The sequence below is a fragment of the Brassica napus genome, unplaced genomic scaffold, assembly GCF_020379485.1.
Source record: "Brassica napus cultivar Da-Ae unplaced genomic scaffold, Da-Ae ScsIHWf_1281;HRSCAF=1830, whole genome shotgun sequence".
In the NCBI taxonomy this organism is placed as follows: Eukaryota; Viridiplantae; Streptophyta; class Magnoliopsida; order Brassicales; family Brassicaceae; genus Brassica; species Brassica napus.
Window position 1 is genome coordinate 309,491 of NW_026014699.1, and position 72,089 is coordinate 381,579.

The window sequence follows — 72,089 nt, forward strand, 5'->3', positions numbered from 1 at the left end:
TCATGCTGACCTGAATCCTCTTGGTTATGCTCCTGCTCCCCTGATTCAGATCCATTCCCCCTCTCATGATCAAGAGGAGTTGTTCCTCCAGCTTCTCCAGCTTGATTAGAAGGTCCTGTTCTTCCTGGTTCCTGATCTTGGGATAATCCTATCCCTAGCCTCTCCAACAACACCCTCAATGTTGTTGCCTTCTCTGATGGAGCTCGGGACAGATCCTCTAGGTCTTCCCATTTCTTCTCCTCATAATACCCTTTAGACTCAACAAACTTCACTTCCCTAGATACCATAACTCTCCTAGTTATTGGATCATAACATTTGTAGCCTTTCTGAGTGATTGAGTACCCAATGAACATAGCTTTAGTACTCTTTGCCTCTAGCTTGTTCCTTCTTTCTCCGGGAATCATCACATAACATAAGCACCCAAAGACTCTCAAATGATCAATGTGTGGCTTGGCCTTGTTTAATACTTCAAAGGGAGACAGTTTCTTCAATACACGGGTTGGCACTCTATTGATGAGATAGCAAGCAGTCTGAACAGCATCACTCCAAAACCTCTTAGGGACATTCATGTGGAACATGATTGATCTCGCAACCTCCATCAAATGTCTGTTCTTCCTCTCAGCCACCCCATTTTGTTGTGGTGTGTAAGGACAGCTAGTTTGTTGCACAATCCCATGCTTTGCAAGATGACTCTTGAAAGCATTGCTAGTGTATTCTCCTCCATTATCAGACCTCAGAATCTTCACAGTGGCATTGTACTGGTTAGTAACATATGCTTGGAAGTTCATGAAGGCTTCCAGGACTCTGTCTTTGGAGGGAATCATGGTGATCCATGTGTACTTGGACTTCTCATCAATGAAAGTCACAAAGTACTTATGGCTGTCTCTAGACATACAGGGAGCTGTCCACACGTCTGAATGCACCAGATCAAAGCAATTCTCATATATGGTTTCTGATGTTGGGAAGACAGTTCTACAGTGCTTTCCAAGTATACAAGCTTCACACTCCAAGTGATTGAACGCCATACTTGGTAGAATCAGTTCAATTGCCTTGGCATGAGGATGTCCCAGCCTTGCATGCCATGTGAGATTATCACACCTATCCGTTGTGCTGCTTAAACACACAGACTCCACAGGACTAGGCGCCTCAGTTGTTTGGAGATGATAGAGCTGATGCTTGCTGTCTCCTCTGCCAATAACTCTTCCAGTCTTCAAATCCTGGAACTCAACTTCATTTGGTCTGAAAACCACTTGACAATCCAGATCAACTGTAGCCTTCTTAACTGAGATTAGATTGGATGTAAACTGAGGTAGGTAGAAGGCAGTGGAGTTCTTCTCAAACAGCTTGAGGTTTCCCACTCCTTCTATTGGGATCCTGGTACCATTGGCTATCATGACACTCCCTGTTGCTGCTTTAACCTCACTGATTAGTCTCTTGTCACTGATCATGTGGTGTGTTGCTCCAGAGTCAATGATGATGGGTTTAGATGTGGATGCTTTGGCAGGAGCACCCAGACTCCGGGTCGTAGCCAAAGCATACACATGCTTAACCAACTCATCCCATTCCTTCTTTGTCACACACTCATCTGCCCTCTTGGTATCCATTCCTCTCATATCCGCACTGTCTCCTACTGTTTCTCCCATGTAAGCTGAGTATGAACACTCTCCTATAACCATCTGCTGAAGTACATCCTTGATTCTCTTCAAGATCACACTCATCCTGTCACTCAAGTGCTCAGACTCGCTATCCTTTCTCCATGCCCTTCTCTTCATTAACCACTCCTTAGAAAGTTTTCTCAACCTTCCCCTCTTACAGCTTGTACCTCCCTTCCATCTTTCTGGCTTCCTGTTCATTTCCCACACATCACAAGTATATTTAACAAGCTCACATACCTCTTCCATAAGGAAGCTGAAGATCACATCTTGCTTCCTCCTTTCTTGACACCATCTCGGATTTGATGTGTGTCTTCACCACATCTAGCTCTGACCATACTTCTCTCAGCCTTCCCACAAGCTGATAACACTCATCCTTTCCTTGTCTCAAGCCGCGGATCACCCCTCTGTCCTCAATGACTCTCACAAGCTTGGACTTGCCTAAAGTTGCTTCAATCTCACTCTTTGTAGTGTTTCCTTGAACAACTTCATTTCCCAGCTTCAGACCTCTTGTCTGACCTTCTTCAGTAGCCATTTCCATGAAAGGTTTCCCCTTTCCATGACTACTCCATAACCCACAGCTTTCCAAAGCTCTTTTAGCCCACCTTGACCACTCGCCATGCCTCTCCTCTTCAGTCTTCACAGTTGACTCAGGTCTGTGCTCCATTTCCATGTTGAGATGATTTGGATTCACCAGAACCTCTCACGCCACCAAGATAATGAAACCCAGAAGTTAAGAACACCAAGAACACTCAAGAACACTCAAGAACACTCAAGATTTTTAAGAAAAAGGAATCACACTCTCCCACTTTGCGCAACCTGGCTCTGATACCATATACACTTTTGTGTATTAGAGCATGATTCAACTAATCAGGGATAATCAGATGAGAAGATTGTTGAGTTGAGTTGATTATATTGGTATGGAGAGAAGAGGAGTTGAAGAGGAGAAGAGATGGAGAAGCTTAGGGGGTTTGGGTGTGAATGGTACGGACGTCCGTACAAGGCCGTACATGGCCGTACCGTCCGTACCAAAGGCCTCGACCAAAACTTACCCAACTCGACCAAGTGAAACGGTAACAAGGGAGTGTTACCTTGGGGACTTAAGGAGAAGGGATTAGACCGTTGAGTGGATAAGGGAAGAGCGTGCCAGGCTGGAACAGGCTGTAAAGAGGCAAAGCGTGTGAGCCTTACCATCCAATCATCCGGAAAGCAACCTTGACTCTACATGCTTCAATAGTGCCCATTTCGCCTCTTGTAAACCCTAATGTCTTCTATATAAATATGTAACCTCACTCATTAATAAGATCAGCCAGTTCGAGTCTCTCTAATCTCTTAGACTATGGTTTTCTCTTAGACACTAAACGGCTCTTCCTAGTCTCTTAATCTTTCACAAACTTCTCTTAATCACTTCCTAAACACTCTCTTTACTCTAATCACTCTAAAGATCTCTTAATCTCATATGGTATCAGAGCCAGGTTCATTTGAATCTGGGGTTTGATCTTTAGAGAGTTACAAGCTGAACGTCTTTGAAGCTACACGCGAGTAGTCTTGAAGGTGTTGAAGCTGTGGTTCGTTCTAGTTGAAGCTGTGCTACGTTCTGTGGGTTTGCGTGATTCTAGACTCAAGGTTGGTGTGTACAAGATCCAAGATACAAGTTTTCAAGTCAAGCAAAGATGGAACAGGGGATGAACATGAGGATGAAGGTAGCGGTTACTTTCAAAGGTAGCAACTACCTTGTGTGGTCTCGGATGGTGAAGACTGCGGTGGGAAGTAAGGGTTTGTGGGGGCACATCACAACAGGGGAGGCTCCGAAACTCATTACTCAGGGAGGAGATCAAGAAGAGGTCTCCAATGAAGCGGCTGTGGAGAAATGGCAACAAGAAGACATGCTGGTGATGACGGTTCTACACGCATCCTTGGACCCAGCTATCTTGGATGCCTACAGCTACTGTGAATCAGCCAAGGAGCTGTGGGACACGCTGAAGAAGGTGTATGGGAACATTTCCAACCTCAGCCGTGTGTTTGAAGTGAAGCTAGCGATCAACCGTCTGGCACAAGAGGACATGGAGTTCACTAAGCACTTGGGGAGGTTCAGGTCCTTATGGTCAGAGCTGGAGATGCTGAGGCCGAGCACAACTGATCCAGATCAGTTGAATGAGAGGCGCGAGCAAGACAAGGTATTTGGTCTGCTTCTCACACTGAACCCGGCCTACACCCAGCTCATCCAGCACATGTTAAGGTCAGACAAGCTTCTGGACCTTGAGGAGGTGTGTGCACAAATCCAAAGGGAGCAGGGATCTATGGGTTTGTTTGGAGGAAAGGGGGAGCTCTCTCTTGCCAATCAAGCAGCTCATGAGGATTCAACCGAGGCTCCACAAGCAAACAAGGCGGCTCACGGGAAGTACGAGGACAGGAAGTTCAATGGCAACTGTGATCATTGCAAGAAGCATGGTCATAAGAAGAGCCAATGCTGGATACTGCACCCACACCTCAAGCCGGCCAAGTTCATGAAGGAGCGTGAGGGAAGGGCAAATGTGACTGAAGGTTCAAGTGGAGCTGGCACCAGCAAGATCAGTGAAGTGGATGGGCTTGGAGGCAATGATGGGAATGGGAAGTCTCTGGTGGCTTACACAGGCGCTTCAAGCTCCCGCAGCAATGATGACTACATCAAGAGATCAGACCTTGATGCCCTCTTCAAAATGCTAAAGGAAAACGGTAACACTTACGGTTATTCCTTTGGAGCTTCTATGATTGCATATAAGGATGATCACTTGATTAGAGAACTAGTAGAACGGTTAGAAGCTAGGAATGGGTATAGACATGCTTACATTGCTAGAACTGATAAGATGCATCCATCACTTAGTAATCTATGCCATAATGCTAAACGAGTAAGTAAACCATTGATTGTTGATTCTGGTGCATCACATCATATGATAAGTGATGAAAACTTGATTAAGGATATAGAACCTACACATGGTCATGTGATGATAGCAAATGGGGATAAGATACCCATTAGAGGAATAGGAAAGCTTAAGCTGTTTAACAAAGAATCTAGAGCTTTTTACATGCCTGAATTCACATCAAACCTATTATCAGTGAAGAAATGTACTAATGATTTACAATGCAATGTTATCTTTAGTCCTAATGATGTGAAGTTTCAGGATATTGAGAGCAGCAGATTGATTGGGAAAGGGGTGACTAAGGGAGATCTCTATATGCTTGAAGAACTCACTTCTGTTCCTGATTATAGTTGCTCGTTTACTTCTGCTTCTTTGTTGAATAAAAATGCATTGTGGCATGCTAGAGTAGGACACCCTCATGTTAAAGCTTTGAACTTAATGGTACCAGGTGTTGTGTTTGAGAACAAGGATTGTGAAGCTTGTATTTTAGGCAAGCATTGTAGAACTGTGTTTCAAAAGTCTACTACCGTTTATGATAATTGCTTTGATCTAATTCACTCTGATGTGTGGACTGCCCCTTGCCTATCTAGAGATAGTTATAAGTACTTTGTCACATTCATTGATGAAAAATCCAAATACACCTGGTTAACCTTAATTCAGACCAAAGATAGGGTACTTGATGCATTTAGGAACTTTCAAACTTATGTAACTAACCATTATCATGCTAAGATTAAAATTTTGAGATCAGATAATGGAGGGGAGTACACGAGTCATGCATTCAAGCAACACCTATCACAACATGGGATCCTACATCAAACAAGCTGTCCTTATACTCCACAGCAAAATGGAGTAGCTGAGAGGAAGAATAGGCATCTCATGGAAGTGGCAAGGTCACTTATGTTTCAGAGTAATGTTCCAAAGAGATTTTGGAGTGATGCGGTTGCCACTGCTTGTTACCTAATAAACAGAACCCCAACCAAAGTTCTGAATGAGAAGGCTCCATTTGAAGTTCTGAACAGGTACAAGCCAGCTCTTGATTATTTGCGAGTCTTTGGGTGCCTATGCTTTGTACTCAAACCAGGAGAGATGATCAACAAGCTAGAAGCAAGGAGTACTAAGGCTGTGTTCATAGGATACTCAACTACACAGAAAGGATACAAATGCTATGATCCTATAGCAAGGAGAGTTCTTGTATCTAGAGATGTGAAGTTCTTGGAAGATAGAGGATACTATGAAGAAAAGAATCAAGAAGACCTGAAGGATTTAACATCAGACAAGGCCACCACCTTGCGGATCATTCTTGAAGGTCTTGGAATCAGTACATCCCAGGATCCAAGGAATCACGCAACTACACCTCCTGAAGTTGGTTCACCATCCCACCTTGATCATGAGGGAGGAGAGGAGCATGAGGAGCCTATGCAAGAGGCCAACCAAGATGAAGGAGGAGTAGAGAATGAAGGAGAAGAGAGCATAGGCTCGGATGGTCATGGACATGATCATGGTGTGACACAAACACCTTCTCAAAATGAAGTGGTAGAAGAACAACAGGAAGAAGAACCGGTTGTGCAGCCACTGAGAAGGAGTACAAGGATAAGGAAGGATCCTTCCAGTTGGGTAAACACAAGAGTGTACTACAATGCCCAAGCTGTGGAGCATCCTTCTCAAGCCGTGTGCTCCTTTACTCAATATCCAGAAGCACATTGCGCTTTCATGGTAAACTTGGATGAGAATCACATCCCAAGAAGCTATGAAGAAGCAATGAAAGATAAAGAATGGAAGGAATCAGTTGGAGATGAGGCAGGAGCAATGATCAAGAATGATACATGGTATGAAAGTGAGTTACCAAAAGGGAAGAAGGCTGTGACTAGTAGATGGATATTCACAATCAAGTACAAAGCGGATGGAAAGATTGAGAGGAAGAAGTCAAGGCTAGTTGCAAGAGGTTTCACTCAAACTTATGGAGAAGACTACATAGAAACCTTTGCACCAGTAGCTAAACTCCACACAATCCGGATTGTACTGAGCTTAGCTGTGAATCTTGGATGGGGGTTATGGCAAATGGATGTGAAGAATGCGTTTCTACAAGGTGAACTTGAGGATGAAGTGTATATGCATCCACCTCCAGGCCTTGAACACTTAGTGAAGAGTGGAAATGTGTTGAGGCTGAAGAAAGCCATCTATGGGCTGAAGCAATCACCAAGAGCTTGGTACAACAAGTTGAGTACTACTCTGAATGGCCGAGGCTTCAAGAAGTCTGAACTAGATCACACCCTCTTCACACTCACGACTCCCTCAGGTATGATTGCACTTCTTGTGTATGTTGATGATATCATTATCACAGGGAGTGATAATAATGAGATCCTAGGACCCTTCTCTGGATGGTTTGGATAGATCCTTGCATAAACGAATCAAAGACTCAAGTTTATCAAGGCTGTGGATCGAATGGTGACACAAGAGGCTGCGGAAAGGCTCCTTGATACTCCTAGACTTAGATCGGATATGACACACCTTTCTAAAGCCCTTGGGCGTTGGATATTACACACCAACAGACTGGATACTACACACCAGACACTCTCTTAACTCGTGAAAGCAAGGGAGAAGAAAACACAAAGGTTTAAATGAAAGAAAACTTGATAGATACTAGGGTTGCCGAGTTACACATATATATAGTGAAAGGCTTGGAACAGGCTCCAAGCATTTCGAAATTAAAGGAACAGGCTCCTCCAATTAATGTAGAAGTAAAGACACAACTTAGATAGAGTTTTCGAAAATGAAAGACATAAATACTTAGAAATAAAGATAGCATAAGGTTCTTCATGTGGTTTGGTCCGAGAGTATCAACTAGGTGATAAGATAGCAAGACTATGGCCTCGTTAAAAACCTATCATTGCAAAACCCAATGGGACAAAAACAATGATAGGAAAAGAGCACACATAGCTTGCTAGCCTAGATGATACTCAACTTGATGGTAAGATGGCTTGAATGGTGATAAGCGTATCTTGAAGTATCAAGCTTCCTCCAAGACATTCTTCTTGCTCCAAGGACTTCCTGATTAGTCCTCCAATAGCTTCTTTGAGTTTCCTAGCTCTGGCTCGAGTCATGGGACCTTTAGGAATGGTTAAGACCTCATCTTCTTCAGCTGGTTCATCTCTAAACTCGCCATCTCTATCTCCATCAGCTGGCTGGTCCATGATCATATCATCCCCTCCCTCTTGAAAAGGATTTGACCTCAAATCAGGTTCATCTGCAATAAAAGGGATCAAGTCAGTAACATTGAAGCTATTACTCACATCATACTTATCTTGGAGATCAATCTTGTAGGCATTGTTGCTGATCTTCCTTGTGATCTCAAAAGGTCCATCAATTCTTGGCATAAGCTTTGACTTCCTCTCATTAGGAAACCTCTCTTTTCTCAAATGAACCCAAACTTTATCACCCTCCTTAAAGACCATCTCACGCCTTCCTTTGTTGGCATGCTTGACATACTGCTTAGTTTTCTCTTCAATGTTGAGCCTAGCTTGCTCGTGAAGTTGTTTCACCATCTCTGCCTTCTTTTTGCCATCCAAACTGACCCTTTCACACTCAGGTAAAGGGATTAAATCCAAAGGAGAGGTGGGATTGAACCCATAAACAATTTCAAAGGGTGAAAACTTAGAAGCAGAATGCACAGCATGATTATATGCAAATTCACAATGTGGCAGATAATCTTCCCAAGATTTCAGATTCTTTTTAATGAATGCACGCAAGAGTGTTCCTAGAGTTCTATTAACTACTTCAGTCTGTCCATCAGTTTGCGGATGACAAGTAGTGGAGAACAACAACTTAGTGCCTAGCTTAGACCAAAGAGTTTTCCAAAAATAACTAAGAAACTTAGTATCCCTATCAGAAACTATGGTCCTAGGCATACCATGTAAACGCACAATCTCCTTAAAGAACAGGTTAGCTACATGCAATGCATCATCAGTTTTATGACATGCTATGAAATGTGCCATTTTTGAGAACCTGTCAACAACAACAAAGATAGAATCCTTCCCAGTCCTAGTTCTAGGCAATCCAACAATGAAATCCATAGATATGTCATTCCAAGGATGATAAGGAATAGGGAGAGGAGTATACAAACCGTGAGACTGAACCTTAGACTTAGCTTGCTTGCAAGTTGCACATCTCTCACATAGTTTCTCCACATCACTTTTCATCCGAGGCCAAAAGAAATGATCCTGCAAGGTTTTAAGAGTCTTTGCAATACCAAAGTGACCCATGAGACTTCCTCCATGTGATTCCCTAACAAACAAATCTCTCAAAGAGCAATTAGGCACACACAGTCTATTATCATAAAAGAGGAATCCATCATGTCTAAAATAATGTCCAGCAGCAAATTTCTCACAAGAGTTATAAGCTTCTTTAAAATCTGGATCAGATTCATACATCTCTTTAATCTGCTCAAAACCTAACAACTTAGCATCAAGAGTGTTTAAGAGAACATACCTTCGAGATAGTGCATCAGCAACTATGTTTTCTTTACCTTGTTTGTACTTGATGACATAAGGAAATGTCTCAATGAACTCAACCCACCTTGCGTGTCTTTTGCTGAGCTTGTTCTGTCCTTTCAAGTACTTGAGAGACTCATGATCCGTGTGTATCACAAACTCCTTGGGCCACAAGTAATGCTGCCAAGTCTGCAAAGCTCTCACCAAGGCATACAATTCCTTATCATAAGTTGCATAGTTGAGAGTGGCGCCTCCAAGCTTCTCACTGAAATAAGCTATGGGTCTCTTCTCCTGCATAAGAACAGCACCAATTCCAATTCCTGAGGCATCACATTCAATTTCAAAAGTTTTATTGAAATCAGGAAGTATAAGAAGAGGGGCATTAGTAAGCTTCTCTTTTAGGCATTGAAAGGCAAGTTCTTGTGCTTCTCCCCATTTGAATCCAACTTCTTTCTTGATCACCTCAGTCAATGGGGCTGCTATGGTGCTAAAGTCTTTCACAAACCGTCGGTAGAAGCCAGCAAGGCCGTGAAAGCTCCTTACTTCACTTATAGTCTTTGGAATTGGCCATTCTTGAATTGCTCTCACCTTCTCCTGATCCACCTTTACTCCATCTGCACTCACAACAAAGCCTAGGAAGACCAAGTTATCCGTACAAAAAGTGCATTTCTTAAGGTTAGCAAACAGTTTTTCTTTTCTCAACACATCAAGAACAGACTTAAGATGATCTATATGCTCTCCTAGGTTCTTACTGTAAACAAGGATATCATCAAAGTATACTACCACAAACAAACCTATGAAAGATCTAAGCACATGATTCATCAATCTCATAAAAGTGCTAGGAGCATTGGTTAATCCAAAAGGCATGACTAACCACTCATACAACCCATGCTTAGTCTTAAAGGCTGTTTTCCACTCATCTCCCTCTTTCATTCTTATTTGATGATATCCACTCTTCAAATCTATCTTAGAAAAGACACTAGAACCATGCAACTCATCAAGCATATCATCTAATCTAGGAATAGGGTGGCGATACTTCACTGTTATGTTGTTGATTGCTCTACAATCAACACACATACGCCAGCTCCCATCTTTCTTTGGAACAAGGAGCACAGGCACAGCACATGGGCTCATACTTTCACGGATATGGCCTTTCTCCATCAGTTCCTCAACCTGCCTTTGTAGCTCCTTGGTTTCCACAGGATTAGTTCTGTATGCTGGTCTGTTGGGAAGAGTAGCTCCTGGTACAAAATCAATCTGATGCTCAATCCCTCGAATAGGTGGCAATCCTATGGGATTATCTTCTGGAAATACATCCTGGTATTCCTGTAAAAGAGCTGACATCTCACTCGGATACACCGGTGTACAATCAGTTAGAGACAAAAGAGATTCTTTAAAGATAAATAAGAGAACCGATTGATGAGAATAAAGAGATCTTTTGATTTCACTAGCTTTAGCATAGAAGTTGTGTTGCTTATCTGGTTTGAGATCAACCTCTTTCTTTTTCTGAAGCTGAAGCTGATCTTCATGCACTTCTTTAGGAGTTAGAGGTACCAAGACAGTTCGCTTGCCGTTGAACTCAAAAGAATGTTTGTTGGTGAAGCCATCATGGATGACACGCCTATCAAATTGCCAAGGCCTTCCCAGTAGTATGTGGCTGGCTTCCATGGGTATCACATCACAGAGAATGTCATCTTCATACCTCCCAATGGTCAAGGGTATAGAGACCTGAGTAGATACCCTCATCTCGCCCTCTTCATTAAGCCATTGCAGCCGGTAAGGTTTAGGATGCTTTTGAGCTTTCAAACCAAGCTTCTTCACCATTGTCTCGCTAGCAACATTAACACAGCTTCCACCGTCGATGATCAGGCTGCAGACCTTTCCTTGCACCAGACAACGTGTGTAGAACAAGTTCTCTCTTTGTTCTTGCTCCTCTGTTTTGTTTTGCAAACTGAGAGTTCTTCTTGCAACCAAAAGTCTACCTTGAACTGGTTCCTCCTCATGCTCAACTTCTGATAGTTCTTGATCAGTCCTTAGTTTCTCATCTTCAGATTCAAACTCTCCATTCTCCAGAAGAATCATAACTCTCTTGTTAGTACACTCATTAGCATAGTGCCCACGCCCTTGGCACTTAAAGCACTTCACATCTCTTGCACGCGAGCTTGTAGCTTCCATTTTACCCTTATCTTTGTTGTAGATGCTACTAGACTTGGATTCTTCTTTTGGCTGTGGCTTGCTCTCCTTTTGATAGCTCGGTTTATCTTCCTTAGAGGTCTGGTATCTATTGGAACCATAGCTGCCACGCGCATAACTTCTTCTCTTAACTTGCTGTTCCACCAAGATAGCTTTGTGTAGCATCTCCTCTATCTCCAAGTAGTGTTGCATCTCCACTCTATCTTGTATCTCACGGTTGAGTCCACCAAGAAATCGTGCCATGGTAGCTTCACTGTCCTCAGATACACAAGCTCTTAGCATAAGCAACTCCATCTCTTGAAAGTATTCCTCTACAGACTTTGATCCTTGTGTGAGCAGTCTCAGCTTTTGATGAAGATCACGGTGATAATGACTTGGTACAAACCTCTTGCGCATCACAGCTTTCATCTCTGCCCATGTTTCAATGGGGAATTCACCATTGCGCCTCTTGTTTGTGACCAACTGATCCCACCAGCTCAATGCATAATCATTGAACTCGGTAGCAGCTACTTGAATCTTCTTAGTCTCTGAGTAATGCTGACAGTTGAAAACGAGTTCGATCTTCTTCTCCCACTCAAGATAGGCATCTGGATCAGCTTTACCATGGAAAGGAGGGATCTTAAGCTTTAATCCTGATAGCTCATTGCGTCTATGCCTCCGGCCCTCATGATCACGTCGAGATCTTCTACTGCTACGTCTTGAACCGGAGCTATGGCTACTTCTCTCATAGAAGTTATCAGTCTCTTCTGATCCAGCATGCTCACGCTGACCTTGTCTGTTTCTTCTTTGCTCATGTCTTGAACCAGATGCTTGTCCTTGCCCATCATGCGGTCTCTGATCATACTTCTCTTCCAGTAACTTCACCATCGCTTCCATCACTTGTTTGGTGATTGCTTCTTGCAGCAATCTATTCCTTCGTACAAAGGTTTCATCATCCTCCTCAGACCCCATTGCTTCCTGATATACGAAAAACTTGAACCAGTAAGTAGTTCAAAAGAATTCAGAACTCAAGATTCAAATAAGGAAACAAAGTATTCAAACAAAGCGGCAAATGAAGATACTTGATCAACACGCGACGATTTGAATTCTATCTTTTCGAAATTGAAACAATAACAGATCAGATTCAACAGATGATGAAATGAGGTAATCAAATCCTGATCTATGATTCTAACAACAGATCGAGTCACACAATCACAAGAAACTTTCGGATCAAGCAAAACGATAACGTAATCGACAAGAATGTGAAAAGGTTTTGTTCAAAACTTGATCGAAATTCTTAGATCTATCAGTATGAGACACGAAACAATCAGATCTAGCAATCCTGATAATGAAACAAGCAGATCAAGTGAGAATAAACACACAAGAACCGATTGATCAAAAATATGAATCGACAAAGAGTAGATCTTAAGAAATCGCAAAAGAGAAATCGAAACTCCCCTTCCAGAGTGCTCTGATACCACTTAATGAGATCCTAGGACCCTTCTCTGGATGGTTTGGATAGATCCTTGCATAAACGAATCAAAGACTCAAGTTTATCAAGGCTGTGGATCGAATGGTGACACAAGAGGCTGCGGAAAGGCTCCTTGATACTCCTAGACTTAGATCGGATATGACACACCTTTCTAAAGCCCTTGGGCGTTGGATATTACACACCAACAGACTGGATACTACACACCAGACACTCTCTTAACTCGTGAAAGCAAGGGAGAAGAAAACACAAAGGTTTAAATGAAAGAAAACTTGATAGATGCTAGGGTTGCCGAGTTACACATATATATAGTGAAAGGCTTGGAACAGGCTCCAAGCATTTCGAAATTAAAGGAACAGGCTCCTCCAATTAATGTAGAAGTAAAGACACAACTTAGATAGAGTTTTCGAAAATGAAAGACATAAATACTTAGAAATAAAGATAGCATAAGGTTCTTCATGTGGTTTGGTCCGAGAGTATCAACTAGGTGATAAGATAGCAAGACTATGGCCTCGTTAAAAACCTATCATTGCAAAACCCAATGGGACAAAAACAATGATAGGAAAAGAGCACACATAGCTTGCTAGCCTAGATGATACTCAACTTGATGGTAAGATGGCTTGAATGGTGATAAGCGTATCTTGAAGTATCAAGCTTCCTCCAAGACATTCTTCTTGCTCCAAGGACTTCCTGATTAGTCCTCCAATAGCTTCTTTGAGTTTCCTAGCTCTGGCTCGAGTCATGGGACCTTTAGGAATGGTTAAGACCTCATCTTCTTCAGCTGGTTCATCTCTAAACTCGCCATCTCTATCTCCATCAGCTGGCTGGTCCATGATCATATCAGATAAGGAAGGTATCATAGCAACCAAGGAGTTTCTTAAATCCATGTTTGAGATTAAAGACTTGGGAGAAATGAAATACTTTCTTGGAATTGAGATATGTAGATCCAAGGAAGGTTTGTTCATGTCCCAAAGGAAGTATACACTTGATCTTTTGAAAGGTGCAGGTGCTTATGGAGGCAAGACAGCAAGGATGCCTATGGAGGATGGCTACAAAGTCCCACGAGAGGGGGAGATTGAAGACAGCAAACCTTATCAGGATCCTAAACTCTATAGAAAACTAGTTGGCAAATTGATTTATCTCACTATAACTAGACCTGACATTTGTTTTGCTGTGAATCAGGTGAGTCAACACATGCAAGTACCTAAGGAACATCATTGGCGCATGGTGGAAAGGATCTTGATGTATCTCAACGGCTCACCTGATCAAGGAGTATGGATGGGCTGCAATGGAAGCACTGAAGTGGTGGGATACTGTGATGCGGATTGGGCTGGTGATAGAGCAGACAGGAGATCAACCACAGGCTATTGCACATTCATTGGAGGCAACTTGGTGACTTGGAAGAGTAAGAAGCAGAAGGTGGTGTCTTGCTCAAGTGCAGAAGCTGAGTATAGAGCTATGCTGAAGCTCACCAACGAGTTAGTATGGATCAAAGGCATCTTGAAGCATTTGGAGATTGATCAAGCCACGCCAATGACCATGCATTGTGACAACCAAGCAGCTATCCACATAGCCTCCAACTCGGTGTTCCATGAGAGAACCAAGCACATTGAAGTTGATTGCCACAAGGTGAGGCAGATGATCATCTTAGGAGTCATCTTGCCATGCTACACAAGAAGTGAAGATCAGTTAGCGGATGTGTTCACCAAGGCTGCAAGGCAGAAGACAATGGAGTCCATTCACATACGGTTGGGCCTCATTGATCTTGGGAAGAGAAGGAGCTGATCCCCTTGGCTGTGAGGTCTTTACTCTTTTTCCCTTATCAAGGTTTTATCCCAATGGGTTTTCCTTGGTAAGGTTTTTAATGAGGAAGATCTCATAGCTATCCAAGCTTAGGCTTTCACAAAGCTAAGCTTGAGGGGGAGTGTTGAGTTGAGTTGATTATATTGGTATGGAGAGAAGAGGAGTTGAAGAGGAGAAGAGATGGAGAAGCTTAGGGGGTTTGGGTGTGAATGGTACGGACGTCCGTACAAGGCCGTACATGGCCGTACCGTCCGTACCAAAGGCCTCGACCAAAACTTACCCAACTCGACCAAGTGAAACGGTAACAAGGGAGTGTTACCTTGGGGACTTAAGGAGAAGGGATTAGACCGTTGAGTGGATAAGGGAAGAGCGTGCCAGGCTGGAACAGGCTGTAAAGAGGCAAAGCGTGTGAGCCTTACCATCCAATCATCCGGAAAGCAACCTTGACTCTACATGCTTCAATAGTGCCCATTTCGCCTCTTGTAAACCCTAATGTCTTCTATATAAATATGTAACCTCACTCATTAATAAGATCAGCCAGTTCGAGTCTCTCTAATCTCTTAGACTATGGTTTTCTCTTAGACACTAAACGGCTCTTCCTAGTCTCTTAATCTTTCACAAACTTCTCTTAATCACTTCCTAAACACTCTCTTTACTCTAATCACTCTAAAGATCTCTTAATCTCATAAAGATTAAAGAGATTAAGAGATTTTAGTGAGAGAATAGAGAGAGAGGCTCAAAACTCCATTAGATTGATTAATGAGAGAGTTTACAACACATATAGATTAGGGATACATAATTTCGTCCAGGTTCAGTCTAGCTAGGATAAGAGGCATGTGTAGTCAAAGATGCTTGATTCAAACTAGCCAATAAGGTTCCTCACATGCTTGGGAATCTTGCTTTAGCTTTCAAGCTGGTGCCAGCCTGTCTAAAGCTCTCTAGCCTTGACCAGACCTTATCCAAACTCCTCCTTGCTTATCCAGACTCCTCCTGGCGTGTTTCACTCTCCAAATGGATGCAAGGTAACTTCCCAAGTCTTTTACCTCAGTTACCACAGTAACAATAAAGTTACTGTGGTAAATCTCCAAAGTTACTGCCTGCTCCAAATCCCTTCCTCTATCCATGTATCAACTCTTCATCTCCTCATCTTAACAGTTTGTGACCAACTGATCCCACCAGCTCAATGCATAATCATTGAACTCGGTAGCAGCTACTTGAATCTTCTTAGTCTCTGAGTAATGCTGACAGTTGAAAACGAGTTCGATCTTCTTCTCCCACTCAAGATAGGCATCTGGATCAGCTTTACCATGGAAAGGAGGGATCTTAAGCTTTAATCCTGATAGCTCATTGCGTCTATGCCTCCGGCCCTCATGATCACGTCGAGATCTTCTACTGCTACGTCTTGAACCGGAGCTATGGCTACTTCTCTCATAGAAGTTATCAGTCTCTTCTGATCCAGCATGCTCACGCTGACCTTGTCTGTTTCTTCTTTGCTCATGTCTTGAACCAGATGCTTGTCCTTGCCCATCATGCGGTCTCTGATCATACTTCTCTTCCAGTAACTTCACCATCGCTTCCATCACTTGTTTGGTGATTGCTTCTTGCAGCAATCTATTCCTTCGCACAAAGGTTTCATCATCCTCCTCAGACCCCATTGCTTCCTGATACACGAAAAACTTGAACCAGTAAGTAGTTCAAAAGAATTCAGAACTCAAGATTCAAATAAGGAAACAAAGTATTCAAACAAAGCGGCAAATGAAGATACTTGATCAACACGCGACGATTTGAATTCTATCTTTTCGAAATTGAAACAATAACAGATCAGATTCAACAGATGATGAAATGAGGCAATCAAATCCTGATCTATGATTCTAACAACAGATCGAGTCACACAATCACAAGAAACTTTCGGATCAAGCAAAACGATAACGTAATCGACAAGAATGTGAAAAGGTTTTGTTCAAAACTTGATCGAAAATCTTAGATCTATCAGTATGAGACACGAAACAATCAGATCTAGCAATCCTGATAATGAAACAAGCAGATCAAGTGAGAATAAACACACAAGAACCGATTGATCAAAAATATGAATCGACAAAGAGTAGATCTTAAGAAATCGCAAAAGAGAAATCGAAACTCCCCTTCCTGAGTGCTCTGATACCACTTAATGAGATCCTAGGACCCTTCTCTGGATGGTTTGGATAGATCCTTGCATAAACGAATCAAAGACTCAAGTTTATCAAGGCTGTGGATCGAATGGTGACACAAGAGGCTGCGGAAAGGCTCCTTGATACTCCTAGACTTAGATCGGATATGACACACCTTTCTAAAGCCCTTGGGCGTTGGATATTACACACCAACAGACTGGATACTACACACCAGACACTCTCTTAACTCGTGAAAGCAAGGGAGAAGAAAACACAAAGGTTTAAATGAAAGAAAACTTGATAGATGCTAGGGTTGCCGAGTTACACATATATATAGTGAAAGGCTTGGAACAGGCTCCAAGCATTTCGAAATTAAAGGAACAGGCTCCTCCAATTAATGTAGAAGTAAAGACACAACTTAGATAGAGTTTTCGAAAATGAAAGACATAAATACTTAGAAATAAAGATAGCATAAGGTTCTTCATGTGGTTTGGTGATATGATCATGGACCGGCACAAGGATGGAGATAAAGAGTTCAAAGACCAATCAAGGGAAGAAGATGATGCCTTAGTCATTCCACCAGGTCCCATCACTCGCGCCAAAGCTAGAAGACTCAAAGAAGCTGTTGGAAGTCTACTTATGATCTCATGGAAGCAAGAAGACGGTCTTGATGGACGTTTGATCAATCAAGACACTCTTATCACCATTCAAGCAATGGTTTCAAACTGATCATCATCTAAGCAAGTGCTTGTGTGTGCTCTTTTCCTAGCCTTTGGTTTTGTCCCATTGGGTTTTCCAAAGGAAGGTTTTTAATGAGGCCACAAGTTACTTACATAAACCTTAGATGATGTATCACGGTTCCACCTTAGGTTATTTTTAAACTATGGTTTTTATTTCATGTTTTAAAAACTCTTTTCGAATTTGAATAAGTCTTTAGTCTTTGTTGTAGTTCCAAGGGAGCCTGTTCCCTTTAATGATCTCGAGAATATGGAGCCTGTTCCATACTTCTCTATATAAGTTTGTTTGCGTTCTCTCTTTTAAACACAATCCTTTTTCTACAAATCTATCAGATTTCTTTGTTCTCTCTTTACTTCTCATCAAGTCTTGAGTGAATCTCGTTGGTGTGTCATATCCAACAACTAAGGGTGTCTATTTTGGTGTGTAATATCCAAGCTAGTCATCTAGGAGTATCAAGGAGCCATTCCGCAACTCTTTGTGTCACCAAACGATCCATCACCTTGATAAACTTGAGTCTCTGATTCGTTTATACAAGGATCTATCCAATTCAATCCAAAGAAGCATCCTAGGAGTTCATTAAGTGGTATCAGAGCTGCTTTGGATTGGGAAGTTTTCGATTTCTCTTCTGTTTCAAATAAACTTTTCAACTTCTTTGATTACCATTGATAGATCTGCGATCTGTTGTTGTTTCTCGTATCATCTGAGTAGCATATCACCTGATTGCTAATCGTCTGTGTTGAATCCTATTAGATCTAAGTGTTCTTATCATATTTTGAATCAAACTCATCCGATCCGTGTGAAGGAAGTAATCGAATCGCTTGATCTGTCGAATCACTTGCTGAATAACTTGATTTGTGTTGTTTCTGTGATAGATCTGTTCTTATTTGTCTTGAATCTGATCTGCATAAATCCAAAATTGATAGATCTAATCTTAGTCTTGTCGATTTGAATTCTCTAATCCGTGATCTGCAAGTTTTCTATCTTTTGAATCTTTTGAAAGTTGTTTCCGCGTCGACTAATTGTTCTGATTTGATTCTTGTGAACATCTTACTTGTTTGAGTGTTTTCTGAATCAGGTACCATGGTGAGAGAGTCGGAAGATGAAGCAGAACTCGTGAGACAGAACAAGTTATTGAGAGATCAGATGACTGAGCAATTAAACCAAACGATGATCACTACCGTTGCTGATATGATCAAGAGCAGTATGAAGGAACTTCGCGATGAAATAAGGCAAGAGATAAGGCAAGCTACGGGCCAAGGTCATAGCAATGAGTCTAGACGAGAAAGACGTGATGAAACCCCGAGAGAGCATGCTGAATCACAAGAAACAGACCACTACTATGAGCGTAACCGAGCCACGCACAGCAGTTCCTCTTCTAGAGATAGTAGAAGGAGACATAGAAGAGATCATGATGAAAGGAGAACTTACAGAGATGATCTTGCTGGTTTAAAGCTGAAGATACCTCCTTTCCATGGCAAAGTTGATCCGGATGCTTACTTGGAATGGGAAAAGAAGATGGAGTTGGTGTTTAACTGTAAGCACTACACCAATGCCCAAAGGATTCAGATAGCAGCAACTGAGTTCCATGACTATGCGCTGAGTTGGTGGGACCAGCTTGTGACTACCAGGAGACTTAACCAAGAGTATCCCGTTGAAACATGGCACGAGATGAAGGCTCTCATGCGTAAAAGATTTGTGCCAAATCACTATCATCGCGACTTGCACCAGAAGTTAAGAAGACTCACCCAAGGATCTCGATCTGTTGAAGAATACTATCAAGACATGGAGCTGTTGATGCTGAGAGCTCGTGTTTCTGAAGATAAAGAAGCTACTATGGCTAGGTTCTTAGGAGGTCTCAACCGAGAGATACAAGATAATGTTGAGATGCAGCACTATGTGGAGATAGAAGAGATGCTTCACAAAGCTATACTAGTTGAGCAACAAGTTAAGAGGAAGGGCCATTCTCATTCTCGTTACAACACCAGACTTCAGGGAACTAAAGAAGAAAAGTCTAGCTATCAAAAGGAAAGCAAACCGCAACTGAAAGAAGACTCAAAGCCAAATTCCTTTTACAGCAAGGATAAAGGAAAGGCCGAGGTTTCAAGTGCAAGAGCTAGAGATGTTAAGTGCTTTAAGTGTCAGGGTAGAGGCCATTATGCAAATGAGTGCACCAATAAAAGAATCATGATTCTTCTTGAGAATGGAGAGTATGAATCTGAGGATGAGCTTTCAGAGTCTGAGTGTAAGGCGCTTATTGAAGAAGAATATGAAGAAGAACCCGTGAAAGGAAGGTTATTGGTGGCTAGAAGAACTTTGAGTTTGCAAAGTAAAGCTGAAGAGCAAGAACAGAGAGAGAATCTATTCTACACTCGGTGCCTTGTGCAAGGAAAGGTCTGTAGTCTTATCATTGATGGAGGAAGTTGTGTGAATGTAGCTAGTGAAACTATGGTAAAGAAGCTTGGCCTCCAAGTACAGAAACATCCAAAGCCCTACCGGCTTCAATGGTTGAATGAAGAAGGAGAAATGAGGGTTTCTAGTCAGGTTTCGGTTCCCATTGCAATTGGAAGGTATGAGGATGAGGTTCTCTGTGATGTATTGCCTATGGAAGCTGGACATATCCTTCTTGGTCGGCCATGGCAATCAGATAGACGAGTGATACATGATGGCTACACCAACAAGCACACGTTTGAGTTCAAAGGAAAGAAGACTGTGCTGGTTCCTCTAACACCAAAGGAAGTTCATCAAGATCAACTGCAGCTACAAAAGAAGAAAGAAATAGACCTCAAACCTGAATCAAAGAAGCAGCATAGTCTCTATGCCAAATCGGGTGAAATCAAAAGAACTCTCAATGCTCATCAATCTATTCTTTTACTTATCTTTAAAGAGTCTCTTTTGAATGTTACTGACCCAACACCGGTATATCCGAGTGAAATTAAGTGTCTTTTACAGGAATTTGAAGATGTATTTCCTGAAGATAATCCAATTGGTCTTCCACCTCTTAGAGGGATTGAGCATCAGATTGATTTTGTTCCTGGTTCTACACTTCCAAATAGGCCAGCTTATAGGACTAATCCCGTGGAGACTAAAGAACTGCAAAAACAAGTTGAGGAGTTGATGGCAAAGGGGCATATCCGTGAGAGCATGAGCCCATGTGCAGTACCAGTGCTTCTTGTGCCTAAGAAAGATGGAAGCTGGCGCATGTGTGTTGATTGTAGAGCCATCAACAACATCACTGTAAAGTATCGCCATCCTATTCCTAGATTAGATGATATGCTTGATGAATTGCATGGTTCCTGCATATTTTCTAAGATTGATTTGAAAAGTGGATACCATCAGATTAGGATGAAAGAAGGAGATGAATGGAAAACTGCATTCAAAACTAAACATGGTCTTTATGAGTGGTTAGTCATGCCATTTGGATTAACCAATGCACCTAGTACATTCATGAGATTAATGAATCATGTTCTTAGATCATTCATTGGCATATTTGTTGTGGTATACTTTGATGACATCCTTGTATACAGTAAGAGCTTTAATGATCATATAGGACATCTTAGAGCTGTTCTTGATGTGCTTAGAAAGGAATCTCTTTTTGCTAACCTTAAGAAGTGTACTTTTGGAACGGATCACTTGGTTTTTCTAGGCTTTGTTGTGAGTGCAGATGGAGTAAAGGTAGATCAAGAGAAGGTGAAAGCAATACAAGAGTGGCCGATTCCTAAAACCATCAGTGAAGTGCGAAGCTTCCATGGATTAGCTGGCTTCTACCGACGGTTTGTAAAAGATTTTAGCACCATAGCCGCTCCATTGACTGAGGTGATCAAGAAAGAAGTTGGATTCAAATGGGGAGAAGCACAAGAACTTGCCTTTCAATGCCTAAAAGAGAAGCTTACTAATGCCCCTCTTCTTATACTTCCTGATTTCAATAAAACTTTTGAAATTGAATGTGATGCTTCAGGAATTGGAATTGGTGCTGTTCTTATGCAGGAGAAGAGACCCATAGCATATTTCAGTGAGAAACTAGGAGGAGCGACTCTCAACTATGCTACTTATGACAAGGAACTCTACGCTTTGGTGAGGGCTTTGCAGACATGGCAGCATTACCTATGGCCCAAGGAGTTTGTCATTCACACTGATCATGAGTCTCTCAAGTACCTTAAAAGCCAAAACAAACTCAGCAAGAGACACGCAAGGTGGGTTGAGTTCATTGAGACATTTCCTTATGTCATCAAGTATAAACAAGGTAAGGAAAACATAGTTGCTGATGCACTATCCAGAAGGTATGTTCTCTTGAACACTCTTGATGTTAAGCTATTAGGATTTGAGCAGATTAAAGTAATGTATGAGAATGATCCTGAATTTAAAGATGCTTATAAGTCTTGTGAGAAATTTGCTGCTGGACATTACTTTAGGCAGGATGGATTTCTTTTCTATGATAATAGACTTTGTGTGCCTAATTGTTCTTTGAGAGATTTATTTGTTAGGGAATCTCATGGAGGAAGCCTCATGGGACATTTTGGTGTCGCAAAAACTCTCAAGACCTTGCAGGATCACTTCTACTGGCCGCGGATGAAAAGAGATGTGGAAAGACTCTGTGAAAGGTGTGCAACTTGTAAACAAGCTAAGTCCAAAGTCCAAAACCATGGTTTGTACACGCCTTTACCCATCCCTTATCATCCTTGGAATGATATCTCTATGGACTTCATTGTTGGATTGCCTAGAACTCGTACTGGTAAAGATTCAATCTTTGTGGTAGTTGATAGATTTTCTAAGATGGCACACTTCATTGCTTGTCATAAAACTGATGATGCATTGCATGTAGCTAACTTGTTCTTTAAGGAGATTGTGCGTTTACATGGCATGCCTAAGACTATTGTATCTGATAGAGATACTAAGTTTCTAAGCTACTTTTGGAAAACTCTCTGGTCTAAACTAGGCACTAAGCTATTATTTTCTACTACTTGTCACCCACAAACTGATGGTCAGACTGAAGTAGTTAATAGAACTCTTGGTACACTCTTGCGTGCAATTATAAAGAAGAACTTGAAATCATGGGAAGATTGTTTGCCTCATTGTGAATTTGCATATAATCATGCTGTGCATTCTGCTACTAAGTTTTCTCCATTTGAAATTGTTTATGGGTTCAATCCCATCTCTCCTTTGGATCTAATACCTTTACCTGAGTGTGAAAGAGTTAGTCTTGATGGCAAGAAGAAGGCAGAGAAGGTACAACAACTTCATGAACAAGCAAGGCGCAACATAGAAGAGAAGACTAAGCAATATGCCAAACAAGCAAACAAGGGGAGGCGTGAAAGAGTCTTTGAAGTGGGTGATCAAGTCTGGATTCACCTAAGGAAAGAAAGATTTCCTAATGAGAGGAAATCCAAGCTCATGCCAAGGATTGATGGACCATTTGAGATCATAAAGAAAATCGGCAACAATGCTTACAAGCTGGATCTCCAAGGAAGGTATGATGTGAGCAATAGTTTTAATATCACTGACTTGGTTCCTTATTTTGCAGATGAGCCAGATTTGAGGACAAATCCTTTTCAAGAGGGAGGGGATGATATGATCATGGACCGGCACAAGGATGGAGATAAAGAGTTCAAAGACCAATCAAGGGAAGAAGATGATGCCTTAGTCATTCCACCAGGTCCCATCACTCGCGCCAAAGCTAGAAGACTCAAAGAAGCTGTTGGAAGTCTACTTATGATCTCATGGAAGCAAGAAGACGGTCTTGATGGACGTTTGATCAATCAAGACACTCTTATCACCATTCAAGCAATGGTTTCAAACTGATCATCATCTAAGCAAGTGCTTGTGTGTGCTCTTTTCCTAGCCTTTGGTTTTGTCCCATTGGGTTTTCCAAAGGAAGGTTTTTAATGAGGCCACAAGTTACTTACATAAACCTTAGATGATGTATCACGGTTCCACCTTAGGTTATTTTTAAACTATGGTTTTTATTTCATGTTTTAAAAACTCTTTTCGAATTTGAATAAGTCTTTAGTCTTTGTTGTAGTTCCAAGGGAGCCTGTTCCCTTTAATGATCTCGAGAATATGGAGCCTGTTCCATACTTCTCTATATAAGTTTGTTTGCGTTCTCTCTTTTAAACACAATCCTTTTTCTACAAATCTATCAGATTTCTTTGTTCTCTCTTTACTTCTCATCAAGTCTTGAGTGAATCTCGTTGGTGTGTCATATCCAACAACTAAGGGTGTCTATTTTGGTGTGTAATATCCAAGCTAGTCATCTAGGAGTATCAAGGAGCCATTCCGCAACTCTTTGTGTCACCAAACGATCCATCACCTTGATAAACTTGAGTCTCTGATTCGTTTATACAAGGATCTATCCAATTCAATCCAAAGAAGCATCCTAGGAGTTCATTATTTGGTCCGAGAGTTTCAACTAGGTGATAAGATAGCAAGACTATGGCCTCGTTAAAAACCTATCATTGCAAAACCCAATGGGACAAAAACAATGATAGGAAAAGAGCACACATAGCTTGCTAGCCTAGATGATACTCAACTTGATGGTAAGATGGCTTGAATGGTGATAAGCGTATCTTGAAGTATCAAGCTTCCTCCAAGACATTCTTCTTGCTCCAAGGACTTCCTGATTAGTCCTCCAATAGCTTCTTTGAGTTTCCTAGCTCTGGCTCGAGTCATGGGACCTTTAGGAATGGTTAAGACCTCATCTTCTTCAGCTGGTTCATCTCTAAACTCGCCATTTCTTTCTCCATCAGCTGGCTGGTCCATGATCATATCACTGTTTTTCCCATTTCATCTACTGTTTATGCCAAGTGCTTTGATTTAATTCACTCTGATGTTTGGACTGCTCCTTGCTTGTCTAGGGATAGTTTTAAATACTTTGTCACATTCATAGATGAAAAATCGAAATACACCTGGATAACACTTATTCAAACCAAAGATAGGGTGCTTGAAGCTTTTAAAAATTTTCAAAACTACGTGACTAACCATTACAATGCCAAGATTAAAATTTTGAGATCAGATAATGGTGGGGAATACACTGGTCAAGCCTTCAAGCAACATCTAGCTCAACATGGGATACTACACCAAACGAGTTGTCCCTATACTCCACAGCAAAATGGAGTGGCTGAGAGAAAGAATAGGCATCTCATGGAGGTGGCAAGGTCAATGATGTTTCAAGCAAATGTCCCTAAGAGGTTTTGGAGTGATGCTGTGGCTACATCTTGTTATCTAATCAACCGGATCCCAACTAAGATTCTACAGGATCAGTCCCCTTTTGAAGCCTTGAACAAGTACAAGCCATCATTGGAGCATATGCGAATCTTTGGATGTCTATGCTTTGTTCTGAGGCCAAAGGAGTTGAGAAACAAGCTTGAAGCAACCAGCACAAGAGCTATGTTTGTTGGCTACTCTACTACTCAAAAGGGTTACAAGTGCTATGATCCTACTACTAGAAGGGTTCTAGTCTCTAGAGATGTGAAGTTCATTGAAGCTAAGGGGTTCTATGAGGAAAAGAATCAAGATGAGTTGCTAGAATTGACAAGAGAGTCAGATAGAGCGGCCAGCCTTAGAAGCATTCTAGAGGGGCTTGGGATACATACTACCCAGGATCCGAAGGAAAGACGCAGCACAACAAACACACAACCTACCGAGGCATCAAACTTAGATCATGGGGGGGAAACAACACCTGAACCGGCTGAAGTACATGTTGAAAGCCACGATCAAGAAGGCTCAGGTGATCATGATCAAAGTATGATACAGGAAGATAAGGAGGTACCGAGCCAAGATCAAGAGGAGGAAACTAATGCAACTACAACTGAACCTGAACCAGAGCCGGCCGTGCAGCCATTGAGAAGAAGCACTAGAGTGAGAAAGGATAGTTCCAACTGGGTAAACACGAGAGTGTACTACAATGCCCAGGCTGTGGAACATCCCTCTCAAGCTGTGTGTTCCTTTGCTCATTATCCAGAAGAACATTGTGCCTTCATGGTAAGCTTAGATGAGAGCCATGTACCGAAGTCATTTGAGGAAGCCATGAAGGACAAGGAATGGAGGGAATCAGTAGGAGCTGAATCCAATGCAATGATCAAGAATGACACTTGGTATGAGAGTGAGTTACCTAAAGGGAAGAGAGCAGTGTCTAGTAGATGGATCTTCACAATCAAGTACCTAGCAAATGGACAGATTGATAGAAAGAAGACTCGGTTGGTTGCAAGAGGATTTACTCAAACATATGGAGAGGATTATATAGACACATTTGCACCAGTTGCTAAGCTACATACCATCAGGATTGTCCTATCACTTGCGGTAAATCTTGAGTGGGGCTTGTGGCAAATGGATGTAAAGAATGCATTCCTACAAGGAGAACTAGAAGACGAAGTGTATATGTTACCTCCTCCTGGTCTAGAGCACTTGGTGAAGAAAGGGAATGTTCTCAGACTAAAGAAAGCTATCTATGGTCTGAAACAATCACCAAGGGCATGGTACAACAAGTTGAGCACAACTCTGAATGGAAGAGGCTTTAGGAAGTCAGAGCTTGATCATACTCTCTTCACACTCAACACACCTTCAGGTATTGTCGTTCTACTTGTATATTAATGAGATCCTAGGACCCTTCTCTGGATGGTTTGGATAGATCCTTGCATAAACGAATCAAAGACTCAAGTTTATCAAGGCTGTGGATCGAATGGTGACACAAGAGGCTGCGGAAAGGCTCCTTGATACTCCTAGGCTTAGATCGGATATGACACACCTTTCTAAAGCCCTTGGGCGTTGGATATTACACACCAACAGACTGGATACTACACACCAGACACTCTCTTAACTCGTGAAAGCAAGGGAGAAGAAAACACAAGGTTTAAACAAAAGATAACTTAGATTAGAATGAGGGTTTGTGATACACTTAAATAGAGAGATCCTTGTACATGCACAAGGTCTCGAAAACATAAGAAAACTTAAAGGAAAAGGCTCCACACGGTTTCAAAGTAATAACACAACACTTAGACTAAAACATAATATAAGATAGATGATGAAGTCGGTCCAAGATGCCTTAGGCCGAGTTGCATCCAAGATACATCAACTAGGAATGTGTAAGTGAACTTGATACCTCATTAAAAACCTTGATTAGAAAACCCAGTGGGACAAAACTAATCAAGGGAAAAAGAGTATACCAAGCCACTTGCCTAGATGATGATCAGCTTGATGGTAAGATCACATGAATGGTGATGAGTGTGTCTTGGTGGCTCAAGCTTCTACCAAGACAGTCTTCTTGCTTCTTAGAGATCTTCAGTATGTTTCCAACGGCTTCCTTGAGTCTCCTTGTCATTGCACGAGTGATAGGACCTGTGGGAATGGCTAGGACAGCTTCCTCTTCAGCTAGTGTATCTTCAGTCTCTCCTTCTTCATCTTTATCAACTAGCTGGTCCATGATCATATCATCCCCTCCCACTTGAAAAGGATTTGTCCTCAAATCTGGCTCATCTGCAATAAAAGGGATCAAGTCAGTAACATTGAAGCTATTACTCACATCATACTTACCTTGCAAATCCAGTTTGTAGGCATTGTTGCTGATCTTCCTTATGACCTTAAAAGGTCCATCAATCCGCGGCATCAGCTTGGACTTCCTTTCATTGGGAAACCTCTCTTTCCTTAGGTGAATCCAAACCTGATCACCCACTTCAAAGACCATCTCACGCCTTCCTTTGTTAGCATGCTTAACATACTGTTTGGTTGTTGCCTCAATGTTGAGCCTAGCCTGCTCGTGGAGTTGTTTCACCATCTCTGCCTTCTTTTTGCCATCAACGCTGACCCTTTCACACTCAGGTAAAGGAATTAAATCTAAAGGAGAGTTGGGATTGAACCCATAAACTATCTCAAAAGGAGAAAACTTAGAAGTAGAATGCACAGCATGATTGTATGCAAATTCACAATGAGGCAAATAGTCTTCCCATGATTTCAAGTTTTTCTTTATGAATGCACGCAAGAGTGTTCCAAGAGTCCTATTAACTACTTCAGTTTGTCCATCAGTTTGTGGATGACAGGTAGTAGAAAACAAGAGTTTAGTACCTAGCTTAGACCAAAGAGTCTTCCAAAAATAACTAAGAAACTTAGTATCTCTATCAGAAACAATAGTCTTAGGCATGCCATGTATGCGCACAATCTCTTTAAAGAACAAGTTAGCAATATGCAATGCATCATCAGTTTTGTGACAAGCTATGAAATGTGCCATCTTTGAGAACCTATCCACAACCACAAAGATAGAATCCTTTCCAGTCCTAGTTCTAGGCAAGCCAACAATGAAATCCATAGATATGTCATTCCAAGGATGATAAGGTATAGGGAGAGGAGTATACAAACCGTGAGACTGAACCTTAGACTTGGCTTGTTTGCAAGTTGCACATCTCTCACATAGTTTCTCCACATCTCTTTTCATCCGAGGCCAAAAGAAATGATCCTGCAAAGTTTTAAGAGTCTTTGCAATACCAAAGTGACCCATGAGACTTCCTCCATGAGATTCCCTAACAAACAAGTCTCTCAAAGAACAGTTAGGCACACACAATCGATTATCATAGAAAAGAAAACCATCATGCCTAAAGTAGTGTCCCTCAGCAAATTTCTCACAAGAGTTGTAAGCTTCTTTAAAATCAGGATCATTCTCATACATTCCTTTAATCTGCTCAAATCCTAATAGCTTAGCATCAAGAGTGTTCAAGAGAACATACCTTCTGGATAGTGCATCAGCAACTATGTTTTCCTTACCTTGTTTATACTTGATGACATAAGGAAATGTCTCAATGAACTCAACCCACCTTGCGTGTCTCTTGCTGAGTTTGTGCTGTCCTTTGAGGTATTTGAGAGACTCATGATCTGTGTGTATGACGAACTCTTTAGGCCAGAGGTAGTGTTGCCAAGTCTGCAAGGCTCTCACCAAGGCATATAGTTCTTTATCATAAGTTGCATAGTTGAGGGTAGCTCCTCCAAGCTTCTCACTGAAGTATGCAATGGGTCTCTTCTCCTGCATCAATACAGCACCAATTCCAATTCCTGAAGCATCACATTCTATTTCAAAAGTTTTATTAAAATCAGGAAGTATAAGAAGAGGGGCATTAGTAAGCTTCTCTTTTAGGCATTGAAAGGCAAGTTCTTGTGCTTCTCCCCACTTGAATCCGACTTCTTTCTTGATTACTTCAGTCAAGGGAGATGCTATGGTGCTGAAGTCTTTCACAAAGCGCCTATAGAAACCAGCAAGTCCATGGAAGCTCCTCACTTCACTCACTGTCTTAGGAATTGGCCATTCTCGTATAGCTCTTACTTTCTCCGGATCAACTTTAACCCCATCTGCACCCACAATAAAGCCTAAAAAGACCAAGTGATCCGTTCCAAAAGTACACTTCTTAAGGTTAGCAAAAAGAGATTCCTTTCTAAGCACATCAAGAACAGTTCTAAGATGTTCTATATGATCATTAAAGCTCTTACTGTATACAAGGATGTCATCAAAGTATACCACAACAAATATGCCAATGAATGATCTAAGAACATGATTCATTAATCTCATGAATGTACTAGGTGCATTGGTTAATCCAAATGGCATGACTAACCACTCATATAGACCATGTTTAGTTTTGAATGCAGTTTTCCATTCATCTCCTTCTTTCATCCTAATCTGATGGTATCCACTTTTCAAATCAATCTTAGAAAATATGCAAGAACCATGCAATTCATCAAGCATATCATCTAATCTAGGAATAGGATGGCGATACTTTACAGTGATATTGTTGATGGCTCTGCAATCAACACACATGCGCCAGCTCCCATCTTTCTTGGGCACAAGTAGCACTGGAACAGCACAAGGGCTCATGCTCTCTCGGATATGCCCTTTCTCCATCAGTTCCTCCACTTGCCTTTGTAGTTCTTTGGTCTCCACCGGATTGGTTCTGTATGCTGGCCTATTGGGAAGTGTAGAACCGGGCACAAAATCAATTTGGTGCTCAATCCCTCGCACTGGTGGTAGTCCATTGGGACTATCTTCTGGAAAAACATCTTGATATTCCTGTAAAAGATTGACAAGTTCACTCGGATACTCCGGTGCAATGTTAGTAGTAGTCAAGAGGGATTCCTTATAGATAAACAAAAGAATAGGAAGGTTAGAGCAGAGAGATCTTTTAACATCACCAGACTTGGCATAGAAGTTTAGTTGCTTTGTTGATTCAGCGGGAAGATCTATCTCTTTCTTCTTTTGTAGCTGGAGCTGATCAACCTGAACTTCCTTAGGGGTCATAGGCACAAGAACTGTCTTTCTCCCTTTAAACTCAAAGGTGTGCTTGTTGGCATACCCATCATGTATCACACGTCTATCTGATTGCCACGGCCTTCCAAGGAGAATGTGTCCAGCTTCCATAGGCAACACATCACAAAGAATCTCATCTTCATATTTACCAATGGCTAAGGGAACCATAACCTGAGTAGATACTCTCATCTCGCCCTCTTCATTGAGCCATTGGAGCCTATATGGTTTAGGATGCTTCTGGACCCTCAAACCCAACTTTTTAACCATAGTCTCACTCGCAACGTTGACACAACTGCCTCCATCCACAATAAGACTACAGACCTTTCCTTGCACTAGACATCTAGTATAGAAGAGATTCTCTCTTTGCTCCATCTCCTCGGTCTTGCTTTGAAGACTCAAGGTTCTTCTAGCAACTAGCAACCTTCCAGCAACCGGGTTGGCAACATACTCCTCTTCTGAACTGTGATCTTCTTCGGCCTCTGTCTCATCATCAGCAGATTCATATTCTCCATTGGCATGAAGGATCATCACACGTTTGTTGGTACATTCATTAGCATAGTGCCCACGCCCTTGGCACTTAAAACACTTCACATCTCTTGCACGCGAGCTTGTAGCTTCCACTTTACCCTTATCTTTGTTGTAGATGCTACTAGACTTGGCTTCTTCTTTTGGCTGTGGCTTGCTTTCCTTTTGATAGCTCGGTTTATCTTCCTTAGAGGTCTGGTATCTATTGGAACCATAGCTGCCACGCGCATGACTTCTTCTCTTAACTTGCTGCTCCACCAAGATAGCTTTGTGTAGCATTTCCTCTATCTCCAAGTAGTGTTGCATCTCCACTCTATCTTGTATCTCACGGTTGAGTCCACCAAGGAACCGTGCCATGGTAGCTTCACTGTCCTCAGATACACAAGCTCTTAGCATAAGCAACTCCATCTCTTGAAAGTATTCCTCTACAGACTTTGATCCTTGTGTGAGCAGTCTCAGCTTTTGATGAAGATCACGGTGATAATGGCTTGGTACAAACCTCTTGCGCATCACAGCTTTCATCTCTGCCCATGTTTCAATGGGAAATTCACCATTGCGCCTCTTGTTTGTAACCAACTGATCCCACCAGCTCAATGCATAGTCATTGAACTCGGTAGCAGCTACTTGAATCTTCTTAGTCTCTGAGTAATGCTGACAGTTGAAAACGAGTTCGATCTTCTTCTCCCACTCAAGATAGGCATCTGGATCAGCTTTACCATGGAAAGGAGGGATCTTAAGCTTTAACCCTGATAGCTCATTGCGTCTATGCCTCCGGCCCTCATGATCACGTCGAGATCTTCTACTGCTACGTCTTGAACCGGAGCTATGGCTACTTCTCTCATAGAAGTTATCAGTCTCTTCTGATCCAGCATGCTCACGCTGACCTTGTCTGTTTCTTCTTGGCTCATGTCTTGAACCAGATGCTTGTCCTTGCCCATCATGCGGTCTCTGATCATACTTCTCTTCCAGTAACTTCACCATCGCTTCCATCACTTGTTTGGTGATTGCTTCTTGCAGCAATCTATTCCTTCGCACAAAGGTTTCATCATCCTCCTCAGACCCCATTGCTTCCTGATACACGAAAAACTTGAACCAGTAAGTAGTTCAAAAGAATTCAGAACTCAAGATTCAAATAAGGAAACAAAGTATTCAAACAAAGCGGCAAATGAAGATACTTGATCAACACGCGACGATTTGAATTCAATCTTTTCGAAAATGAAACAATAACAGATCAGATTCAACGGATGATGAAATGAGATAATCAAATCCTGATCTATGATTCTAACAACAGATCGAGTCACACAATCACAAGAAACTTTCGGATCAAGTAAAACGATAACGTAATCGACAAGAATGTGAAAAGGTTTTTGTTCAAAACTTGATCGAAATTCTTAGATCTATCAATATGAGATACGAAACAATCAGATCTAGCAATCCTGATAATGAAACAAGCAGATCAAATGAGAATAAACACACAAGAACCGATTGATCAACAAAATATGAATCGACAAAGAGTAGATCTTAAGAAATCGCAAAAGAGAAATCGAAACTCCCCTTCCAGAGTGCTCTGATACCACTTAATGAGATCCTAGGACCCTTCTCTGGATGGTTTGGATAGATCCTTGCATAAACGAATCAAAGACTCAAGTTTATCAAGGCTGTGGATCGAATGGTGACACAAGAGGCTGCGGAAAGGCTCCTTGATACTCCTAGGCTTAGATCGGATATGACACACCTTTCTAAAGCCCTTGGGCGTTGGATATTACACACCAACAGACTGGATACTACACACCAGACACTCTCTTAACTCGTGAAAGCAAGGGAGAAGAAAACACAAGGTTTAAACAAAAGATAACTTAGATTAGAATGAGGGTTTGTGATACACTTAAATAGAGAGATCCTTGTACATGCACAAGGTCTCGAAAACATAAGAAAACTTAAAGGAAAAGGCTCCACACGGTTTCAAAGTAATAACACAACACTTAGACTAAAACATAATATAAGATAGATGATGAAGTCGGTCCAAGATGCCTTAGGCCGAGTTGCATCCAAGATACATCAACTAGGAATGTGTAAGTGAACTTGATACCTCATTAAAAACCTTGATTAGAAAACCCAGTGGGACAAAACTAATCAAGGGAAAAAGAGTATACCAAGCCACTTGCCTAGATGATGATCAGCTTGATGGTAAGATCACATGAATGGTGATGAGTGTGTCTTGGTGGCTCAAGCTTCTACCAAGACAGTCTTCTTGCTTCTTAGAGATCTTCAGTATGTTTCCAACGGCTTCCTTGAGTCTCCTTGTCATTGCACGAGTGATAGGACCTGTGGGAATGGCTAGGACAGCTTCCTCTTCAGCTAGTGTATCTTCAGTCTCTCCTTCTTCATCTTTATCAACTAGCTGGTCCATGATCATATCATATATGTAGATGACATCATTATAACAGGTAGTGATAAAAAAGAGATACAAGCCACCAAAGACTTTCTTAAATCTGTTTTTGAGATTAAAGACTTGGGAGAGATGAAATACTTCCTTGGGATTGAGATATGTAGATCCAAGGAAGGTTTGTTTCTATCCCAAAGAAAGTATACACTTGATCTGTTGAAAGATGCAGGTAAGCTTGATGGAAAGACAGCCAAGACTCCCTTGGAAGATGGATACAAGGTTCCACGTGAGGGGGAGATTGAAGACAGTCCACCATTCAAGGATGCAAAGCTTTATAGAAAGCTAGTGGGTAAGCTTATATACCTAACCATCACACGTCCTGATATTTGTTTTGCTGTGAACCAGGTAAGCCAGCATATGCAAGTTCCAAAAGAACATCATTGGGGAATGGTGAACCGGATCTTGATGTATCTCAATGGCTCAGCGGATCAAGGAGTGTGGATGGGGTGTAATGGAAGTACTGAAGTTGTGGGCTACTGTGATGCGGATTGGGCAGGAGATAGAGCAGATAGAAGGTCCACAACTGGCTACTGCACATTCATTGGAGGGAACTTGGTAACTTGGAAGAGTAAGAAGCAGAAGGTGGTCTCATGCTCAAGTGCTGAAGCTGAATACCGAGCTATGCTGAAGCTGACTAATGAGCTTGTGTGGATCAAAGGGATACTGAAGCACTTGGAGATTACTCAATCCACTCCAATGACAATGCATTGCGACAACCAGGCTGCTATACACATTGCCACCAACTCAGTCTTCCATGAGAGAACCAAGCACATTGAGGTAGATTGTCACAAGGTGAGGCAGATGATACTTCTTGGAGTCATCTTACCATGTTACACAAGAAGTGAAGATCAGCTAGCAGATGTGTTCACAAAGGCAGCAAGGCAGAAGACAATTGAGTCCATCCATAGCCGGCTAGGACTCATTGATCTCACGAGAAGGAGCTAAGCCCCTTAGCTATGAGGTCTTTACTCTTTTTCCCTTATCAAAGTTTTGTCCCAATGGGTTTTCTTTGGTAAGGTTTTTAATGAGGAAGATCTCATGGCTATCCAAGCTTAGACTTTCACAAAGCTAAGCTTGAGGGGGAGTGTTGAGATGAGGAGTTGATATGAAGGCTTAGAGAGACTTGGGTAATGAAAGGGATAAGGAGATGAAGCAAAGACTGAAGTGAGAGATGCATTGGGAGAATGGTACGGACGGTACAAACCGTACGGATCAGTTCGACCAAGATCACTTGAGTCTCGACCTTTCTCCACATTCTGAAGTTGTGCAAACTTAGGGTGAAGTGTACGGAGTTACCATGTCCGTACCATCTGAAGTTACCACGGTAAAAAGCAGTTTGAACAACAAGGAAGAGGGAAAGGCTGAAGACACTTATGCAAAGGGAAGGTCTCGGCCAAAGGAAAGGAGATGACCGTTTATGGATAAGAGGAGGCGCGGCTTTACAGCTAAGACAGGCTGTAAAGGTGTTTGGCATCTGATCCAAGATGCCAAAGGGATCAAACGTGTGATGGCCCCTATTGGATGGATTCAAAACCGGCTAGCTCTTCCCATTTGACCTCACATGCTTAGGCGACCTTAACCCATTTGGAAACCCTATGTTCTCTAAGTATAAATATGTAATCTCCTCATTAATAAAAGATTAGACAGTTCTTGACACAAAAAACACTTTCTTAGATTCAAAGACTCTCAATCATGATTCTACACTAAACTCTTAGCTAAACTCGGTCTAAATCATCTCTAAACTTCTCTAATCCCTTTCTTTCCTTATATCAAACTCAGATTCTCTAAAGTTCATATGGTATCAGAGCCAGGTTCATCATAATCTGGGTTTGAGTACTAAGAACACTTGAGTTGCATTTCGTTCATCCGAGTGGGTCTGAAATGGAAAGCAACAAAGCTGTGGTTCCGGTTACTCTCAAGGGGGGTAACTATCTTTTGTGGTCTCGTTTGGTGAAGACTGCAGTGGGGAGTAAGGGTTTATGGGGACACATCACACAGAGTGAAGCCCCAAAGCTCATTACTTATGAAGGCGACAAGGAGGTTGTCGAGTGCGATGAGGAGAAGTGGGAGCAGGATGATCAGCTGGTGATGTCCATACTCCAACGGTCTCTTGAAGTGTCTATCCTGGAGGCATACAGCTACTGTGAGACAGCAAAGGATCTTTGGGACACGCTAAAGAAGGTTTATGGTAACATCTCAAACTTGAGCCGTGTGTTTGAAGTGAAACGTGCTATCAACAGCTTGACACAGGAGGACATGGAGTTCACTAAGCATCTTGGGAGGTTCAGAGCTTTGTGGTCTGAACTGGAGATGCTGAGGCCAGGCACAACCAACCTAGATGAGCTGGCTGAGAGACGCGAGCAGGATAAGGTGTTTGGGTTGTTGCTCACGTTGAATCCAAGCTACAACAGCCTCATCAAACACATTCTGAGGTCCGGAAAGTTACCTGATCTTGAGGACGTGTGTGCGCAAGTTCAGAAGGAGGAAGGGTCTATTGGTCTCTTTGGAGGGAAAGGGGAGATCACTCTTGCAAACCAAGCTGAGGTTCCGCAAGCAAACCGTGCAAGCTCTAACCAGTATGATGCAAAGAAGTTCACGGGAAATTGTGATCATTGCAAGAGACAAGGTCACAAGAAGAACCAGTGCTGGATCTTGCATCCTCATCTGAAGCCGGCCAAGTTCTCAAGAGAGAAAGATGGGAGAGCCAATGTCTCGTATGCTGGAAGTGAGCCGGGAAGTTCAAGTGTTGCTGGGAGCTCAGGCCAAGCTGGAGAGGGCGGTGAAAGTTTTAGAAGATTAAGGAGAGATTAAGAGAGAAGAGTAAGAGATGGAGAGAGTTTCCGTGAGAGTGTGACAAAGAGAATAGAAGGAGAATAAGTTTCCTTGCTTGATTTGTTACACATGACAGGGTATTTAAAGACATACAAGAAGGCATAAACTATGAGAAGATAGTACAAGGGAAAGAATAAACAAAGAGGAGGCAGATGCGCGGATGGCTCGTTCAGCAAGAGGGATAGTGACAGCACCCAACGGTCAGCTCCCTCTCTCTTCTCTTAGACACACCCGTGACCCCTCCACTCACTTCTCTTCAACGGATACATGTCGACATTCCCACTCACTAGGAGATCTTTTAATCACTTGACCGAGTTGGTTAACTCATGACTTGCTTCCTTTCCTTGCAAGTCACTCTTAGGTTGTACGGACAGCCTTGTTCTCCAAGTTCCTTTCTTCTTGCTTTATTCTTCATGTCAACACTCCCCCTCAAGCTTGACAGTGTCAAGCTTGGAAATCCATGAAGCATTCCCTCATTAAAACCTTTACTTGGAAAAACCACTTGGGATAAAAACCAAGCAAAGGAAAAAGAGTAGAATACTCCATGGTGAGGGGATCATTGACATGGAAGGTTTATGAGTCCAAGTCTTGGAAGAATGGACTCACAAACTTTGCTGCTGGCTGCCTTGGTGAAGATGTCAGCCAGCTGATCCTCACTTCTTGTATAGCATGGGAGGATCACTTGCTGTTCTACTGCTTGTCTCACCTTGTGACAGTCCACTTCTATGTGTTTTGTCCTCTCATGGAAGACTGAGTTGGATGCAATGTGTATTGCAGCTTGATTGTCACAATGCATGGTCATGGGAGTGGTGATCTCAATTCCCAAGTCGCCTAGAAGCCCCTTTATCCAGATAAGCTCACTGGTTAGCTTCCTCATTGATCTGTACTCTGCTTCTGCACTTGAGCAAGACACCACCTTCTGCTTCTTGCTCTTCCAAGTGACCAGATTCCCTCCAATGAATGTACAATAGCCGGTGGTTGACCTTCTGTCTACTCTGTCCCCAGCCCAATCTGCATCACAGTATCCTATCACCTCAGTGTTCTTGTTGCAAGCCATCCATACACCCTGACCTGGCGCCTCTCTCAAGTATCTTAGGATCCTCTCCACCATGTTCCAGTGATGAACCTTGGGAGTTTGCATGTGCTGGCTTACTTGATTAACTGCAAAGCACACATCTGGCCGAGTGATGGTTAGATAGATCAGCTTCCCAACCATCCTTCTATACTGCTTGACATCTTCAAATGGAGTATCTTCATACTCCCCCTCTCGCAATACCTTGTAACCTTCTTCAAGTGGTGTCTTGGCTTGTCTTCCTCCAAGATCTCCTGCCTCCTTTAAGATGTCCAGGGTATACTTTCTTTGGGACATGAACAATCCTTCCTTTGATCTGCACATCTCAATGCCGAGGAAGTACTTCAGTTCTCCTAGGTCTTTGATATCAAATGCGGCTTTAAGAAAGGTCTTGGTTGAACTGATCCCCTCCTTGTCACAACCAGTGATGATGATATCATCCACATAGACTAGAATCACAACAATCCCTTGCTTGCTGGTGAGAGTGAAGAGTGTGTGATCCGCTTGAGACTTCACAAAGCCTCTCCCATTCAGTGTAGTGCTCAGCTTGTGATACCAAGCTCTTGGTGATTGCTTCAAACCATATATGGCTTTTCTGAGTCTGAGTACATTCCCTGGTTTCACCATCTCTTCCATTCCCGGCGGTGGTCTCATATATACCTCATCTTCTAGTTCACCTTGCAAGAAGGCATTCTTCACATCCATTTGCCAAAGATCCCACTCTTGATTTACTGCCAATGAAAGGATAATCCGGATTGTGTGGAGCTTGGCCACTGGTGCAAAGGTGTCTAGATAGTCTTCTCCATAAACTTGTGTATATCCTCTTGCTACCAATCTGGTCTTCTTTCTTTCTGGCTTCCCATTTGCAAGGTACTTGATGGTGTGTATGAGTCTGCTGGTCACGGCTTTCTTTCCTTTTGGAAGTTCTGTCTCATACCAGGTGTTGTTCCTCTCCATGGCTCCCATTTCATCATTCACTGATTCCCTCCATTCATCATCTTCCATAGCTTCTGCATATGTTCTTGGTATCCATTCCTGATCCAATGAACCCACAAAGGCTTGATGTTCTTCTGGATAGTGAGCTAGGGAGCACACGCCACTGGGTGGGTGAGCTACTGCCTCTGCATTGAAGTAGACTCTGGTGTTGTTCCAGTTTGAAACCGGCTTCTTGATCCTAGTACTTCTCCTAAGTACTGGCTGATCATTTTCATTCTGAGTGCCTTCTCCACCTTCCAAGTTCTGATTCTGATCATCTACTTCCTCCTCTTGGTCATGGTGCTCTTCTTGATCATGAACTTCCTCAGATACAGGTGGTTCACCCTGATTTCCCCCCTCAGGATCAAGGGGAGCAGCTTCGTGGATCTCAACTTCATCTGTAGTTGTCTCGGTTTGCTCTTCAGACCGGCTTGATCCTCCCACATTATCTGATCCTGCTTGCCCCGGCTCTTCCATAGGTAAGCTGACCCCAAGTCTCCTCATGACTTGTCTGAGATTGGCTGCTCTATCTGATGCGGATTGAGACAAGTTCTCCAGCTCATTCCAATCCTTGTTGTTGTAGTACCCTCTGGTTTCTACAAACTTCACATCTCTAGATACCAAGACTCTCCTAGTCTCTGGTTCATAGCACTTATAGCCCTTCTGGTTTGGTGAATACCCAATGAACATAGCTCTTGTGCTCTTAGCCTCCAGTTTGTTCCTCAGTTCTCCTGGTTTCAAAACAAAACACAGGCACCCAAACACACGCATATGATCAATAGATGGTTTAGCTTTGTTCAATACCTCAAATGGGGAGTAGTCTTTTAGAACTCTGGTAGGGATGCGGTTGATCAGGTAGCATGCAGTTAGGACCGCATCACCCCAAAAGCTCTTTGGGACACTAGTATGGAACTATGAGATTAAGAGATCCTTAGAGTAAACAGAATAAAGAGAGTGTTTAGGAAGTGATTAAGAGAAGTTTGTGAAAGATTAGGAGACTAGATAGAGCCGTTTAGTGTCTAAGAGAAAAGCATAGTGTCTAAGAGATTAGAGAGACTCAAACTGCATAATCTTCATTAGGGTTGATGAGTTACAATATATATAGAGAGCATACAAGGGTTTTCGAAATCAAGAGAAGACTAAAGCATGTGAGGTCAATCAGGAGAGGATAAGCTCATTTGGACTAGCCAATTAGCTTCTCCACATGCGCGGAGTATCTGGCATCTTGGACCGAGATGCTCTTGCCTTTCCAGCTGTTCCAGCCTGTCAAGGCGCGCTCTACCTTATCCCTAAACGGTCTGATGCCTCAAGGTAAGTTCCTTCCCTTTACCTTAGTTACCGTGTTACTTGGCTGATGCAAGGTAAGTCTTGGTCGATGCTGGATGGTACGGACTGTACGGCTTGTACGGCCTTGTACGGACGTCCGTACCATGCTCTCCCTAAACTCTCTCAAGCTTCCTCATCTCCTTTCCTCTTCAACTCCTTAGCTCTTCATACATATATATTCAGCTCAACTCAACACTCCCCCTCAAGCTTAGCTTTGTATAAGTCTAAGCTTGGACAGCCACAAGATCTTCCTCATTAAAAACCTCACCAAAGAAAACCCAATGGGATAAAACTTTGATGAGGGAAAAAGAGTAAAGACCTTGCAGCTAAGGGGATTAGCTCCTTCTCTTCCCAAGATCAATGAGGCCCAACCTGATGTGAATGGACTCCATTGTCTTCTGTCTTGCAGCCTTGGTGAACACATCCGCTAGCTGATCTTCACTCCTTGTGTAACATGGCAAGATCACCCCTAGCACAATCATCTGCCTCACCTTGTGACAATCAACTTCAATGTGCTTGGTCCTCTCATGAAACACCGAGTTGGATGCAATGTGGATGGCAGCTTGATTGTCACAATGCATTGTCATTGGAGTTGCTTGATCGATCTCCAAGTGCTTCAAGATGCCTTTGATCCATACCAACTCGTTGGTGAGCTTCAGCATGGCTCTATACTCGGCTTCTGCACTTGAACATGACACTACCTTCTGCTTCTTGCTCTTCCAAGTCACCAAGTTGCCTCCAATGAATGTGCAATAGCCTGTGGTTGATCTCCTGTCTGCTCTATCACCAGCCCAATCCGCATCACAATATCCCACCACTTCAGTGCTTCCATTGCAGCCCATCCATACTCCTTGATCAGGTGAGCCGTTGAGATACATCAAGATCCTCTCCACCATGTGCCAGTGATGTTCCTTAGGCACTTGCATGTGTTGACTCACCTGATTCACAGCAAAGCAGATGTCAGGTCTAGTTATAGTAAGATAAATCAATTTGCCAACTAGTTTTCTATAGAGTTTAGGATCCTGATAAGGTTTGCTGTCTTCAATCTCCCCCTCTCGTGGGACTTTGTAGCCATCCTCCATAGGCATCCTTGCTGTCTTGCCTCCATAAGCACCTGCACCTTTCAAAAGATCAAGTGTATATTTCCTTTGGGACATGAACAAACCTTCCTTGGATCTACATATCTCAATTCCAAGGAAGTATTTCATTTCTCCCAAGTCTTTAATCTCAAACATGGATTTAAGAAACTCCTTGGTTGCTATGATACCTTCCTTATCACTCCCTGTGATAATGATATCATCAACATACACAAGGAGAGCAATCATACCTGAGGGAGTCGTGAGAGTGAAGAGAGTGTGATCTAGTTCAGACTTCTTGAAGCCTCGGCCATTCAGAGTAGTGCTCAACTTGTTGTACCAAGCCCTTGGTGATTGCTTCAGTCCATAGATGGCTTTCTTCAATCTCAGTACATTCCCACTCTTTACTAAGTGTTCAAGGCCTGGAGGTGGATGCATATACACTTCATCCTCAAGTTCACCTTGTAGAAACGCATTCTTCACATCCATTTGCCATAACCCCCATCCAAGATTCACAGCCAAGCTTAGTACAATCCGGATTGTGTGGAGTTTAGCTACTGGTGCAAAGGTTTCTATGTAATCTTCTCCATAAGTTTGAGTGAACCCTCTTGCAACTAGTCTTGACTTCTTCCTCTCAACCTTTCCATCCGCTTTGTACTTGATTGTGAATATCCATCTACTAGTCACAGCCTTCTTCCCTTTTGGTAACTCACTCTCATACCATGTATCATTCTTGATCATCGCTCCTGCCTCATCTCCAACTGATTCCTTCCATTCTTTATCTTTCATTGCTTCTTCATAGCTTCTTGGGATGTGATTCTCATCCAAGTTTACCATGAACGCGCAATGTGCTTCTGGATATTGAGCAAAGGAGCACACGGCTTGAGAAGGATGCTCCACAGCTTGGGCATTGTAGTACACTCTCGTGTTTACCCAACTGGAAGGATCCTTCCTTATCCTTGTACTCCTTCTTAGTGGCTGCACAACTGGTTCTTCTTCCTGTTGTTCTTCTACCACTTCATCTTGAGAAGGTGTTTGTGTCACACCATGATCATGTCCATGACCATCCGAGCCTATGCTCTCTTCTCCTTCATTCTCTACTCCTCCTTCATCTTGGTTGGCCTCTTGCATAGGCTCCTCATGCTCCTCTCCTCCCTCATGATCAAGGTGGGATGGTGAACCAACTTCAGGAGGTGTAGTTGCGTGATTCCTCGGATCCTGGGATGTACTGATTCCAAGACCTTCAAGAATGATCCGCAAGGTGGTGGCCTTGTCTGATGTTAAGTCCTTCAGGTCTTCTTGATTCTTTTCTTCATAGTATCCTCTATCTTCCAAGAACTTCACATCTCTAGATACAAGAACTCTCCTTGCTATAGGATCATAGCATTTGTATCCTTTCTGTGTAGCTGAGTATCCTATGAACACAGCCTTAGTGCTTCTTGCTTCTAGCTTGTTGATCATCTCTCCTGGTTTGAGGACAAAGCATAGGCATCCAAAGACTCGCAAGTAATCAAGAGCTGGCTTGTACCTGTTCAGAACTTCAAATGGAGCCTTCTCATTCAGAACTTTGGTTGGAGTTCTGTTTATCAGGTAACAAGCAGTGGCAACCGCATCACTCCAAAATCTCTTTGGAACATTACTCTGAAACATAAGTGACCTTGCCACTTCCATGAGATGCCTATTCTTCCTCTCAGCCACTCCATTTTGCTGTGGAGTATAAGGACAGCTTGTTTGATGTAGAATCCCATGTTGTGATAGGTGTTGCTTGAATGCATGACTCGTGTACTCTCCTCCATTATCTGATCTCAAAATTTTAATCTTAGCATGATAATGGTTAGTTACATAAGTTTGAAAATTCCTAAATGCATCAAGTACCCTATCTTTGGTCTGAATTAAGGTTAACCAGGTGTATTTGGATTTTTCATCAATGAATGTGACAAAATACTTATAACTATCTCTAGATAAGCAAGGGGCAGTCCATACATCTGAATGAATTAGATCAAAGCAATTATCATAAACAGTAGTAGACTTTTGAAACACAGTTCTACAATGCTTGCCTAAAATGCAAGCTTCACAATCCTTATTCTCAAACACAACACCTGGTACCATTAAGTTCAAAGCTTTAACATGAGGGTGTCCTACTCTAGCATGCCACAATGCATTTTTATTCAACAAAGAAGCAGAAGTAAACGAGCAACTATAATCAGGAACAGAAGTGAGTTCTTCAAGCATATAGAGATCTCCCTTAGTCACCCCTTTCCCAATCAACCTGCTGCTCTCAATATCCTGAAACTTCACATCATTAGGACTAAAGATAACATTGCATTGTAAATCATTAGTACATTTCTTCACTGATAATAGGTTTGATGTGAATTCAGGCATGTAAAAAGCTCTAGATTCTTTGTTAAACAGCTTAAGCTTTCCTATTCCTCTAATGGGTATCTTATCCCCATTTGCTATCATCACATGCCCATGTGTAGGTTCTATATCCTTAATCAAGTTTTCATCACTTATCATATGATGTGATGCACCAGAATCAACAATCAATGGTTTACCTACTCGTTTAGCATTATGGCATAGATTACTAAGTGATGAATGCATCTTATCAGTTCTAGCAATGTAAGCATGCCTATACTCATTCCTAGCTTCTAACCGTTCTACTAGTTCTCTAATCAAGTGATCATCCTTATATGCAATCATAGAAGCTCCAAAGGAATAACCGTAAGTGTTACCGTTTTCCTTTAGCATTTTGAAGAGGGCATCAAGGTCTGATCTCTTGATGTAGTCATCATTGCTGCGGGAGCTTGAGGCGCCTGTGTAAGCCACCAGAGACTTCCCATTCCCATCATTGCCTCCAAGCCCATCCACTTCACTGATCTTGCTGGTGCCAGCTCCACTTGAACCTTCAGTCACATTTGCCCTTCCCTCACGCTCCTTCATGAACTTGGCCGGCTTGAGGTGTGGGTGCAGTATCCAGCATTGGCTCTTCTTATGACCATGCTTCTTGCAATGATCACAGTTGCCATTGAACTTCCTGTCCTCGTACTTCCCGTGAGATGCCTTGTTTGCTTGTGGAGCCTCGGTTGAATCCTCATGAGCTGCTTGATTGGCAAGAGAGAGCTCCCCCTTTCCTCCAAACAAACCCATGGATCCCTGCTCCCTTTGGATTTGTGCACACACCTCCTCAAGGTCCGGAAGCTTGTCTGACCTTAACATGTGCTGGATGAGCTGGGTGTAGGCCGGGTTCAGTGTGAGAAGCAGCCCAAAGACCTTGTCTTGCTCGCGCCTCTCATTCAGCTGATCTGGATCAGTTGTGCTCGGCCTCAGCATCTCCAGCTCTGACCATAAGGACCTGAACCTCCCCAAGTGCTTAGTGAACTCCATGTCCTCTTGTGCAAGACGGTTGATCGCTAGCTTCACTTCAAACACACGGCTGAGGTTGGAAGTGTTCCCATACACCTTCTTCAGCGTGTCCCACAGCTCCTTGGCTGATTCACAGTAGCTGTAGGCATCCAAGATAGCTGGGTCCAAGGATGCGTGTAGAACCGTCATCACCAGCATGTCTTCTTGTTGCCATTTCTCCACAGCCGCTTCATTGGAGACCTCTTCTTGATCTCCTCCCTGAGTAATGAGTTTCGGAGCCTCCCCTGTTGTGATGTGCCCCCACAAACCCTTACTTCCCACAGCAGTCTTCACCATCCGAGACCACACAAGGTAGTTGCTACCTTTGAAAGTAACCGCTACCTTCATCCTCATGTTCATCCCATGTTCCATCTTTGCTTGACTTGAAAACTTGGATCTTGGATTTCGTACACACCAACCTTGAGTCTAGAATCACGCAAACCAACAGAACGTAGCACAGCTTCAACTAGAACGGACCACAGCTTCAACACCTTCAAGACTACTCGCGTGTAGCTTCAAAGACGTTTAGCTTGTAACTCTCTAAAGATCAAACCCCAGATTCAAATGAACCTGGCTCTGATACCATATGAGATTAAGAGATCCTTAGAGTAAACAGAATAAAGAGAGTGTTTAGGAAGTGATTAAGAGAAGTTTGTGAAAGATTAGGAGACTAGATAGAGCCGTTTAGTGTCTAAGAGAAAAGCATAGTGTCTAAGAGATTAGAGAGACTCAAACTGCATAATCTTCATTAGGGTTGATGAGTTACAATATATATAGAGAGCATACAAGGGTTTTCGAAATCAAGAGAAGACTAAAGCATGTGAGGTCAATCAGGAGAGGATAAGCTCATTTGGACTAGCCAATTAGCTTCTCCACATGCGCGGAGTATCTGGCATCTTGGACCGAGATGCTCTTGCCTTTCCAGCTGTTCCAGCCTGTCAAGGCGCGCTCTACCTTATCCCTAAACGGTCTGATGCCTCAAGGTAAGTTCCTTCCCTTTACCTTAGTTACCGTGTTACTTGGCTGATGCAAGGTAAGTCTTGGTCGATGCTGGATGGTACGGACTGTACGGCTTGTACGGCCTTGTACGGACGTCCGTACCATGCTCTCCCTAAACTCTCTCAAGCTTCCTCATCTCCTTTCCTCTTCAACTCCTTAGCTCTTCATACATATATATTCAGCTCAACTCAACAGGAACATCATGCTCCTAGTGACCTCCATGAGATGCCTGTTCTTCCTCTCGGCCACACCATTTTGTTGGGGAGTGTATGGACAGCTGGTTTGATGGATCACACCTCGTTTGGCTAGATGGGCTTTGAATGCATTGCTGGTGTACTCTCCTCCATTATCTGATCTCAAAATCTTAACTTTGGCATTATAATGGTTAGAGACATATGTTTCAAAGTTTATAAATGCATCTAAGACCCTATCCTTTGATTGTAAGAGAGTGATCCATGTGTACTTGGATTTCTCATCAATAAAGGTCACAAAATACTTGTGATGTTCTCTAGAAAGACATGGAGCTGTCCATACATCCGAGTGAATTAAATCAAAGCAGTGTTCATAGATTGTACTAGACTTGGGAAATACATTTTTGCAATGTTTTCCTAAGATGCAAGCTTCACAATCTTGTTGGAATGAAATACTAGGCAACATGATGTTCAAGGCACGAGAATGAGGATGTCCTAATCTAGCATGCCACATTACATCTTTAGGGAAATTAAAACTTGAATTGAAAGCAACAGATAGATCGGATGCAAGCTTAGTGTCTTCTAGCAAGTACAGGTTTCCCTTGCTCACACCTTTGCCAAGCAACCTACATGAGTCAATATCCTGAAAGTAGACATCATCAGGCGTAAATATAACATTGCAATTCAAGTCATTGGTCACCCTTTTCACAGATAATAGATTAGAAGTGAAACTAGGCATGTAGAAGGCTTTGGATTCTTTCTCAAATAATTTAAGTTCCCCTATGCCTTTAATTGGAACCTTGTTACCATCAGCTATCATAACATTTCCTACTGCAGGAGTGATATTTTTAATCAAGTTTAAATCACTAATCATGTGATGAGAGGCTCCTGAGTCTATGACTAAGGGTTTAACTTTGTCAGGTTCATGAGCAACTTGAAATGCCGTGAATAAACTCCTAGGCAATTGATATGATGCACTAAGAGAGGAACCAAGAGTTTTACCAGACTCCTTGAGAGCTTTGATGAGTGCCTCAATGTCAGATTTCTTGATGGACTCATCCTGGTTTCCCTTGTCCTCATGAGTGCGGTAGGCCGTGGAAGCTTCTCCTACATCACCTGAGTAGTTTGCTCGACCATCAGTCTTGAACTTAGCCGGTTTGAGGTGTGGGTGAAGTATCCAGCACTTGTCCTTGCCGTGACCCTTCCTCTTGCAATGATCACACACCCACACTTTCTTTTCCTCCGGCTTGTAGTACCCTTTGTTGGCTACTCCGGCAGGTTTACTCTCGGCTCCTTCAGCTTGATTGGCCATCACTAGCTCCCCCTTTCTCTTAAAGAGACCCACTGAGCCGTGCTCCTTCTGAATCTCAGCACACACTTCATCTAGAGATGGAAGCTCCTTGTTCCTCAGTATGTGCCTAATAAGGTCATCATACCCTGGGTTGAGAGTGAGCAGCAAGGCAAAGACCTTATCTTGCTCCCTTCTTTCATGTAGAACATCCGGATCAATTGTTGCGGGTCTGAGCATCTCTAGCTCAGCCCATAGAGACCGGAACTTCCCAAAATGAGCATCAAAGTCTGTGTCCTCTTGACTTAGAGAGTTGATTGCTCCTTTTACTTCATACACCTTGCTGATGTTGGATTTGTTGGCATACACCTTCTTGAGAGTATCCCACAGCTCCTTGGAAGTTTCACAGAATGCATAAGCCTCTTGGAGAGAAGGGGCGAGGCTATTCTGGATGATAGACAACACCATGAGGTCCTCCTGACCTTTCTTCTTATCCCCAGCATCCGCAACCACCACTTCTTTGCCATCCTCTCCTAGAACAGTCTTCTTGGTGGGGCGGCCTTCTTCAACAATCTCCCAAAGGCCTCTGCCTCCGAGAGCTGTTTTGGCAAGTCTTGCCCATGTCAGGTAGTTAGGACCCTTGAGAGTAACTGGTATCATCACCATCTTTGGGTTCTCGGAGGTATCCATCAAGAGAGAAAGAGAAACGAAAGTTTTGGATGAACTTTGCTATTTTTGGCAAATTCTGGAAATGAGATTGAAGAACACCTCAAGAGCAGGATGAACTTTGCCAAAAATAGAAATAAAACACAGAGAGTTCGCGGAAGAAAAAGAGATTTAGGTCTCAAGAGCACAGTGGCTCTGATACCATGAAAGTTTTAGAAGATTAAGGAGAGATTAAGAGAGAAGAGTAAGAGATGGAGAGAGTTTCCGTGAGAGTGTGACAAAGAGAATAGAAGGAGAATAAGTTTCCTTGCTTGATTTGTTACACATGACAGGGTATTTAAAGACATACAAGAAGGCATAAACTATGAGAAGATAGTACAAGGGAAAGAATAAACAAAGAGGAGGCAGATGCGCGGATGGCTCGTTCAGCAAGAGGGATAGTGACAGCACCCAACGGTCAGCTCCCTCTCTCTTCTCTTAGACACACCCGTGACCCCTCCACTCACTTCTCTTCAACGGATACATGTCGACATTCCCACTCACTAGGAGATCTTTTAATCACTTGACCGAGTTGGTTAACTCATGACTTGCTTCCTTTCCTTGCAAGTCACTCTTAGGTTGTACGGACAGCCTTGTTCTCCAAGTTCCTTTCTTCTTGCTTTATTCTTCATGTCAACAGGCGGGACACGTGAGCCTGGAGATAGCAAGGCCCTGGTGACTTACACAGCTCAACCAAGCCTTCAGAACAACCGTGAGAACGAGTACCTGAGGAGATCGGACCTTGACTCCCTCATCAAAATGCTAAAGGAGAATGGTAACACACTTGGTACTCTTGGTTACTCTTTTGGTGCATCATATGAACCGTATAGTATTGCTAGAGAACCTGATCACTCAAGCATTGCTTATAAACCTACTAGCATACTAGGACAGTCTCATATTGCACACAATCTGTTTAAACCATTGGTAGTTGATTCAGGAGCATCTCATCACATGATTAGTGATACTAGTTTGATTAGAGACATTGAACCTACAAATGGACATGTCATGATTGCAAATGGAGATAAAATCCCAATTAGAGGAATTGGCAAGCTAAAATTGTTTGATAAAGAATCTAAAGCATTTTACATGCCTGACTTCACATCAAATCTATTATCTGTAAAGAAATGCACTACAGATCTTAATTGCAATGTTATATTCAGTCCTAATGATGTGAAGTTTCAGGATATTGAGAGCAGCCAATTGATTGGAAAAGGAGTTACCAAGGGAGATTTATATTTACTTGAAGAACTAGCTCCTGTTTCTGATTACCCTATGTTCTCTAAGTATAAATATGTAATCTCCTCATTAATAAAAGATTAGACAGTTCTTGACACAAAAAAACACTTTCTTAGATTCAAAGACTCTCAATCATGATTCTACACTAAACTCTTAGCTAAACTCGGTCTAAATCATCTCTAAACTTCTCTAATCCCTTTCTTTCCTTATATCAAACTCAGATTCTCTAAAGTTCATACTTCCTAGTGATTCTCCATTACTTTATATAACAAAATTAAGCTTCTTACATCGCGATTCATCCTGGTTTGATTAGAATGACAAAGAAGCTGTCATATTTCCAAACAGGAAAAGTGGGATCACCTGATTTGAAAGTGGGATAGCTTCTTCATCCTAACTCCTACGAAATTTATTCAACTTCCTAGTGTTGAGTTGAGCTGAGTATAAGTGTGAAGCAAGTGAGGAGTTGAGACTAAGGAGATGAGTTGAAGCTTGGGAAGGTTTGGGTAAAGTCCGTACAAGTCCGTACAGTCCGTACATGACCGTACACATGAAGATGGGTGAAACCTTGACAAGGGTAAAGAAGTTATGTGCGGTAACTTAGGTGAAGGGAAGGAACTTACCTTGATGCATCAGACCGTTTAGGGATAAGGTAGAGCGCGCCTTGACAGGCTGGAACAGCTGGAAAGGCAAGAGCATCTCGGTCCAAGATGCTAGATACTCCGCGCATGTGGAGAAGCTAATTGGCTAGTCCAAATGAGCTTATCCTCTCCTGATTGACCTCACATGCTTTAGTCTTCTCTTGATTTCGAAAACCCTTGTATGCTCACACTATATATTGTAACTCATCAACCCTAATAAAGATTAAGCAGTTTGAGTCTCTCTAATCTCTTAGACACTATGGTTTTCTCTTAGACTCTAAACGGCTCTATCTAGTCTCTTAATCTTTCACAAACTTCTCTTAATCACTTCTTAAACACTCTCTTTATTCTGATTACTCTAAGGATCTCTTAATCTCATATGGTATCAGAGCCAGGTTCATTTGAATCTGGGGTTTGATCTTTAGAGAGTTACAAGCTAAACGTCTTTGAAGCTACACGCGAGTAGTCGTGAAGGTGTTGAAGCTGTGGTCCGTTCTAGTTGAAGCTGTGCTACGTTCTGTGGGTTTGCGTGATTCTAGACTCAAGGTTGGTGTGTACGAGATCCAAGATTCAAGTTTTCAAGTCAAGCAAAGATGGAACATGGGATGAACATGAGGATGAAGGTAGCGGTTACTTTCAAAGGTAGCAACTACCTTGTGTGGTCTCGGATGGTGAAGACTGCGGTGGGAAGTAAGGGTTTGTGGGGGCACATCACAACAGGGGAGGCTCCGAAACTCATTACTCAGGGAGGAGATCAAGAAGAGGTCTCCAATAAAGCGGCTGTGGAGAAATGGCAACAAGAAGACATGCTGGTGATGACGGTTCTACACGCATCCTTGGACCCAGCTATCTTGGATGCCTACAGCTACTGTGAATCAGCCAAGGAGCTGTGGGACACGCTGAAGAAGGTGTATGGGAACACTTCCAACCTCAGCCGTGTGTTTGAAGTGAAGCTAGCGATCAACCGTCTTGCACAAGAGGACATAGAGTTCACTAAGCACTTGGGGAGGTTCAGGTCCTTATGGTCAGAGCTGGATATGCTGAGGCCGAGCACAACTGATCCAGATCAGTTGAATGAGAGGCGCGAGCAAGACAAGGTCTTTGGGCTGCTTCTCACACTGAACCCGGCCTACACTCAACTCATCCAGCACATGCTAAGGTCAGACAAGCTTCCGGACCTTGAGGAGGTGTGTGCGCAAATCCAAAGGGAGCAGGGATCTATGGGGCTGTTTGGAGGAAAGGGGGAGCTCTCTCTTGCCAATCAAGCAGCTCATGAGGATATGATTTTAGAGAGTTGAACAGGTATTGAGAGATTTAGAGAAAGATTAAAGTGAGATGAGATGTGTTGAGATGAAGATCAAGAAGTGGATGTTGAAATGAGTTGAGTACAATGTATGAGAAGGCATAAGGAGTTAAGAGACTGAAAGGGATGAGACTTTGGGAGAGTTTGTGATCAGCCATAGCCGTACAATCCGTACAGAAGGAACTGGCCGTACACATCAAGGATGATCACAAACATTAACCAAAGGTGAAAGTTAAAATGAGGAGTTAGAGTGGTAAAAGGTGAATGCCTTTAGTCTTGGAGAAGAATCAGCCCATTGGAGAAGGATAAGGCTCGCGGTGACAGCCTGTCTCATGCTGGAAAGGTAAAGCAAAAGCAAAGATACCTTACACATGTGAGAACAGCCATTGGATCAATTCAAAATCGAGTCTAGCTTCTGTATTGACTTCACATGCTTTACCTTATCCTTAGAGTCTTGGAAACCCTTGTATCCTGAACTATAAATTGTAACCTCTCTGATTAATAAAGACTAATCTGAGTTTTGAGTCTATCTCTCTCTAATCTTTCTACTCTCTCTCATTACTCTAATCTCTTAATTCTCTTAATCTACTTACTCAAATCAATCTTATTCTCTCTTAATCCACGTTCTACACTCACTAAATCAAAATCAAATATGGTATCAGAGCCAGGTTGCCCTAAAACCTGAGTTCATTCCGCAAATTTGTGTTCTTGGAGATTCTGGGTTTGTGAGTGTGCTTGAAGATTTGGTATTCTGGGTTATTGGTGTGTTGAGGTTCTCTTCTTGTAGATGGAAACAGACGACACCATGGTGGAGCTATGTACAACAGTTACTCCTGATGAGTGGAATCGTGGGGGTGAAGTGATTACAAAGCAGATGGGTGAAGGCAAGTGGATTCAAGAGAATCATGGAACACTTGGGATCATCCAGAGGTCACTCTCAAGTTCAACCCTGGAAGCTGATGGTCATGAAGGGACAGCTAAGGAGTTGTGGGAGAGTATGGAAGCTGTGTATGAGGACAGATCGCATCTATGCAAGGTTTTTGTGGTTAAGCGGGCCATTGAGAATCTGAGGCAAGATGGAGAAGAGCTCAGTAAGCATCTTGAACGCTTTAAGAGCTTATGGGCAGAGTTGAAGGCACTCAGACCGAGTACCTCAGATAAAGACATACTGAAGAGAAGACTAGAGCAAGATGAAGTGTTTAGTCTTCTGCTGAGTTTAGATAAGTCTTATGATAAACTGGTCAGGAAGATCCTCACGGAAGAAGTCCTACCTGATGTGGAGAGTGTGTGTGGTTTGGTGAAGCATGAGCAAGCAAAGATGCAGCCGGATAAGAGGAGAAAGATTACTGAGCTAGAACAAGTAATCACCGGCAAGAGCTTGTATTCAGCATACATAGGAGACATAAAAGATGGGGATAGCTTAACAAACAGACACGAGAAGGGTGGAGCTGATGAGGTGATTACCAGAAGAGAATGGGATGCATTTGTAGCCAAAGCGAAAGCACTCACTGCATCAAAGAAGCAAGGAAGTCATTCAGTAAGGTCTAAACCTATAATTGTGGATTCTGGAGCCAGTCATCACATGATCAGTGATAGGAGTCTGATGGATGAAGTGAGAGCAGCTACTGGAAATGTTCAGATAGCAAATGGAGATAAAATTCCTATAGAAGGGATAGGAAGCTTGAAGCTATTTGACAGGGAGTCAACAGCCTTGTACCTGCCTCAGTTTACCTCCAATTTGATATCTGTAAAGAGAGCTACTATTGACTTGCAATGTCAAGTAGTATTCAGGCCACAGGAGGTTGAGTTTCAAGATCTTGTTACGGGTCAAGTGATTGGAAAGGGGAGCAGTACCAACAATCTATACCAGCTACAATCAACTAAGCTCTCTAAACCCTCTATCTCTATATGCATGAGTAGTACTGCTGATGGCTGTGATAGTATTACTTGGCATGCTAGATTAGGACATCCTCATACTCGCGCCCTTGAGCTAATGATACCTAATCTATCAGTTAATCACCTTGAATGTGAAGCATGCATACTAGGGAAGCATTGCAAAACTGTCTTTCCCACATCTGAAATTGTCTATGAGAAATGCTTTGACTTAATACACTCTGATGTGTGGACATCTCCATGTATATCTAGGGATAAGCATAAGTATTTTGTGACTTTCATAGATGAAAAATCTAAGTACACATGGGTCACATTGCTTCCCTCCAAGGATAGAGTGTTAGAGGCATTTATAAACTTCCAAGCTTATGTCACTAATCACTATAATGCTACTGTGAAGGTACTAAGGTCAGACAATGGAGGTGAATACACTAGCCATGCATTCAAGAATCATCTGATGAAGCATGGGATAGTTCATCAAACCAGCTGTCCCTACACTCCACAACAGAATGGTGTGGCTGAGAGGAAGAACAGACACCTGATGGAAGTAGCAAGATCAATGATGTTTCATTCTAATGTTCCCAAGAGATTTTGGAGTGATGCAGTTGTCTCAGCATGTTATCTCATCAACAGGACACCGACGAAAGTTCTGAGGGATCTATCTCCATTTGAGGTACTGAACAAGGCTAGGCCGCAGATTCAACATCTGAGAGTATTTGGGTGTACCTGCTATGTATTGGTTCCAGGAGAACTGAGGAAGAAGCTTGATGCAAAGAGCACTAAGGCTATGTTTATTGGATACTCCATTACTCAGAAAGGGTATAAGTGCTATGATCCAGTAACAGGGAGGGTGTTGGTGTCTAGAGATGTCAAATTCATTGAAGGAAAAGGGTATTATGAAGAAAAGATATGGGAAGATTTGAAGGATCTTCCACAAACGCCATCAGATAAGGCAACAAATCTGAGGAAAATATTGGAGAATCTTGGGATTAGCATGACCCAGGATCAAGGAACAAGAAGAGAACCACCAAGAAGCACAAGTACTCATGAGGAGGAAAGTGAAAGGAGGTCCCCTCTTGATCATGAGGGGGGAAGTGAAGCTGAATCAGGAGTGCAACAACAACAGAAAAGTGATTCAGGAAGTCATGATCAAGGAGAGACACAAGGAGAAGAGAATCCAAGATCAGATGGAGATGTGCAGGCTGATAGAGAGAGTCCAAGATCAGATGGAGATGCGCAGACTGATAGAGATGAGCAGGCAGCTATGCAAAATCCAGTCGAGTCAGTTGGGATTCAGGAACCAGAAACAGAGGTTCAACCACTGAGGAGAAGTACCAGGGTAAAGAAAGATCCATCAAATTGGGTGAACACAAGGATATACTACAATGCGGAGGCCGTAGCACATCCGACTCAAGCAGTATGTTCGTTTGCAACATATCCAGAGGAGCATGTGGTCTTCATGGGTAATCTGGATGAGAATGAGATCCCAAGGTCTTATGAGGAAGCCATGAAGCATAAGGTCTGGAGAAATTCAGTGGGTGATGAAAGGGATGCAATGATCAGGAATGACACTTGGTATGAGAGTGAATTACCAAGAGGGAAGAAGGCTGTGTCTAGCAGATGGATCTTCACAATCAAGTACCGGGCAGATGGAACTATTGAGAGACGCAAAACCAGGCTGGTAGCAAGAGGGTTTACACAGACTTATGGGGAAGACTACATTGATACTTTTGCACCAGTGGCTAAGCTTCACACAATTCGAATTGTGTTATCCATTGCAACAAACTTGGAGTGGGATCTGTGGCAAATGGATGTGAAGAATGCTTTCCTGCAAGGTGAACTAAAAGATGAAGTGTACATGCATCCACCTCCTGGTCTTGAGCATCTAGTAAAGCCAGGGAATGTTTTAAGATTGAAGAAGGCAATATATGGGCTTTAGGAAGTCTGAACTGGATCACACTCTCTTCACCTTGACAGGACCTTCAGGGATCATTGTGATTCTAGTGTATGTGGATGATTTGATTATCACAGGAAGTGATAAGGCAGGGATTCAGGCTACTAAGGAGTTTCTCAAATCAGTGTTTGACATCAAGGATTTGGGAGAGATGAAGTATTTTCTGGGTATTGAGATATGCAGATCAAAGGAGGGCTTGTTCATGTCTCAAAGGAAGTACACTCAGGATCTGTTGAAGGGCGCTGGTAGGCTTGGAGGAAAGACAGCTAAGACACCTCTTGAGGATGGGTATAAGGTTTTGCTTGAGGGGGAGATTGAAAACAATCAGCCATTTGAAGATGCTAAGCTGTATAGGAAGATGGTTGGGAAGCTGATCTACTTGACAATCACCAGACCAGACATATGTTTTGCTGTGAATCAAGTTAGTCAGCATATGCAAGCTCCAAAGATGCACCATTGGAACATGGTGGACAGAATCTTGAGGTATTTGAATGGCTCTAGCGGCCAAGGAGTCTGGATGGGATGCAATAGGAGTACAGAAGTGGTTGGTTATTGTGATGCTGACTGGGCCGGAGATAGAGTTGATAGGAGATCAACTACTGGGTATTGTACCTTCATTGGAGGGAACTTGGTTACATGGAAGAGTAAGAAGCAGAAGGTTGTCTCCTGTTCTAGTGCTGAGGCTGAATATAGAGCCATGTTGAAGCTGACTAATGAGCTAGTGTGGATCAAAGGGATATTGAAGCATTTGAGTATTGAGCAGACCACTCCTATGACAATGCATTGTGACAATCAGGCTGCTATTCACATTGCCTCTAATTCTGTGTTTCATGAGAGAACAAAGCACATAGAAGTTGATTGTCACAAAGTGAGGCAGATGATTGTCCTAGGAGTAATACTGCCATGCTACACGAGGAGTGAGGATCAACTGGCTGATGTGTTTACTAAGGCAGCAAGGCAGAAGACAATAGAGTCCATACTATCAAGGCTTGGACTCATTGATCTTACTCCCAGGAGCTGATCCCCTTAACCATGGAGTCTCTACTCTTTTTCCCTCATCAAGGTTTTATCCCAATGGGTTTTCCTTGGTGAGGTTTTTAATGAGGGAGATCTTCATGGTTTCCAAGCTAGACAAGTTCATTTAGTCTAGCTTGAGGGGGAGTGTTGAGATGAAGATCAAGAAGTGGATGTTGAAATGAGTTGAGTACAATGTATGAGAAGGCATAAGGAGTTAAGAGACTGAAAGGGATGAGACTTTGGGAGAGTTTGTGATCAGCCATAGCCGTACAATCCGTACAGAAGGAACTGGCCGTACACATCAAGGATGATCACAAACATTAACCAAAGGTGAAAGTTAAAATGAGGAGTTAGAGTGGTAAAAGGTGAATGCCTTTAGTCTTGGAGAAGAATGATATGATCATGGACCAGCTAGTTGATAAAGATGAAGAAGGAGAGACTAAAGATACACTAGCTGAAGAGGAAGCTGTCTTAGCCATTCCCACAGGTCCTATCACTCGTGCAATGACAAGGAGACTCAAGGAAGCCGTTGGAAACATACTGAAGATCTCTAAGAAGCAAGAAGACTGTCTTGGTAGAAGCTTGAGCCACCAAGACACACTCATCACCATTCATGTGATCTTACCATCAAGCTGATCATCATCTAGGCAAGTGGCTTGGTATACTCTTTTTCCCTTGATTAGTTTTGTCCCACTGGGTTTTCTAATCAAGGTTTTTAATGAGGTATCAAGTTCACTTACACATTCCTAGTTGATGTATCTTGGATGCAACTCGGCCTAAGGCATCTTGGACCGACTTCATCATCTATCTTATATTATGTTTTAGTCTAAGTGTTGTGTTATTACTTTGAAACCGTGTGGAGCCTGTTCCTTTAAGTTTTCTTATGTTTTCGAGACCTTGTGCATGTACAAGGATCTCTCTATTTAAGTGTATCACAAACCCTCATTCTAATCTAAGTTATCTTTTGTTTAAACCTTGTGTTTTCTTCTCCCTTGCTTTCACGAGTTAAGAGAGTGTCTGGTGAGTAGTATCCAGTCTGTTGGTGTGTAATATCCAACGCCCAAGGGCTTTAGAAAGGTGTGTCATATCCGATCTAAGCCTAGGAGTATCAAGGAGCCTTTCCGCAGCCTCTTGTGTCACCATTCGATCCACAGCCTTGATAAACTTGAGTCTTTGATTCGTTTATGCAAGGATCTATCCAAACCATCCAGAGAAGGGTCCTAGGATCTCATTAAGTGGTATCAGAGCACTCTGGAAGGGGAGTTTCGATTTCTCTTTTGCGATTTCTTAAGATCTACTCTTTGTCGATTCATATTTTGTTGATCAATCGGTTCTTGTGTGTTTATTCTCATTTGATCTGCTTGTTTCACTATCAGGATTGCTAGATCTGATTGTTTCGTATCTCATATTGATAGATCTAAGAATTTCGATCAAGTTTTGAACAAAAACCTTTTCACATTCTTGTCGATTACGTTATCGTTTTACTTGATCCGAAAGTTTCTTGTGATTGTGTGACTCGATCTGTTGTTAGATTCATAGATCAGGATTCGATTATCTCATTTCATCATCCGTTGAATCTGATCTGTTATTGTTTCAATTTCGAAAAGATAGAATTCAAATCGTCGCGTGTTGATCAAGTATCTTCATTTGCCGCTTTGTTTGAATACTTTGTTTCTTTGAATCTTGAGTTCTGATTTCTTTTGAACTACTTACTGGTTCAAGTTTTTCGTGTATCAGGAAGCAATGGGGTCTGAGGAAGATGATGAAACCTTTGTGCGAAGGAATAGATTGCTGCAAGAAGCAATCACCAAACAAGTGATGGAAGCGATGGTGAAGTTACTAGAAGAGAAGTATGATCAGAGACCGCATGATGGGCAAGGACAAGCATCTGGTTCAAGACATGAGCCAAGAAGAAACAGACAAGGTCAGCGTGAGCATGCTGGATCAGAAGAGACTGATAACTTCTATGAGAGAAGTAGCCATAGCTCCGGTTCAAGACGTAGCAGTAGAAGATCTCGACGTGATCATGAGGGCCGGAGGCATAGACGCAATGAGCTATCAGGGTTAAAGCTTAAGATCCCTCCTTTCCATGGTAAAGCTGATCCAGATGCCTATCTTGAGTGGGAGAAGAAGATCGAACTCGTTTTCAACTGTCAGCATTACTCAGAGACTAAGAAGATTCAAGTAGCTGCTACCGAGTTCAATGACTATGCATTGAGCTGGTGGGATCAGTTGGTTACAAACAAGAGGCGCAATGGTGAATTTCCCATTGAAACATGGGCAGAGATGAAAGCTGTGATGCGCAAGAGGTTTGTACCAAGCCATTATCACCGTGATCTTCATCAAAAGCTGAGACTGCTCACACAAGGATCAAAGTCTGTAGAGGAATACTTTCAAGAGATGGAGTTGCTTATGCTAAGAGCTTGTGTATCTGAGGACAGTGAAGCTACCATGGCACGATTTCTTGGTGGACTCAACCGTGAGATACAAGATAGAGTGGAGATGCAACACTACTTGGAAATAGAGGAGATGCTACACAAAGCTATCTTGGTGGAGCAACAAGTTAAGAGAAGAAGTCATGCGCGTGGCAGCTATGGTTCCAATAGATACCAGACCTCTAAGGAAGATAAACCGAGCTATCAAAAGGAGAGCAAGCCACAGCCAAAAGAAGAAGCCAAGTCTAGTAGCATCTACAACAAAGATAAGGGGAAAGTGGAAGCTACAAGCTCGCGTGCAAGAGATGTGAAGTGTTTTAAGTGCCAAGGACGTGGGCACTATGCTAATGAGTGTACCAACAAACGTGTGATGATCCTTCATGCCAATGGAGAATATGAATCTGCTGATGATGAGACAGAGGCCGAAGAAGATCACAGTTCAGAAGAGGAGTATGTTGCCAACCCGGTTGCTGGAAGGTTGCTAGTTGCTAGAAGAACCTTGAGTCTTCAAAGCAAGACCGAAGAAATGGAGCAAAGAGAGAATCTCTTCTATACTAGATGTCTAGTGCAAGGAAAGGTCTGTAGTCTTATTGTGGATGGAGGCAGTTGTGTCAACGTTGCGAGTGAGACTATGGTTAAAAAGTTGGGTTTGAAGGTCCAGAAGCATCCTAAACCATATAGGCTCCAATGGCTCAATGAAGAGGGCGAGATGAGAGTATCTACTCAGGTTATGGTTCCCTTAGCCATTGGTAAATATGAAGATGAGATTCTTTGTGATGTGTTGCCTATGGAAGCTGGACACATTCTCCTTGGAAGGCCGTGGCAATCAGATAGACGTGTGATACATGATGGGTATGCCAACAAGCACACGTTTGAGTTTAAAGGGAGAAAAACAGTTCTTGTGCCTATGACTCCTAAGGAAGTTCAGGTTGATCAGCTTCAGCTACAAAAGAAGAAAGAGATAGATCTTCCCGCTGAATCAACAAAGCAACTAAACTTCTATGCCAAGTCTGGTGATGTTAAAAGATCTCTCTGCTCTAACCTTCCTATCCTTTTGTTTATCTATAAGGAATCCCTCTTGACCACTACTAACATTGCACCGGAGTATCCGAGTGAACTTGTCAATCTTTTACAGGAATATCAAGATGTTTTTCCAGAAGATAGTCCCAATGGACTACCACCAGTGCGAGGGATTGAGCACCAAATTGATTTTGTGCCCGGTTCTACACTTCCCAATAGGCCAGCATACAGAACCAATCCGGTGGAGACCAAAGAACTACAAAGGCAAGTAGAGGAACTGATGGAGAAAGGGCATATCCGAGAGAGCATGAGTCCTTGTGCTGTTCCAGTGCTACTTGTGCCCAAGAAAGATGGGAGCTGGCGCATGTGTGTTGATTGCAGAGCCATCAACAATATCACTGTAAAGTATCGCCATCCTATTCCTAGATTAGATGATATGCTTGATGAATTGCATGGTTCTTGCATATTTTCTAAGATTGATTTGAAAAGTGGATACCATCAGATTAGGATGAAAGAAGGAGATGAATGGAAAACTGCATTCAAAACTAAACATGGTCTATATGAGTGGTTAGTCATGCCATTTGGATTAACCAATGCACCTAGTACATTCATGAGATTAATGAATCATGTTCTTAGATCATTCATTGGCATATTTGTTGTGGTATACTTTGATGACATCCTTGTATACAGTAAGAGCTTTAATGATCATATAGAACATCTTAGAGCTGTTCTTGATGTGCTTAGAAAGGAATCTCTTTTTGCTAACCTTAAGAAGTGTACTTTTGGAACGGATCACTTGGTCTTTTTAGGCTTTATTGTGGGTGCAGATGGGGTTAAAGTTGATCCAGAGAAAGTAAGAGCTATACGAGAATGGCCAATTCCTAAGACAGTGAGTGAAGTAAGGAGCTTCCATGGACTTGCTGGTTTCTATAGGCGCTTTGTGAAAGACTTCAGCACCATAGCATCTCCCTTGACTGAAGTAATCAAGAAAGAAGTCGGATTCAAGTGGGGAGAAGCACAAGAACTTGCCTTTCAATGCCTAAAAGAGAAGCTTACTAATGCCCCTCTTCTTATACTTCCTGATTTTAATAAAACTTTTGAAATAGAATGTGATGCTTCAGGAATTGGAATTGGTGCTGTATTGATGCAGGAGAAGAGACCCATTGCATACTTCAGTGAGAAGCTTGGAGGAGCTACCCTCAACTATGCAACTTATGATAAAGAACTATATGCCTTGGTGAGAGCCTTGCAGACTTGGCAACACTACCTCTGGCCTAAAGAGTTCGTCATACACACAGATCATGAGTCTCTCAAATACCTCAAAGGACAGCACAAACTCAGCAAGAGACACGCAAGGTGGGTCGAGTTCATTGAGACATTTCCTTATGTCATCAAGTATAAACAAGGTAAGGAAAACATAGTTGCTGATGCACTATCCAGAAGGTATGTTCTCTTGAACACTCTTGATGCTAAGCTATTAGGATTTGAGCAGATTAAAGGAATGTATGAGAATGATCCTGATTTTAAAGAAGCTTACAACTCTTGTGAGAAATTTGCTGAGGGACACTACTTTAGGCATGATGGTTTTCTTTTCTATGATAATCGATTGTGTGTGCCTAACTGTTCTTTGAGAGACTTGTTTGTTAGGGAATCTCATGGAGGAAGTCTCATGGGTCACTTTGGTATTGCAAAGACTCTTAAAACTTTGCAGGATCATTTCTTTTGGCCTCGGATGAAAAGAGATGTGGAGAAACTATGTGAGAGATGTGCAACTTGCAAACAAGCCAAGTCTAAGGTTCAGTCTCACGGTTTGTATACTCCTCTCCCTATACCTTATCATCCTTGGAATGACATATCTATGGATTTCATTGTTGGCTTGCCTAGAACTAGGACTGGAAAGGATTCTATCTTTGTGGTTGTGGATAGGTTCTCAAAGATGGCACATTTCATAGCTTGTCACAAAACTGATGATGCATTGCATATTGCTAACTTGTTCTTTAAAGAGATTGTGCGCATACATGGCATGCCTAAGACTATTGTTTCTGATAGAGATACTAAGTTTCTTAGTTATTTTTGGAAGACTCTTTGGTCTAAGCTAGGTACTAAACTCTTGTTTTCTACTACCTGTCATCCACAAACTGATGGACAAACTGAAGTAGTTAATAGGACTCTTGGAACACTCTTGCGTGCATTCATAAAGAAAAACTTGAAATCATGGGAAGACTATTTGCCTCATTGTGAATTTGCATACAATCATGCTGTGCATTCTACTTCTAAGTTTTCTCCTTTTGAGATAGTTTATGGGTTCAATCCCAACTCTCCTTTAGATTTAATTCCTTTACCTGAGTGTGAAAGGGTCAGCGTTGATGGCAAAAAGAAGGCAGAGATGGTGAAACAACTCCACGAGCAGGCTAGGCTCAACATTGAGGCAACAACCAAACAGTATGTTAAGCATGCTAACAAAGGACGGCGTGAGATGGTCTTTGAAGTGGGTGATCAGGTTTGGATTCACCTAAGGAAAGAGAGGTTTCCCAATGAAAGGAAGTCCAAGCTGATGCCGCGGATTGATGGACCTTTTAAGGTCATAAGGAAGATCAGCAACAATGCCTACAAACTGGATTTGCAAGGTAAGTATGATGTGAGTAATAGCTTCAATGTTACTGACTTGATCCCTTTTATTGCAGATGAGCCAGATTTGAGGACAAATCCTTTTCAAGTGGGAGGGGATGATATGATCATGGACCAGCTAGTTGATAAAGATGAAGAAGGAGAGACTAAAGATACACTAGCTGAAGAGGAAGCTGTCTTAGCCATTCCCACAGGTCCTATCACTCGTGCAATGACAAGGAGACTCAAGGAAGCCGTTGGAAACATACTGAAGATCTCTAAGAAGCAAGAAGACTGTCTTGGTAGAAGCTTGAGCCACCAAGACACACTCATCACCATTCATGTGATCTTACCATCAAGCTGATCATCATCTAGGCAAGTGGCTTGGTATACTCTTTTTCCCTTGATTAGTTTTGTCCCACTGGGTTTTCTAATCAAGGTTTTTAATGAGGTATCAAGTTCACTTACACATTCCTAGTTGATGTATCTTGGATGCAACTCGGCCTAAGGCATCTTGGACCGACTTCATCATCTATCTTATATTATGTTTTAGTCTAAGTGTTGTGTTATTACTTTGAAACCGTGTGGAGCCTGTTCCTTTAAGTTTTCTTATGTTTTCGAGACCTTGTGCATGTACAAGGATCTCTCTATTTAAGTGTATCACAAACCCTCATTCTAATCTAAGTTATCTTTTGTTTAAACCTTGTGTTTTCTTCTCCCTTGCTTTCACGAGTTAAGAGAGTGTCTGGTGAGTAGTATCCAGTCTGTTGGTGTGTAATATCCAACGCCCAAGGGCTTTAGAAAGGTGTGTCATATCCGATCTAAGCCTAGGAGTATCAAGGAGCCTTTCCGCAGCCTCTTGTGTCACCATTCGATCCACAGCCTTGATAAACTTGAGTCTTTGATTCGTTTATGCAAGGATCTATCCAAACCATCCAGAGAAGGGTCCTAGGATCTCATTAAAGAATCAGCCCATTGGAGAAGGATAAGGCTCGCGGTGACAGCCTGTCTCATGCTGGAAAGGTAAAGCAAAAGCAAAGATACCTTACACATGTGAGAACAGCCATTGGATCAATTCAAAATCGAGTCTAGCTTCTGTATTGACTTCACATGCTTTACCTTATCCTTAGAGTCTTGGAAACCCTTGTATCCTGAACTATAAATTGTAACCTCTCTGATTAATAAAGACTAATCTGAGTTTTGAGTCTATCTCTCTCTAATCTTTCTACTCTCTCTCATTACTCTAATCTCTTAATTCTCTTAATCTACTTACTCAAATCAATCTTATTCTCTCTTAATCCACGTTCTACACTCACTAAATCAAAATCAAATAAGATGATTTATGAAATGTAGAAGAGAAACATGATGAACTAGAGAGAGAATATGATAAACTCGTGTTAATCATTAATCAAGGCAGAGTTTACAATATATAGTAAAGGAAAGACTAGGGTTTCAGCATAAGAGATAAGGCAAAGCATGTGTAGTCAAAGCTAAAGGGAGCGGATGGTTTGAACTAGCCAATGGAGTGCTTCACACACTTTCAGCATATTCCAAGATGCTGATCACTTTACAGCTATGCCAGCCTGTCTGATCCGCGTCTCCTTTCTTCCCTTAAACGGTCACAAGCCTCCTTAACACTCAAGGTAACTCTCCAAAGTAACTTGGGTAAGGATGGTAAGTTTTGGTTGATGATGGGTCGACCCGAGAAGGTACGGCCTGTACGGCCAGTACGGTCAGTACGGATTGTACGGACTGGTCGACCTCATACCTCATCCTTTCCTTAACACATCCTTCTCATAATGCTTCCTTCTACCCCATCACTTCCCTTGCTTATACTCAACTCATTTCAACACTCCCCCTCAAGCTTGAATTCTAGAATCCATTCAAGCTTGGAACAGCCATGAGATCTTCCTCATTAAAAACCTCACCAAGGAAAACCCATTGGGACAAAACCTTGATGAGGGAAAAAGAGTAAAGACCTCATGGCAAAGGGGATCAGCTCCTTGAGGAAAGATCTATGAGTCCCAATCTGGTATGAATGGACTCCATAGTCTTTTGTCTTGCAGCCTTGGTAAATACATCCGCAAGTTGATCCTCACTCCTTGTGTAGCATGGCAAGATTACTCCCAAGACAATCATCTGCCTCACCTTGTGACAATCAACTTCAATGTGCTTGGTTCTCTCATGGAAGACTGAGTTGGTTGCAATGTGTATAGCCGCTTGATTGTCACAATGCATAGTCATTGGAGTTGCTTGCTCTATCTCCAGATGCTTCAAGATCCCTTTGATCCATACCAACTCATTGGTAAGCTTCAGCATTGCTCTATACTCAGCTTCAGCACTTGAACAAGACACCACCTTCTGCTTCTTGCTCTTCCAAGTCACCAAGTTGCCTCCAATGAATGTACAGTAGCCAGTGGTTGATCTTCTGTCTGCTCTATCTCCAGCCCAATCAGCATCACAATATCCCACTACTTCAGTACTCTTGTTGCATCCCATCCAAACTCCAAGGCTTGATGTCCCGTTCAGATACAAGAGCAGTCTCTCCACCATGCGCCAGTGATGATCCTTTGGAACTTGCATATGCTGGCTCACTTGGTTCACAGCAAAGCAAATGTCTGGTCGTGTGATGGTGAGGTAGATGAGCTTCCCTACTAGCTTCCTGTATAGCTTTGGATCATGAAAGGCCTTGCTATCTTCAACCTCCCCCTCACGTGGAACCTTGTATCCATCTTCAAGAGGCATCTTTGCTGTCTTGTCTCCTTGTATACCTGCATCTTTCAAAAGATCAAGTGTATACTTCCTTTGGGAAATGAACAATCCTTCCTTAGATCTACACAACTCAATTCCAAGGAAGTATTTCATTTCCCCTAAGTCTTTGATTTCAAACACAGATTTCAAAAACTCCTTTGTGGCTTTTATACCAGCCTTATCACTACCTGTTATGATAATGTCATCAACATATACGAGTAGACAGATGATACCTGAAGGTGTAGTGAGGGTGAAGAGGGTGTGATCCAACTCTGACTTCTTGAACCCACGGCCATTCAGAGTAGTACTCAGCTTGTTGTACCATGCTCTAGGTGATTGCTTCAACCCATAGATTGCCTTCTTGAGTCTCAATACATTCCCTGGTTTCACAAGATGTTCAAGACCCGGTGGTGGATGCATGTACACTTCATCTTCTAGTTCTCCCTGAAGAAATGCATTCTTCACATCCATCTGCCAAAGCTCCCACTCAAGGTTCACAGCAAGAGACAATACAATTCTTATTGTATGTAGCTTGGCAACAGGGGCAAAGGTATCAATGTAGTCTTCCCCATATGTTTGAGTGTATCCTCTAGCCACCAGTCTTGTCTTCTTTCTGTCAATGGTTCCATCAGGTAGATACTTAATGGTGAATATCCACTTGCTGGTTACTGCCTTCTTTCCTTTTGGCAACTCACTTTCAAACCAAGTGTCATTCTTTATCATGGCATTTGCCTCATCTCCAACAGATTCCTTCCAATCTTGATGTAGCATTGCCTCTTCATATGATCTTGGTACACTACTTTCATCTAGGCTCATCATGAATGCGCAATGCTCCTTTGGATAACAGGCAAATGAACACACAGCTTGAGAAGGATGCTCCACAGCCTGGGCATTGTAGTACACTCTCGTGTTTACCCAGTTGGAAGCATCTCTCTTCAGCCGTGTGCTTCTCCTCAATGGTACCTCAGCTGGTGCTTGCTCTGGTGCTTCTACTTCAGTTGCTTCCACTTCTCCTTGTTCTGGTAACTCATTAAGCTCTTCATTACTTGGTTCAGCTCCACCTTGATCAGGATGATCCGCAAAATCTTGATTCTCATCCGGCTCAATTCCATTCCCTCCCTCATGATCAAGGTGAGATGGTTCTTCAGCTTCTTGTCTTTCAGATGACTGATTCTCTGTCGACTCCTGGGACATTCCAATTCCAAGACCTTCTAGTATCTGTCTCAAGCTTGTAGCTCTATCTGAAGGTTGTGAAAGATCCTCCAGCTCTTTCCAATTTTTATCTTCATAGTAGCTCTTCTCTTCAAAGAACTTGACATCTCTTGATACAAGAACTCTCCTTGACTCAGGAACAAAGCACTTGTATCCCTTCTGTGTGGTTGAGTATCCTATCATCATAGCTTTGATACTCTTTGCTTCCAGCTTGTTTCTCATCTCTCCCGGGATAAGAACATAGCTTACACACCCAAACACTCTTAGGTGATCTAGGACTGGCTTGCTGTTGTTGAGAACTTCATAAGGAGCTTTGTCTTCCAGGATCTTGGTTGGAATCCTATTGATTAGGTAGCAAGCCGTGATCACAGCATCACTCCAGAATCTCTTTGGCACTCTCATCTGGAACATCATTGATCTAGCCACTTCCATAAGATGTCTGTTCTTTCTCTCAGCCACTCCATTTTGTTGAGGTGTATAAGGGCAACTCGTTTGGTGAAGTATCCCATGTTGAGCTAGATGGTTCTTGAATGCATGACCAGTATACTCTCCACCATTATCAGACCTGAAAATCTTAATCTTGGCATTATACTGGTTAGAAACATATGATTGAAAGTTTCTAAATGCATCTAGAACCCTATCCTTTGTTTTAATTAGTGTTATCCAGGTGTATTTGGATTTTTCATCTATGAATATGACAAAGTATTTGTAATTGTCCCTAGATAAGCATGGAGCAGTCCATACATCAGAATGAACAAGATCAAAGCATTTATCATAGATAGTAGTAGATCTCTTGAACACAGTCTTACAATGTTTTCCCAAAATACAAGCTTCACATTCATTATTTTTAAACATGACACCTGGTAACATTAAGCTTAAGGCTCTAACATGTGGATGTCCTAGCCTAGAATGCCACAATGCACCTCTACTTAAAACGGAACTCAACAAGCAACTAGAACTAGAAATGATAGAAAGATCTTCAAGTAAATAAAGGTCTCCTTTGGTTACTCCTTGCCCAATCAACTTACTGCTTTCAATATCCTGAAATTTCACATCATTAGGACTGAAAATAACATTGCATTGAAGATCATTGGTACACCTCTTAACAGATAATAGATTAGAAGTAAACTCAGGCATGTACAAAGCTTTAGAATCCTTATTAAACAGTTTCAAGTCTCCTACTCCTCTAATAGGAATTCTATCACCATTTGCAATCATTACATGTCCATGAGCCGGTTCTATGTTCTTTATAAGGCTATCATCACTTATCATATGATGTGAAGCACCTGAATCAATAATCAACGGTTTTATTCCTTGAGCAATATGATTCCTAGGTGATTCTTTTACCAGTTTCAGTTTATCAATGAGATCAAGCAATGTGGATTCATTTCTAGACATCCTATCAGCAGCAAAGGTTGTATATCTATCTGGTTCATTTCCCATTCTATCAAAGTTTCCTAGCAAGCTATCACAAGTTCTAGGCAACACATGAGCAGTATAGGAATAACCAAGGGCTTTACCAGACTCTTTAAGGGCTTTGATCAAGGCATCAATGTCTGACTTCTTGATCACCTCATGATCCATGTTCTTCACAGCTCCTTGGTGGTGAGAGGTTAAGGCTCTTCCTTCACTTTCACCCGCAAGACCAGATGAGCCAGCTCCTGATGCGCCAGCTTCACTTGTCTCTGCAGAAAGGTGAGCTCTTCCCTCTCTCTCCTTGTTGAACTTGGCCGGCTTCAAATGGGGGTGTAGGATCCAGCACTGACTCCTCTTGTGTCCCGGCTTCTTGCAATGGTCACAGTTTCCACTGAACTTCCTTTCCTCTCCACGGTAAGCAGCCTTGTGTGCTTGGATTGCTTCAGCCTTGTTGGACAGAGCCATGTCTCCTTTCCCTCCAAACATACCAAGTGACCCCTCTTCCTTCTGAATCTGCGCACACACTTCCTCCATAGATGGAAGACTCGGCATCCTCAACATGTGCTTGATCACATCATTGAACGGAGGATCTAGTGTCAGCAGCAATCCAAACACCTGATCCTGCTCCCTCCTCTCCATGAGTATCTCTTGATCCGCGGTGCTTGGCCTCAATGATTCAAGCTCAGACCACAAGGATCTATACTTGCCCAAATGCTTGGTGAACTCTTCTCCATCTTGAACCAGTGTGTTGATAGCCTTCTTAATCTCATACACGCGGTTCAGATTGGTAACGTTCCCAAATGTCTTCTGGAGTACCTCCCACAGGTGTTTTGGAGTCTCGCAGTAGCTGTAGGCCTCCAAGAGATGCTCTTCAAGGGACCCTTGTAGCACTGAAAGCACCATCAAGTCTTCTTGAATCCACTTCTTCTCGGCAGCAGCAACTTGATCTCCCACACCTTCATCTCCTTCTCCGTCTTTAGCCACTGGCTTGGTTGCATCATCCGTGATGTGACTCCACAGCCCTAGCCTCCCAATGGCTGTCTTCACTAGCCTTGACCACAACAGGTAGTTACTACCACCCTTCAACGCAACAGGAACCGTAATGACCTTGTAGTTTCCCTCCATCTTGCTTTGTTAGAACCGAAAAGAAAGTATGAAAGAGTATGAACTGAAGCTGAAGAACACTCTAAATCTCAATACCAAAGCCAACCTGGCTCTGATACCATATGATTTTAGAGAGTTGAACAGGTATTGAGAGATTTAGAGAAAGATTAAAGTGAGATGAGATGATTTATGAAATGTAGAAGAGAAACATGATGAACTAGAGAGAGAATATGATAAACTCGTGTTAATCATTAATCAAGGCAGAGTTTACAATATATAGTAAAGGAAAGACTAGGGTTTCAGCATAAGAGATAAGGCAAAGCATGTGTAGTCAAAGCTAAAGGGAGCGGATGGTTTGAACTAGCCAATGGAGTGCTTCACACACTTTCAGCATATTCCAAGATGCTGATCACTTTACAGCTATGCCAGCCTGTCTGATTCGCGTCTCCTTTCTTCCCTTAAACGGTCACAAGCCTCCTTAACACTCAAGGTAACTCTCCAAAGTAACTTGGGTAAGGATGGTAAGTTTTGGTTGATGATGGGTCGACCCGAGAAGGTACGGCCTGTACGGCCAGTACGGTCAGTACGGATTGTACGGACTGGTCGACCTCATACCTCATCCTTTCCTTAACACATCCTTCTCATAATGCTTCCTTCTACCCCATCACTTCCCTTGCTTATACTCAACTCATTTCAACAGAGGACTCAACCGAGACTCCACAAGCAAACAAGGCATCTCACGGGAAGTACGAGGACAGGAAGTTCAATGGCAACTGTGATCATTGCAAGAAGCATGGTCATAAGAAGAGCCAATGCTGGATACTACACCCACACCTCAAGCCGGCCAAGTTCATGAAGGAGCGTGAGGGAAGGGCAAATGTGACTGAAGGATCAAGTGGAGCTGGTACCAGCAAGGCGAGTGAAGCGGATGGGCTTGGAGGCAATGATGGGAATGGGAAGTCTCTGGTGGCTTACACAGGCGCCTCAAGCTCACGCAGCAATGATGACTACATCAAGAGATCAGACCTTGACGCTCTCTTCAAAATGCTAAAGGAAAACGGTAACACTTATGGTTATTCCTTTGGAGCTTCTATGATTGCATATAAGGATGATCACTTGATTAGAGAACTAGTAGAACGGTTAGAAGCTAGGAATGAATATAGAAATGCTCACATTGCTAGAACTGATAGGATGCATCCATTGCTTAGTAATCTATGTCATAATGCTAAACGAGTAGATAAACCATTGATTGTTGATTCTGGTGCATCACATCATATGATAAGTGATGAGAACCTGATTAAGGATATAGAACCTACGCATGGGCATGTGATGATAGCAAATGGGGATAAGATACCTATTAGAGGAATAGGAAAGCTTAAGTTGTTTAACAAAGAATCTAGAGCTTTTTACATGCCTGAATTCACATCAAACCTATTATCTGTGAAGAAATGTACTAATGATTTACAATGCAATGTTATCTTTAGTCCTAATGATGTGAAGTTTCAAGATATTGAGAGCAGCAGATTGATTGGGAAAGGGGTGACTAAGGGAGATCTCTATATGCTTGAAGAACTCACTTCTGTTCCTGATTATAGTTGCTCGTTTACTTCTGCTTCTTTGTTGAATAAAAATGCATTGTGGCATGCTAGAGTAGGACACCCTCATGTTTAAGCTTTGAACTTAATGGTACCAGGTGTTGTGTTTGAGAACAAAGATTGTGAAGCTTGTATTTTAGGCAAGCATTGTAGAACTGTGTTTCAAAAGTCTACTACCGTTTATGATAATTGCTTTGATCTAATTCATTCAGATGTGTGGACTGCTCCTTGCTTATCTAGAGATAGTTATAAGTACTTTGTCACATTCATTGATGAAAAATCCAAATACACCTGGTTAACCTTAATTCAGACCAAAGATAGGGTACTTGATGCATTTAGGAACTTTCAAACTTATGTAACTAACCATTATCATGCTAAGATTAAAATTTTGAGATCAGATAATGGAGGAGAGTACACAAGTCATGCGTTCAAGCAACACTTATCACAGCATGGGATCCTACATCAAACAAGCTGTCCGTATACTCCACAGCAAAATGGAGTGGCTGAGCGGAAGAATAGGCACCTCATGGAAGTGGCAAGGTCTCTTATGTTTCAGAGTAATGTTCCAAAGAGATTTTGGAGTGATGCGGTTGCCACTGCTTGTTACTTGATCAACAGAACTCCAACCAAGGTTCTGAATGAGAAGGCTCCATTTGAAGTTCTGAACAGGTACAAACCAGCACTTGATTACTTGCGAGTCTTTGGATGCCTATGCTTTGTGCTCAAACCAGGAGAAATGATCAACAAGCTAGAAGCAAGAAGTACTAAGGCTGTGTTCATAGGATACTCAGCTACACAGAAAGGATACAAATGCTATGATCCTATAGCAAGGATAGTACTTGTATCTAGAGATGTGAAGTTCTTGGAAGATAGAGGATACTATGAAGAAAAGAACCAAGAAGACCTGAAGGACTTAACATCAGACAAAGCCACCACCTTGCGGATCATCCTTGAAGGTCTTGGAATCAGTACATCCCAGGATCCAAGGAATCACGCAACTACACCTCCTGAAGTTAGTTCACCATCCCACCTTGATCATGAGGGAGGAGAGGAGCATGAGGAACCTATGCAAGAGGCTAATCAGGATGAAGGAGGAGTAGAGAATGAAGGAGAAGAGAGCATAGGCTCTGATGGTCATGGTCATGATCATGGTGTGAGGCAAACACCTTCTCAAGATGAAGTGGTAGAAGAACAACAGGAAGAAGAACCGGTTGTGCAGCCACTAAGAAGGAGCACAAGGATAAGGAAGGATCCTTCTAGCTGGGTAAACACGAGAGTGTACTACAATGCCCAAGCTGTGGAGCATCCTTCTCAAGCCGTATGCTCCTTTGCTCAATATCCAGAAGAGCATTGTGCCTTCATGGTTAACTTGGATGAGAACTACATCCCTAGAAGCTATGAAGAAGCAATCATGGATAAAGAATGGAAGGAATCAGTTGGAGCTATGATCAAGAATGATACATGGTATGAGAGTGAGTTACCAAAAGGGAAGAAGGCTGTGACCAGTAGATGGATATTCACAATCAAGTACAAAGCGGATGGGAAGATTGAGAGGAAGAAGTCAAGGCTAGTTGCAAGAGGCTTCACTCAAACTTATGGAGAAGATTACATAGAAACCTTTGCACCAGTAGCTAAACTACACACAATCCGGATTGTACTAAGCTTGGCTGTGAATCTTGGATGGGGGTTATGGCAAATGGATGTGAAGAATGCGTTTCTACAAGGTGAACTTGAGGATGAAGTGTATATGCATCCACCTCCAGGCCTTGAACACTTAGTGAAGAGAGGGAATGTGTTGAGACTGAAGAAAGCTATCTATGGGCTGAAGCAATCACCAAGAGCTTGGTACAACAAGTTGAGCACTACTCTGAATTGCCGAGGCTTCAAGAAGTCTGAACTAGATCACACCCTCTTCACACTCACGACTCCCTCAGGTATGATTGCACTCCTTGTGTATGTTGATGATATCATTATCACAGGGAGTGATAAGGAAGGTATCATAGCAACCAAGGAGTTTCTTAAATCCATGTTTGAGATTAAAGACTTGGGAGAAATGAAATACTTTCTTGGAATTGAGATATGTAGATCCAAGGAAGGTTTATTCATGTCCCAAAGGAAGTATACACTTGATTTTTTGAAAGGTGCAGGTGCTTATGGAGGCAAGACAGCAAGGATGCCTATGGAGGATGGCTACAAAGTCCCACGAGAGGGGGAGATTGAAGACAGCAAACCTTATCAGGATCCTAAACTCTATAGAAAACTAGTTGGCAAATTGATTTATCTTACTATAACTAGACCTGACATTTGCTTTGCTGTAAATCAGGTAAGTCAACACATGCAAGTACCTAAGGAGCATCACTGGCGCATGGTAGAGAGGATCTTGATGTATCTCAACGGCTCACCTGATCAAGGAGTATGGATGGGCTGCAATGGAAGCACTGAAGTGGTGGGATACTGTGATGCGGATTGGGCTGGTGATAGAGCAGACAGGAGATCAACCACAGGCTATTGCACATTCATTGGAGGCAACTTGGTGACTTGGAAGAGTAAGAAGCAGAAGGTGGTGTCTTGCTCAAGTGCAGAAGCTGAGTATAGAGCTATGCTGAAGCTCACCAACGAGTTAGTATGGATCAAAGGCATCTTGAAGCATTTGGAGATTGATCAAGCCACGCCAATGACCATGCATTGTGACAACCAAGCAGCTATCCACATTGCCTCCAACTCGGTGTTCCATGAGAGAACCAAGCACATTGAAGTTGATTGCCACAAGGTGAGGCAGATGATCATCTTAGGAGTCATCTTGCCATGCTACACAAGAAGTGAAGATCAGTTAGCGGATGTGTTCACCAAGGCTGCAAGACAGAAGACAATGGAGTCCATTCACATACGGTTGGGCCTCATTGATCTTGGGAAGAGAAGGAGCTGATCCCCTTGGCTGTGAGGTCTTTACTCTTTTTCCCTTATCAAGGTTTTATCCCAATGGGTTTTCCTTGGTAAGGTTTTTAATGAGGAAGATCTCATAGCTATCCAAGCTTAGGCTTTCACAAAGCTAAGCTTGAGGGGGAGTGTTGAGTTGAGCTGAGTATAAGTGTGAAGCAAGTGAGGAGTTGAGACTAAGGAGATGAGTTGAAGCTTGGGAAGGTTTGGGTAAAGTCCGTACAAGTCCGTACAGTCCGTACATGACCGTACACATGAAGATGGGTGAAACCTTGACAAGGGTAAAGAAGTTATGTGCGGTAACTTAGGTGAAGGGAAGGAACTTACCTTGATGCATCAGACCGTTTAGGGATAAGGTAGAGCGCGCCTTGACAGGCTGGAACAGCTGGAAAGGCAAGAGCATCTCGGTCCAAGATGCTAGATACTCCGCGCATGTGGAGAAGCTAATTGGCTAGTCCAAATGAGCTTATCCTCTCCT

The 72,089-nt window shown here is 42.5% G+C and overlaps 1 protein-coding gene across 1 annotated transcript; it reads left to right on the top strand.

Moving 5' to 3' along the window:
- The first annotated feature begins 18,655 nt into the window (after window positions 1–18,655).
- On the top strand, window positions 18,656–53,225 carry LOC125596768. The gene is made up of 7 exons (XM_048771822.1): window positions 18,656–18,832; window positions 50,336–50,419; window positions 50,461–51,607; window positions 51,851–51,985; window positions 52,169–52,275; window positions 52,378–53,082; window positions 53,184–53,225. Exons 1-7 carry the CDS (start codon window positions 18,656–18,658, stop codon window positions 53,223–53,225), a joined length of 2,397 nt encoding a protein of 798 aa, XP_048627779.1.
- Window positions 53,226–72,089: the final 18,864 nt, after the last annotated feature.

Bases quoted from the DNA above. Each gene is read 5' to 3' on its own strand.
- LOC125596768 (XM_048771822.1), top strand. From the start codon at position 18,656: ATGAGTCTAGACGAGAAAGACGTGATGAAACCCCGAGAGAGCATGCTG. The intron at 18,833-50,335 runs GTTTAAAGCTGA...ATATGGTATCAG, and splicing joins TTACAGAGATGATCTTGCTG to AGCCAGGTTGCCCTAAAACC. The intron at 51,608-51,850 runs GTGATAGTATTA...TGACTTTCATAG, and splicing joins GAGTAGTACTGCTGATGGCT to ATGAAAAATCTAAGTACACA.